A 59,830-nucleotide genomic window follows, 5' to 3' on the forward strand; every position below is an offset into this window, starting at 1 on the left:
TACAAATGGATAGAGGATTAGCTACCCCAGAGTCATTTTGAGGGCTGGAATCATAAAATGTAGCACAGCACACTGCCTGGCATAAATTGACGTTCCATAAGTAAATAGAGGTAGAAACACTGGGTTTCAGAATTGTGGATGGAGGGAGTTAATAACTCTCCCTGGAAGCCTGAGCCACACCTGTACAACAAGGTGGTCTTTAGGTGAGACTTATAGGAAGAGAAGATGCTTATCAGGCACCATCCGGCAAGAGGTCCCAGGGTAGAGAAACCAATAGAACAAAGCCACAGAGACATGCAAACACTAAGGGATTTGAGGGACAGCATAGGGTTTGGAACTGCCAGGTGTCAGTGTGCCCAGGAGAAGACATGGTGGGTGGAGCTAGAAATATGAGTTACTGTCTGGATGCACCAGGACGCCACTGGGGAATTCCAACAGGAAACTCAAAACCAGATGCAAACAGTAGACCAGGCCCCTAGAGGCCAAGTGTGGCGAAGGTGTGTACAGAGGCAGAAATTGAGTGAGGATGGGGCTGTGGTGATCCACAAGTGATGGAGTGAGGTCATGGCAGTGGAAGTGGGAAAGGAGGAATCAGCGTGGCAGATATTGGGTCTCGGAAGAGCAACAGCAGAGGATACAGAAGACAAAGACCAGGAGTCTGGCATGCATGCCTGGGAATATGGGGAAAGGAGCAGAATAGTGGGGACAAAGAGAATATTCAGTTAAGGATATGTTATGGTCAAGGGGTGCTTGAGGTGAGCCACTTGTATAGAAGAGTCAAGAAGGCAGTGGATAAACACATCTAGGGCACAGAAGCAATGCCTGGGCTGAATCAGGGATTCAATAGTTATGTGGGTTAAGTTAGCTGAAGCCAGGGAGGGATTGAGTAAGGGATGTAGGGACAGAGGACAGAGCCACAGGGCAGGTCAGCTTCCACAGGTGAGAAAGGGAAGAGGACAGAAAGCTCTCACCTAAGACCAAGAAAAATTGGTCAGGGAGTCACACAATCAGGTGAGAGGGATAGAGCTGTGAGAGCTGCTATTCCAGCTGGTGGTATGTCACTGCAGCCCAACTAGAATGGAAGCTCCACAGTGGCAGGGATTTGGCTTTCTGTTTCATTCACCACTTTGTCCCTAGCATCTAGGATCATGCCTGGCACGCCATAGGGGCCCAACATTTGCTGAATGAATGAAGCTGGAGAAGATGAAACTAGATTTCCCCCGTTGAAATTGGCAACCAGTAGGTCACTGGTGGCCTTCGCTGGATAGGGCTTGATGGGGACAGAAGGCTGGCTGCAGCAGGTGAGGAAGGAGGATAGGGCAAGAAAGAGAGGTGACTGGTAGAGCAAGCAGGGCTGAGTGAGCACACTTTTCAAGGACACAGAAGACTTAAACACATTCTTACATTGAGGAGGAGGAGCCAAAGAAGAGGGTAGGCTTGAAGATGCAGAAGGGAAGGAGAGGATAATTGATAGACCAAAGGCCCTGAATATGCAGAAAAAAACTATAAATTGCTGAGCAAATAAAATAGGTTACTGTTTCCTTCTGTTTATCCTAGGCTTGTAGAAAGAGGGGAGACCATGCAGGTAGACAGACTGGGTTTGAGGTGTGCCTCATGTACCTCACCCCGTACTGGCTGAGGTTTGATCTTTCTATGTCTCAGTTTCCTCACCTGAAGTCTAAGGAGGAGAATTCCTACCTCATATAATGCTGGGAGATTAGAAGGGAGAATTTATTTGTAAGGTGCCTGGCACATGGAGGTCTCTCAACAAATACCAGTTCCCCTTCCCTCCACCATCTGCTTAGTCAAGAAAGAAATTTAACAGTATTTCTTTGACCTTATCAGCCAACACCAGGGCATCCTTTTCTCAGTTGCTGCTATTGAATGGAATTGACAGCTCAAGCTCTCTGGTAGACTTTCCCTACAGCAGTGGGAAGAAGGATGCTAACTGCCTCCCCTTCTTAGGACTTCAAGCCAACACCTGAATGATGAGTATAAGATACCAATGCCAGCCTAATCAATTCACTATTGTGATCCTTCATTGCCCCTGATCCCACAATGCCCAAGGTCACCACTCAAGAGCCCCAGACCCTAAGAGATAATTAGAAGATTAGGCTATGGTCCAGATATCTCCAGATATCTCAGTCTTCACTTCTCAGCTCTGTCACTTAGCCAGCCATGCATTTTTGGACAAGTCCCTTTTCTTCCATGAGCCTCACAACACTCCTGCAAAGCAGATTTTATACTCCCATTTTACGCATGGAGAAATTGAGACTCAAAGAGATAAAATAGTTTACTCAGGGTCACACAGTGTATCTGTATCAGTCTGGATCCTGGTAGGAAGCTAATGGCCAACTAAAATTAAAATAACCTGAGGAAAGTGTAATAAAAGGGTTATTTGTAAAGCCTTGAACAGGGCAAAGAAAAATGGCAAGAGATATGAAAGTACCAGAGAGCAGATAACAAGACATGCTTTTACCTGAGGGAAAGATTCCCAGAAGCCAAGGATAGAAAGGACTTTGTGGAGAGAACCACGTGTCAGGACCTATGATCTTTAGTTGAGGGAGAAAGATGGAGAATTAAATCCACTAACCTTGCTCACCTCCCTCCTCATCTCCCACTGGAGCTCTCCATGGGATGAACTCACCTAGAAGCAGGGGCAAGGGAGCCTACTGATGCAGTCCACGCAGGTCAACCTCCCTGGGCACAGGCAGGAAGAGTGCATCTGGAGAACAAATGGAGGATGTCCAACACACATAGCTGGGTGGATGGATGGATGGATGGATGGATGAATGGATAGATGGGTAGGTGGATGGATGAATAAGTAGATGGGAGGATGAATGGATGTGTGGATGCATGGATGGATGGCTAAGTAGATGGATGGATGGATGGATGGATGGATGGATGGATGGATGGATGGATGGCTAAGTAGATAGGTGGATGGGGAGATGGATGAGTGGACAAGTGGGTGGGTGGGAGGATGGATGGATGGATGGATGGACAGATGATTGGATAACTCCTACAGGCTTCATTCATGTGATTTAGACTAATCTTGTCACCTGACTAGAAATATAAAGCTTGCTAGAAGGTTTATTTCTAAGCCATAAATGGGTTCTAAGAATAAAAGCCCTCTTCTTGGTTTCTAAATCCCTGTAGGAGTTGCTTGTCTCTCTCTGGCCTCTGGCTCATTTTTTCCTGCTGCTGCTGGAGCTGCTCCTCTCTCCAAGATTTGAGCCTTGAGTCAGGCTGCCTGCAGACAAAGCAAAGAGGAGGCAGAGGTCAGAAGGGGCTGCTGCCCTTGCTCCCCCTGGGCTAGAGTGCAAAGCTGAGCTAGCCATCCTCTCTGTTAGTCCACGGGAGCCACGGGGGTGGAAAGAGGAGGGAGGTAGGAAGGCAGGATGTTCACTATAATTATTTTCATTGATTTGTCTAGTCGGATCCCAAGTGCTGCGAAGCCGTTGTGACATTTAATAAAAATAATTCAAGGTAAAAATACCTCTTCCTCCCTGCTCCCTCCTTCCCCTTCACCAACACCACCTCAGCTTCCATTTCCCCTTCTGGGCATAGGCGGTCTTCTACCAGCTATTGGGTGGCCTGACCCCACTTCAAAATGAGGCAGGTAAAGACAAGAACCTACCAGCACAGAAAGAGCTGGGGACCCGGCATCCATAGCCCTGGGTTTGGGACTCACTGTTACCAGGTGTCTGTTGACTCCATGCAAGTTTCTGCCCCTTTGAGTTTTCTTGTGCCATCTGGAAGATCAGGAGAAGGTCTAAACGTGTAGGGTCCTCATTTGTAGCCAGTGGTCCAGGAGTGGACCCTTTTGGGGCAAAGGGACTTGCTTTCTATACCGTTGCCTGCAGATCTTGTTCCTATCTGCTGAGTTCATTTCTGATCTCCTGCGTTTGACCATGAAAGAACCCCTGCTCCTTCCTTCCCCCTTTCATTTCTGGATGGTTTCCATGCCATGGTAGGTTCATCCTTTACTTCTCAGTCCTCGATTCATTGCGAAACAAATAAAATTCATCCCATTTTACAGAGAGGAGAAACTGGAGTGCCACAGAGTCATTACTTTGTCTTGTCTGCCTATTATATGTCTGATCCTTTAAATATATGAACTTGTATCCTGACAACAATCTGCCCTATAGAGATTTTTTTTAAGATTTTATTTATTTATTCATGAGACTCAGAGAGAGAGGCAGAGACACAGGCAGAGAGAGAAACAGGCTCCCTGTGGGGAGCCCGATATAGGACTTGATCCCAGGACCCCGGGATCACACCCTGCACCAAAGGCAGATGGTCAACCACTGAGCCACCCAAGTGTCCCTGCCCTATAGAGATTCTTGAGGAAACTGAACCTCCAGGAGGTTAAAGCAGCTGCATAGACACACAACTGGAAATTGGCAGAGCTGGACACTGATGCCAGTGACTGTAACTCTGGAGCCCACAGCTGGTCCCACCTGGTCCGGCTGCTTCTCCACAGTGGGCCCAAGGCCTTCCAGGTAGAAGAGCTCAGAGCTACACCCTGACTCAGCAGAGTGAGAGAACAGGGAGGAACCCGGGTTTGGAAAAGCTCCTCATTCAGGAAGTCTTCTGAGTGCTGCGGAGCCATCCCGGGCTGTCAGGGGAAGATGTAATCAGGGTGACCTCATATGCTTCACGGATTCATTAAAGCCTGTGTTCTGGGGTAAATGATTGCTTTCCCCCAGTCCTGCTGAAAAGAAAATCGATAGCCTCCTTGTAGATTTAGAACGGGACAGTTGGCAATTAGAAAACACTTCCCCAGGCAGGCACTGGGGAAAGGGGTCTCATTCCACTTCCCATTCATTCTGGCCATGACACACTGGCTGTGCCTCCTGGCTGGCAGCAAGCTGGGGAAGTCCTGGGCTAGGGCTCAGGGATGCAGCTGACACCTCACTTGGGTCCGCGTGCTCTTGATCCCATGTCTGCTGCTGAGGCTTCACTGGGGCCTTCATGCTCTCTCCTGGGCCCCCTCCCCATCCCCGCCCGTCAGCTAATGGATTTTCTCCGCACAGAAAGATTTACTAAACAACTGAACTCGGATGCATTAAGTCTGCGGGTTTGGAGGTTTGTTTTAGAGCAATTCTCGCCCAGAGAACTGGCCGCTGAAATTAAGATGCATTCTTCTCAGCAAATATTGATTTCAACTAGAAGCAAATCCGAGAAGCTCACTGCTCACTGGATGGAAGTGCTGGCAGCTGCAGTTTGGGCTGCAGGAGGTCACTGAGGTGCTCCCCACCTGAGGCTGCAGACAGGAGAGCAAGGAAGAACACTCAGACATAAGCAAGAATGCAAAACATACCAAACAGAAACACACTTGGAGCCTTACAGTTGCTCGGGTACATTACCAGATGAGGAAGGGGGCTGTGGTCCCATATACTCCTGAGCGCACCCAGTGTACACGATCCCGGATCAGATGGAGCTCGCACACACAGACAGTGACAAGCGCACAGACTTTCTATTTCCCTTCCAAACTAGACCCCAGGGTTCCTTTCCTCCAGGAAGCCTCGCTCAACAAACTTCATCTTTTCTCTTTATTTCCTCCAATATTATCAGCAGCCAGAAACACCATGTCCACATGTGTCTTCCTAGCATCACCCTGCATTGTTTGCATTATTCCCAGAACCTTCTCCGGGATGGAACCCCATGTGTATCTTCAGCACCTCCCACATCACTGAAAGGTCGATGGTGCAGAGAGCTCGGCACTTCTACAAATGAAATCAGTCAATCTGATCTTGATCCTGTTCAGGAACCTTCTAGTCGTGGAATCTGGGCAAAAGCTTCTTCTCTCTAGGCCTCTGTTTTCAGTTCTAAAAAGCAGAGAAATCGGATAGTAGAATAGAGCTGCTGTGGTTCTCAGTTCTGGATAACATACCCCACCCTCCCATACCCATCTTCTCAACTTGCGATAAAGGTTCTGGGTAGAGCAACCCTTAAAAAAAAAAAAAGCCCTCCCCGCCCCCAGGCCCCTCAGGCAAGGAATCAAAGTTGTTAGGATGCATAACAATTTAACAGGGATGAAAGAGGGAGGTAACAACTTTGGTCAAGGGGAATTTGGACACCTCACTAAAGAGCTAGGGATGACAACTACGCATGTAAAGAGATGTTCCGCATCGTTGGTCATGTGCCAAAATACACCTACTGGAGTAGGGCTGGGAAAAAAATGTTTCAAACTGACAATATGAATGCTTAGAACATTCTTGCAAAATATACAGCCACTCTGGGGACATCCCAGCAGTTTCTTACCAAGTTACATATACATTATCACATAACCTAGGAATCCTACTTTTATGTATTTACCCAAGAAAAAGAAAACGCGGTTCACCCAGACACCTGCATAGGAATGTATAGAGCGGCTTTGTTAGTTAATTGCCAAAACCTGGAAACCATGTGACTGTCCTTCCTTGTGTAAATGTGTAAACAAAGTGTGGTGTATCGGGGTCAGGGAGTACTACTCCACAATAAAATACAATGAGCCTACTAATACAGGCAACAATGCCACAGATGACTCTCTGATGCATTTTGCTAAATGAGAGAAGCCTGGTCCAAAAGGCTGTGTGCTATTTGCTTCCATTTCTATGACTTTTCTGGAAAAGGAACTACGGAGATGGATAACATATCAATGATTGCCAAGCAAAGGCTCACGGGAAGAGGCTGACTACAAGAAGCCAACACGTGGGAATTTGGGGAGTGAGTGGCCTCTTCCGTGTCATGACTGCGGTGGTGAGGACAGAACACTTTGCATTTGTCAGAACCCGTAGAACCGTACGCTACAAAGAGCAAAATTTTGTGTGTAAATTTAAAAATATATTTTAGAAAATGAAAACAAAAAGCCAAAAAGAAATTGTTACCATGGCCATGTTGACATAGTTCTGTTAAAATAATGGCATCCCGTTGGTCCGGTCAAGCCATCCTGCTGCAGACACACACACACACACACACACACACACACACACCAACAATTCCCTCCATCCCTGTGCAACTCAGGTCTCTGGGATTGAGATGGGAAATTTTTCAGGATGAGCAAAGAGGTGATCAAGTCTGCCTCCTCTCCCCTTCAGCTACCTTCATCTTCCCTTGACACGGTCTGGTGATCAGGCTAAAGCAGGTAGGTCTCTGCAGGGAAGCAGAAGCCTGCTGGGACAGCCTGAGCAGGCTCAGGGCAGCCAGAGGGGCAGCATGCACAGAGCCGGCTGCTCAGGCGCCGAGGGCAAGGGCCTGGATTTCCTTCTACTTCGTTCAACCTGAAACCCAGGGCAAGAGAAGCAGACACGGGTTTAGGGCAGAAGCGCAGAGGAGTGTAGAGGAGAAAGGAATCCCGTCTAAACTCCCATGGAGGAGGAGGAGGAGAGGAAAGAGGTGAGGGAGAGTCTCAGCATTGGTGTCCATCTGCCAGCCTGACTCTCCAATTCCATCTTTCTACTTACTTGCTATGCGAATTGCCGGTTGCTGGTTTGGATAGGTTATGGCTCCAGCCTGGCTTCTTCATCTGTAAAAATGGAAAAATAATAGTACCTACCAAGCCTCAGAAAGTTATTGAGATTATTAAGTGAGTCGATATTTACTCATTCACTGAACAAATATTTTTTGCCCATCTATTATGTACCTGTCACTGACTTAGGTGCATAAAAATTCATATTTTCGTGAGGTTTGCAAGGTAGGCACAGAGACAGTAATAGAAAGTAAATACATAATCCGGTGGGTGGTGGGAATGCCATGAAGAAAAGGAACTGGAAAGGACAGCACAAAAGGAACTATGTTGGGCACCTGGGTGGCTCAGTGGTTGAGCGTCTGCCTGTGGCTCAGGGCATGATCCCAGGGTCCTGGGATCGAGTCCCACATCCTACTCCCTGCAGGGAGCCTGCTTCTCCCTCTGCCTGTGTCTCTGCCTCTCTCTCTGTGTCTCTCGTGAATAAATAAATAAAATCTTTTTAAAAAAGGATGGGGGGCTATGTTACACAAAATGACCAGGGAAGGTGGGGGGGTGGTGCTCAGGGAGGAGCTAGAGTTTGAGCGGAGACCAGGAGGAATGAGTGTGGCAGGGCGGGGACCATTGCATACAGGGGGAACAGCATGGGTGAAGACTCAGGCCTGCGTGTGCTAGCCAAAGTTGAGGACTAGTGAGGGAGCCAGTGTGTCTCCAGTGGAGGGGAAAGGGTGAAAAATGAGCTCGAGAAGTCGTGAGGGACCAGATGATGATGGGCTGGTAGCGCATCATCTGTGCTTTATCTTTAATTTAGCGTAAGACAAGAAGACATTGAAAGCCTTTGAGGAGTGACATGATCTGACTCACGTTTTCAAGGCTCCTTCCGGACAGTCTGTGAGGAAGAGATGGTAAAGCAGCAGGGTTGAAGGCAGGAAGCCCAGTTAGGAAGCCATTGCCAGAGGAGAGTTGATGGTGGCTCAAACAATAGAAACATATATATAAATACTTAGAACAGAACCTGGCACAGGCGAAGTGCTCAGTCAATGTTGTCTAAAATTACTACTGCTAGCATCATCAACTTCTTTAGAGTCATCAAGAATAGGAGGTCTGGGAGGCCCCAAAACAGCCCATGTCCCAGCAGGATCAAAAACACTAGATCCTCCTGGACCCTACATAGGGCTATACGAACTGGTCAACCCATAGCCTCTGGACAAAGAGGTCCCACTGTCCTCCGGTCTCTCTCTCAATCTGCCCCAAGAGAAGAAGCAGGGCTTTTTGACACTCGTTTAGTTTTGGGGACAGAACCCGATGGAAAAAGTCTGGGAGCATAGAGGCTTATGAGAATGGAGAAAGCAAGAGAGTTGGCAGGCTGAGCAGTCCGAGTCTCTATATGATCATCTCACTGCATCCTCAAAATGTGTTCAGGAGTAGTTCATCTCCAGTGCTCGGCTGACAAAGCAGGCCTTAGCAAAGCAAACTGCCCAGGATTTGTGAGCGTCTCCCCGGAGTACAGCTCAGCCTTCCCACATTGGTTGTGTACATTCTGTTTCAGGTCCCTAATCAGGACTCAGAACTCAAGTCATGCTTCTGAGCACTTCCCCTCCTGGAATCAACCAGCTCTGAAATCTTTTCGTTCCTTCGTTTGCAAAGGTAAGATTTCTTCTTCATTATGGAAATCAGTGGATCAGCAAAAAGTGTCATCTCTCTTGACCATTGCTTTTTGCAAACACGAGAATGATACGCTCTTACCTGGTAGAATTTTCCAGACTTCTCTCGGAAAGCCACCTACGTGTGCCAAGTAACTTGACCTCCTTGAAGCTTTCTAGTTTTTCTGTTCTAAGGTGGGGGGAGGAAGGGGAATGGGACCCCCATCAAAGCTTTTCCTACTTGTGAAATATCATGCATAACATGTCAAAAGGAAACCGAGTGTCCTTGGAGAAAAGGCATTCTAAGGCCAACAAAGGAAAAAGTACAAGATAAGCCAGGACGTCTTTACACCAGAAACAAGGAAGCTATCAAACATTATCAAAGATTACAGGATTTGTGTCAGAATGACTCAGGAACCAACTTGAATAGACTCCCCCTGGCCAAAGCTGATGCAATTTAAGCAGGAATAAGGACAATACACTGTATTAAAATACATCAAAACATTTAAATCCATAAGTTCATAATGATACTCAAAAAAATAAAGTAAATCATTGGTCACCCCCAGAGGATGTCAAGGGAACAAACTCTTTCTTCAGAAAACTGAAATAAAGGGAGAGAATCAAGCATTTACCCTGCTTTTCCTTATACAAGTGATACCACTGGTAACCGAATACTTTACGAGGAGAAATAGATCTTTATAGAAGTATTATGGCTGACAAAAGAGTGAGTGACTGCAGTAGCGTCCTAGAAAAATGAATAGGATGGTCGATCTGGGAGAGGGTCATGTGACCAAAAGACACCTGGATATTGACCCCTCCTGAGGAGGAACACGACAGACGCCAAGATAAATCAAGCCTAATCTGATCAAGCTTCCAGATCTAACTGCCAGTTTACAGGAAATTTAGGGACAGTAGAACCCATTAAATGGCACCATAGCATTCAGCAAATTCAGAGTTTGGAAATCTATGGAACAAAGGACCCAGTTTCTTTGAAAAATAAATTCTGGGACGCCTGGGTGGCTAAGTGGTTGAGGGTCTGCCTTTGGCTCAAGTCGTGATTCCAGGTCCTGGGATTGAGTTCCCCATTGGGCTCCCTATAGCAAGCCTGCTTTCCCCTTTGCATGTGTCTTTGTCTCTCTCTGTGTCTCTCATGAAGAAATAAATAAAATCTTAAAAAAAAGAAAGAAAGAAAGAAAAGAAATTCCAAGAGAAAAAAAAATATAAGGAGTGGAAATTATAGACTTTGAGACACAAGAGGACATATCAATCAAAATATATCGACCTTCTTGGGTCCTGATAAAAAATAAACGAAGGACAAACAAAAAACAAGTTTATGAGACAATCAAAGAGATTTCAACATTAATTGAGTACGTGATGAAATTAAGAAATTAATGTTCAGTGTCTTGGGTGTGCATCAATTAGCTCTCGCCACATAACAAGCCACCCCAACATTTAATGGTTTAGATCAATGACTATCTTATTTGCTAGTGATTCTGTGAGTCACTGCTTTGGGTAGATGCCAGTGGGGATGGCTGAAGTCTGTCCCATACAGTGTGGTTAGATCACTTGTGCGTGGACTTAACAAGAACAGTTGTGTCTTCTCTCACCACACAAGGTCTTTCATTCTGAAGGAGGCTTTGGGCTTTTCACATGGTGGCAGAAACATTTGCAGCAAGAGGCAAGAAAGGGAAAGCCCGATGGACAAGTGTTTTCTGAGCTTCTGTCTGGCGTGATGTTTGTCATTGTCCCATTGACCAAGAGTGTCACGCTATCAAGCCCAGAGTCAACATAGAAGGACTCTTCACAAGGGTGTAAGCATTGACAGGGATGCTTCATTGGGGGTTATGCTATAGTATAGCAACCTACCCCAGTGTGATAGTGGTATCATGGTTTTAAAAGAGTGTTCATCAGTGTGCCTGGGTGGCCTAGTTGGTTAAGAATTCAACTCTTGGTTTCAGTTCAGGTCCATGATCTCATGGGTGGTGGGGTTGAGCCCCATGTCAGGTTCCCTGCTCAGCAAGGAATCTGCTTGAAGATTCTCTCCCTCTGCCCCTCCCACTAAAATAAATAAGTCTTTTTTTTAAGATTTATTTATTTATTTATGATAGACTTAGAGAGAGAGAGGCAGAGACATGGGAGGAAGGAGAAGTAGGCTCCATGCCGGGAGCCTGACGTGGGACTTGATCCCGGGACTCCAGGATCACGCCCTGGACTAAAGGCAGGTGCTAAACCACTGAGCCACCCAGGGATCCCCAATAAATCAGTCTTTACATAAAAGAATGCTTATCATCTAGTAATGGGTATTAAAATATTGTCATAAAAATGATCTGCTTCAAAGTAATCGGGAAAGTGGGAGGAAGGGAGGAGTGGGGGTAGAAAGGAAATAAGATTTTTTAGGAGTTTACTGAGGCCGGTTGATGAGAATATGGTGGCTTGTTGTATTAGCGTCTCTACTTTTCCATGTGTTTGAGATTTTTGGTGAAATCGAGTTCTCTTTTTAATGGCTGGCCTGCTTCTAATACTAGAACCCAAGGAGGGCAAGAGGATCCTCAGCATCATTACAAGATGTCATGACCCACTTCCAAGGAAATGAGGAGTGAGGCAGCATCAGGGAAACTTTTCTAGGTGCTCTGGTCCCTGTGGCTCCCTGGACGGAGCATGAAACGGGCAGCCTGTATCAGCAACATGGCAGGTGAATACCTCCAGCAGCCCTTATGTATGAAATACCTATGACTTCATTTATTAGTATTCGCTTTTTCCCCCAGGTTATTTGGGGACCTAGGACACAGACCGGTTTTGGATGATCGATTGCAAATCATCACAATTATTAACTGAAAGAAAAACAGGAGAATGAGAACTCAGGAGCTGTCAAGGAGGTGGGGGTGAGAGGCAGGAACTCTATTAACAGACTTTCAGAGGAGGAAGAAGAGAAGAGGAGACGAATCTTATCCCCCTGGGATCAAGTAACATTCATGGCATGCATAATGTATACCAAACATTTGTCTGCATGGAAAAAGGAAAAACGGTTAAAGCAAATTAGACACGATTCGTCCCTTTAAAGTGCTTGCAGTCATTTATTTGCTCAAAATGTTTATTGAGTGCCTACTGCATGCCAAGCCCTGTGAGATGCTGGATGAGAATAAAAGGACGACTTAAGATACTTTTCCAATGTGCATGAATGACAATTATTCTAGTTGTAATAATAAATTACAATTCAAATCAGTGTAAGCAGTGAATACAACTTATTGGCACGTAGCTAGGAAGGCTACGGGTGGCTTCAGGCATATCTATATCCAGGTGCTCCAACAATGTTGCCAGAAATCCACGTCTCTCTGTCCCTTGGATCTGCTTCCCTCTCTGTGGGCATCATTCCCAGACAGACTTTCGCACCGGCAGCAACAGGTTTATGTACTACCACATTGGCAGCAAGTGTCCCAGGATTTAGTGTCGCTGGAACAGCTTGGCCCGGTGCCCAGCCCCAGTTGGGGAGAGGAAGGCTCTGCTGGACCAGGAGTGAGTTGTGGGCCTGGCTCTGTGACGGGGAGGAGGTCTGAGCTGCTGAGCCTCATGACTGAGAAAGAAGCCCGCCCCCAAAGGATCATCACAGTGCAGCCACCAGAAGAAGGGAGGATGGGCAGTGGCCCAGCGGAGCAACAGATGTCCTCTAGACACCTACGGTCCCTCACTTGCTCGGTACATTTTCCCTGAGCACATGGTATGTTCCAGACTATTCTAGGTGCTGGGGATTCAGCACTGGTCAAGACAGACAGGCCCTGGAGCTGCCACTCTAGAGGTGGAAGCAGAGAACAGACACCTGTAGAACACATTTGGGTTTAAATTACAGATCCTGATTTCCTATGAAGCCAAGAAACAAGATGCTGTAAGAGAATCAGAAAATCTTCTTGAAATGGGCGGGCAGGGAGGTCTCAGTGCAGAGGTGACATTAAAGCTTGAGCTGGGCAGGTGGAGGACTGTGGTGCGCACCCTGTGCATGCCAAGTCGGTCGCTGAATGCGGCCCGGTCCAGGACCTTGAGAAGCCCAAGGCTGGATGGGAGAGACACCCACCTGCCCTATGGGGCACCAAGTGCTCTACACAGTGGGGTCCCTCCCAGGAGGGAAGAAACTAAGTCCCCGGGGCACAGGTGGGGTGGGTGGGGAGGGCGAGCATGGGGAGGGGTTAGAAGGCTCTACAAAGACATCTGAACAGAGTCTTAATGGATGAGTAGACACAAATAACAGAAAGAGAATTACAGGCCAGGAGAATGAGCACAAGGTAAAGTTCAGGCGTGTTTGGAGAAGGTTGAAGCTCCTGCTAGCGGGCACTCGGGCTTCATCAGGCGGGGCATCTGTAAGTCCCTGGCGGCCACCGTGACACGTACCCGGACTGAGGGCCAAACCAAAGCTGAGTTCATTGTGTAGCAAAATAGAAAAGGGCATGGACCCTCCAGAGCAGTCTGGAGGGCTTCATGGAGGAGAGGACTTGGAGCTGCTCTTTGAATGAATACCTACCTCTCCCTCCTCTTTATCTCCCAACAGCCAGCAGGTCTTTAGTAAACAAGCTAGAGGGTAGAGGAGGCATGACGCAGAATGAGGCATGACCTCTGACTTCAGCTTGCTGGTTGTGGAGTGGACTCTAGGTTAGACTCGCCTCGCCTCTGCACTGGCAGGAGCCAGAATCTAGAGCACCACATAATGATCCAGTTGGCGCCCTGAGGTTCAGGAAGGGGAAGCAACTTGCACGAGGTCACGGAGAAAACCTGAGACTGGAATCGTAGCAGCTCCCCCTGTCTCTGGGCAGATGAGGGCTTCGGCCCTGGGACCTGCTACCCATCTGTGCTGGTTCTGCCCCCTGCCCGGGGCCTCCCAGAACAAGCCCAGTCTCTTTCTAATATGTGAATAAGGGGTTGAAATTCTCAATCTTTCTTTCCTAAGTCCAATTCTTTCCATTTTGCCCCCAGATGGCTCAGGATTCAGACTCTTTAGCCCCCACCCCCACCCCCACAATCTGTCAAAGTCGGCCTCAGAGCGCGGAGCATAGGGCTGGACACTGGTTTTGCACAGAGTGGATTAGCACCTTCTATCCTCCGAGCAACACGGCATCGCTGGGCTCACCAGCCTGTAGGCACCGTCTGTGGAGCACGAGTCCAACCAAGGGCTCCCCAAAGTCATTTGCATGAGCTCCACCGGCAGCCTCCAGACAGGTGCCTCCCAGTTTGAAATTAATTTAGTGGCAGCCAATGACTCCACCAGGAAGTCCTCTAGAGAGGATGTTCCTCAACTGTGTGGGGCTTGTGGCAGGCAGGGGAGAAAGGAGTGGGCAGAGGGAGGGAAGGTGCAAGGGCCAGAATGTGAGCTGGAGTCGGCCCCACGCAGGGTCCCCCTTTCTCTCTAGCTCCTGACCACTGCACCTGCTCTCACCCTTTCCCGAGGGAAATAAGGCTGCTAAGCTGCCGCTTTGTGAAATGCTGGGGTAAGAAGAGCCCTGTGAGGAGCCTGGAAGCTCTCCCAGGCCTGCTGCGCTGCCACTCTTGGGTCCGCTTCTCTAGGCCAACTTGGCATCCCTAAACCCGATGCGTACAGCTTCATACAGGTGTATTTTTCTTAGACAATGATGACAACAATCCCTGATTGCTGGGGGCTACCCTGAAGCTTCCTAAAGGCCATCAGTTATCATCTACAATCCATTGTTGGGGGACAGGGCCTTTGTTCCTAATTATCAGTGGTGAGGGCTAGGATTTAGGATCCATCATTCCCAGCCAGCGAGATGCTCAAAGGTGCTCCCAGAGGCACTAGGAAGGAACAGTCAAGACTTGGGCTGCCAGAGAAAATACAGAACCCCTATTAGTCTGAATTTCACATAAACACCGATTACAATTTTAGTGTAAGTATAACCGAAATTCTGCATGGGACATACTTACCTAAAAATTTTTTTTATTTGTCATTTATGTGAAATCCAAATTAGCTGGCCATCCGTATTTTTATTTGCTAAATCTGAGCCAGGCCCCTAAGTGAGGGGAAGCAAGACCCCAGTCCGAGCACCTAGCTGCACTCCATCTTCTCACTCGCTCACGCTCAGTCCTGCCCCTGCCTCCTGTGGCCCTCACTGCCACAGAGCTGAGAGCAGGGAAGAAGTGGGGAGTCCCCAGAGCAGTGGCTGAGGTGCTGTGAGAAAATAAGAGAGAAGGAAAAGAGAGAGAGAAAAGCTGGGTCAGAGGGAGATAGGACCCTCCTGGAGGCTCCCTGCCCTTGCACAAGTGGGGTCATGAGGGTGGAAGGAGGGGCCACAGAGCACCACGTGAGGGCAGTGGGCCCTGTGTCCCAGCCCTGAGACAGAGGCAGTGGGAGCCATAAAGCTTCTTAGAGGTAAATTATCTCCCTGTGAGGCAGCCCGGTCCCCAGCAGAGAGAGAGCAGAACAGGAGCTGATTACTGCTGACAAGCTGGGGCGTCTTTAAACCTCTGGTCCCCACTCTCTTAAAGATCCAGCCCTGCCACCACTCAGTGTGGTCTCCACAGGGGAGCTCAAGATTCTCAAACACCCGTGAGAAGTGCCCAGTTTTCATTCCATCTGAGGGTGAGTGCCTGGCTCAGAGGGTAGCAGGCTCCAGATTAAGCCTGGACAGGTGGTGCCAGGCCCCCAGACCTGCAGCTCCCATTCCCTATCTCCTTTCAGGGCCCCAGCACCCCTGCCCACCTACCCCACCCTGCCCCCCGCTGCCCCCCACCCCACATTGTCTCTGGCCTCTGAGACCAGGGCCTCTGCAACAAACAGCTGCATCAGGCCCCAGGAGAGCATCCCAATCCAGCACCACCCCAGCCCGTTATCAGAAACAAGCCCTGTCGGTTTCCCGTCGGCCTTCCCCCCTGCACAGAGCCTGAATGACTTCTATTCAGAGCTGTAAGTCCCTCACATGTCAGCCTACACCCAAGGCAGGGATCCCTGTGCCTGCCCAGCCCTCAGGGAGCTCGCTTTCTAGAAAGAGTGACAAGGACAAGGTCCTGCCCCACACCTGCAGCCTGGGCTTTGTGGAGGCTGAGGCATGAGCCAAGAGCTGGGAAACTGGGGAGCCAAGGGGTCAGGGAGTGGGAGGGCAGTGATCAGGACCGTTTCACAGCAGAGATTAGCCACTTCCTTCCCTGTTGCAATTTAAACTGCTCCTGGTTCCATCCACTCACCAGTCCAGTTTCTGCCAAATCCAAGTTCTTTCCAATCTGTGAAGACAATGCTGGAACTCCCCAGCCCTTTCTTCCTCAAGTCCAGTGCCTCTGACTCTGCCCCAGATGGTTCAGGGTTCACTCTTCACCAGCCACCTCCAGTTTGTCAAAGTCTACCTCAAAGTGTGGAGACTAGCAGGGGATACCAGGTGCTCAGAGAGACACTTTCACCTCCTTTTTGTGAACACCCTGCCTCTATTAATGCTGCTTAAGATTTTGCTAATCCCTAGCCAAAGGTTAGACTGAACCCCAGCCACTGATCCAGTCACAGTAAGAGATGGAAATGCCCCAGAAGTCAGGTATTTGAGGAGCCCTGAAGCAGGAGAGAGACTCGGAAGCTCTGAGGTTGCCTTTGGCAAATCCTTCTTTCTCTCCTATTTTTATTTCTGCTCTCAGCCACCCAGACCAGCCACACCCCGACCCCCACCAGGCTTCTTTTCTCTTTCAGCTTCTCTCTTCCACCTCTTCTCATCCTGACATCAGATAATAGCATGACCTTGGGCGAGTCACTTTGCCCCTCCAAAGCTCTCTCATTCTTGCTCTGAAAATGGCAGTAATAATCCCTGGGCTGCTTACTTCCCAGGGCCTGCGTGAAGCTCGACTGAGATAATTAATGGATGAGAAAGCACTTTGAAAACTATTCAACGCTGCACAAATAAAAGGCATTATTTATTTATTTATTTATTTATTTATCCATTTATTTATTAATCTTGCACATGACCCTCTGCGGAGATGCCACAAAGGGAGAGGAATAAGGAGACCTCGTGACTGCCCAGGGCTTGAATCTTGGAATGCCAGAGCTGGAGGGACTTTTGGGAAGCAGAGAGCATACCCCCTTTATTTTACAGATAGGGAAACTGAGGCCTGGGGAAGTTGAGTAACCTGTCCACACTTGTATTAATGCAGCCCAACGTTTTACTACGTCCTAGCCAAAGATTAGACCAAGCCCCAGCCACTGACCTAGTCACATTTAGGGAAGAAAATCCCCCAGAAGTCAAATATTTGAGGAGCCACAGAGCAGAAGGAGAAATTCCAAGGCTCTGTTTGCAAGTACTCCTTTCTCTCACTCCCCTGTTTTTTATTTCTCTGCCACCCAGACCCTCCCCCCGCGAAGGTCATGCAGCCAAGAGGAACAAAGCCAGGATTCCAAGGACAGGCTAGTTTCGGAGTGCACACCCCTCGCCACTGTGCAAGCTCACCCTGTGTGTTGGGAGCAGGGGCTGCAGGCCAGGACTCCTTCCACTCCGCACTGGTCGCTGAACCCTGACGGGGCCTGGAGAGCAGCTCAGAGTGGCCCTGTCCCTTGACACCCACTGTCACCTTGATACCTAACAATTTAAGGATTTATGGCTCTGGGTCAGAAGGAGGAGGCTTGGGGGAAAAGCAAGCCCTGAGGGAAAGGTACAAGCCCTAGCAAGAGGACAAAGGGCTTCTAGAAACAGGGAGAAGTGAGAGAGTAGAGAATGAGCTCCCCAGAAGATGAGGGCAGAGGAGTGGCGCTTTAGAGGATGGCGGCAGGTGTGTGACAAGGACAGAGCCGGAGCTGCTCTGCATGGGCGCTCGGGCATTTGTGTGATGTCTGCTCGGCGTGGCCCCTTTCTTAGGAACTGTGCTCGCTCGGCTTGAGGACAGGCTAAAAGTCCCCCTTTCCCCTGGGGACCTCCCAGGCTAGTAAGGCACAAGCAAGTCTACAGACCACTCCAGAATACCCAGGAGGTGCCAGCCCCAGGGATCCACACCAGACACACAAAGGTCCCCAGGCACATACCCTGAACCCAGCATTTCATGTTCTAGAAAGCATCCCATTCTTTTCAGACTAGAAAAAAATGCTCAGGGTTTTAAAGGAGAAGGGGGTCAAAGTGGATTCAAAATCAAGAGTCCTGCGTTTTGGTCTCAGTCGTGGGCCTTGCTCTGTGCTCTGTGATCTTGGACAAGTCACTGGGCCCTTACTGGCCACCATCTTTCTAGCTGTGAAATGGGATGATCAAACCCACCCACCTCGTCAGGCTATCCTAAAGACGGGAGCCGTTGGCTCTGAAATCACTTGGTTTAGGAGGTGCCAACAGCCGTGCAGATGCTGACTCCTGTGGCAAGGGAGTGGGGCTGGGGTGACTAGGAAAGTGGGGGGAGGGGTGCAGTGCCCCTGTGTCTGAGCTGACCCTGGGGACAGGCACCTGAGGCTCCTGCTTTGGGGCCCTGATGCTTCTACTGTGTTGATGCCAGTACCCTCTCCACGAGCTCACTGCTGAACATGCTATAACGGGGTTTCATTACCCAGACCCAGGGAATGGGCCATTGCAAGCCCCGAACTTTGGACAGAGCAGCAGCACATGGGAGCACAGGGGTGGCTCAATGCAGCCCAGGAACAGAATCCTAGGCTCAAATTAAGGAAGAGCAGATCTTTTTCTCTTTCTTTTAAGATTTTATATATCTATTTGAGATAGAGAGAAAGTGAGACAGAGCAGGAGCAGAGGGGGAGGGGCAGAGGGAGAGGGAGAAGCAGACTCCCTGCTGAGCAGGGAGCCTGACACAGGGCTGGATCCCAGGACCCCAAGATCATGACCGGAGCTGAAGGCAAATGCTTCACCGACTGAGCCACCCAGGTGCCCCAAGAGCAGGTGTTTCTGTTGGAGAAGAGATGACTCAGGGCACAGGAGTCCACGTCCCCATCCGGAGCTCTGTCCACTGTCCCCCCTGACTCCTTGCAGTTCCAGCCCCCAGGAACCTGCCCACACCTACCCTTCAGCTCCACACCAGGCTGGATAATTCAGACTGGCAGCTGGGTATGAGGCCAGAGGCAGAGCTGTAGCCAGGACCCTCAAGGAAAGGTCACAGACATGTCTCCGCCCTGTGGCCCACAAATGCCTTTAGCCTATCCTGGGGGCTTCTGCATGGGAAGGCCTATGGGGGGGATGAGCACCCCCCTCCCGTGGATAGAATTGGTGACCACTGTCTGCTCCCAGATCTTCAATAGTTCCCCACCGCCTCTTTCCAAGTAACTCCAACCTGCTTCCTGAGCTCCGTCTTGCAATCTTCCACTCTCCACCCTCAAGCCATCCCTCGTCCTTAGATGTCCTTCCTTCCCATCCCATCCTGTTGAAAATACCCATCCTCCAACGTCCTCTGGAGGTAGAGAAATCCGAGTCTGAATTCCAGCCCAGTAACTGAACAGCAGCATTGCAGGACCGGCCTCTTATGCTTCCTGCTTCAGTGTCTGCATCCGTGAAGTGGGGCTGGTGCAGATTACAAGCATGGCTCCAAATAGCCCTTCTCCAACTCTGGCGTGCGTGTGATCACCTGGAGATCTTGTTATCCAGCAGACTCTGATTCAGCAAATCTGGGGTGGGGCCCGAGTGTCTGCATTGCTAACAAGCTCCCTGGGGCTGCTGCTGGCGCCGCTAACACACTTGGAGTTACAGGGCTTAAACGCCTCACCTAATGCCCAGCAAACAGCATTAGCTCCCTGCCATGGGGGATGGAGGGGTGCAGCTAGAGGGTATGGGGTCCCCCAATATCCCTGGGGGCTTTGAGCCTCCACCTCCTTTCCACCTACCTTAGCAGATTTTTAAATGTACTAATAGTCTATGAGGGGTTATAACCCTACAACCCTTGAACCTCAAAGATGGCCTCTTAAGAGACCTCCTTCCCAACAAATAGTAGCTTTGAGAATAAAAGAGACGAGATGGATCCCAAAAGGGCACCCCACTCTGCCTCGTCGGCATTAGGGAAGGGCAGCTGGGGGTGGGTCTGAAGCCTGGCCCTCAGGCATCTGCTTGTTCCCAGAAGGGTGCTCTCCAAGCTGGGCTGAGCCATCGCCCACCTGCACATCCTGCAGGAAGCAGACCTGGGGTGTGGAATCTGCCCCCTGCAGCTGGGGGTGGGGGTCCATCCACCAACCTCATATGACATGGGCCTAGACACCTCCCTTCTGGGGGCCCCAGTTGGCTCACAGCAGCACTCAAGGGACATGCAGGGGCTTCCACCTCTTCTGTGAGAACAAAGGCAGGTAGGAGGTGAGGGCATGAAGGGCTAAGGCCTGAGGGGTGTGGGGGCGGGGGTGGAAAGGAGAACCAAAACACCCAAAGGAAAAAACTTCCACTTGTAAACTAAATAGAGTTACTTTGTCAGGAAACAGCACATGGCACCATAAAAATTAAAGTAATTTACTATGGAATGCCATCCAGGTTTGTGTTAGTCCCCCGTTGGAAGCACAGAGCTAGCCTGAGTCAAGATCATCAGAAGTGTGGGCAGGAGCAGGGGGAGGGCCACAGCAACCCCACCTGGCTCCAGGCAAACGAGGCAGGATAGGTGGGCCCTATGGCAGCCAGAGAGCCACGCCACCGCTCCCCTTGTTGGGTGAAGCAGGATGAGGCGGAGCCCAGGAGAAAGCCGGAGGGGCAGGAGGCCCATCCAGGCCAGGTGCTGCTGTGAGCCAACTGGGGCCCCCAGAGGGGAGGTGCCTAGGCCCATCCAGGGCAGGGTGGGCTCAGCCTCCTAGAAGGTTCTAAATGTGGTCAGGCTGCCCATCCCAGGCGCTGCCAACACTGCACCCCTACAAAGTGAGACTGGCCTCAGATGCCTCCAGCAAAATGGCAAGAGACCAGGGTTCGAATCCTGTCCTAACTCTCACTGACTGAGTAGCAGGGCAAGATGCGAAAACTTCCGGAAGCTTAGTTTTCTCATTTCATCTGCAAGATGGGGATAATTCCCCTCAGCTCATTGGGTTGTAGGGAGGATTAAATGAGAGTATCTGATTCCCCCTAGGAGCTCAGCACTGCCAAGAAGTCCCTCAATCAGGGCCCGCCGCTCTGGGAGAAAGCTGTGCCAGCCACACTGCGCCTCCACGCACTACCCTCTGCTCGCCGTGCACCTCCTCCCCTGTCTGCTCAGCTTGAGTGTGAAGCCCCCCACTGGCAGCAACAACATAGTAACAGCTGTCGCCATCCACCTGTATCCTGTGAGGGAACAGAGGCGTTGAGACACTTGCCCCCGGTCACACAGCAGCAAGCCTGGCGTTGGGCCCTGCCCAGCTCCAAGGCGTTGGTTCTTAACTACTTCCCTAAACTTCCTCTGCTGCCATGGGAAGAATAGTGCCCGGAGCTCCAGATCCTCAGCTCTGCCACAGGTAAACTGTGCCCTGGGCACATTACTCTCTCCCGAGCCTCAGTTGGCCCACCTGCAACAAGGGGGTGATCGCTAAGGATCTGCTGGCTCTGATGTGCTCCAATTGTAATGAGCTGCCCTAAAGGGTTTGGTGCTCCACCCAAAAAGTGATGACTTTGCCAGAGGGATGACAGCCAGGACATAGGAGACCGGCCCAGTGGCCCACTTACCTCTCCTAATGACAGGCTCACGCCTTGCCACTCCTGCTTCATCTGCCGGGTCCCTGCTGCCCGACAGGGACAAGCTCCCGCGTCACCACAGCAGAACGGGAATCTCTGATCTGACTTTGGATGTAAATCTCTCATACACACGCTCTCTCTCTTTCCCACTCCCAGCGGCTCCCCAGAGCTTCTGTGATCAAAGAGCCTTTACTGTAAGTCTCCCAGGGCTGGCTCTGCTGGGAGGAGGGGAGGAGCCAGCCCGCCAGGCTCCAGGGGAGGAACCCCAGGGAGGCCTCCTGCCAGCTCTGCTCTGGCCAGGGCTGCCGCACAGGTGCAGCACAGGTGGGGCTGGGGCCCTAATCTTTAAAGTGAAGACTATATGGCTCCACCCCCCACTGACTGATCTCTTGTATGGAGCCAGAAACTCATCCCCATGTGGTCCCGAAGAAGCATCTCTGCCTGGCCGGGAGACCAAGAGAGACTGGCTCCGTCCGGTCCCTGTTGTGACCAGATCTCCCTGACCCTGGTTGTCAGTAATCCCATTGGGACAGTAGGGCCTGCCTACCTCCTGGACTTGAAGCCATGCTGGTGAGGCCCAGAACTTAACCATGAGTCTGCACCCAGGAGGACGCAAGCAGTGGCCAGCCTGGCCTTCCCTCTCCCTGCTGCCCCTTTGGTGAGGCTCAGGGTCCTAATCTCTAAAATGCAGCCCAGCATCCGCCCCTTAGGGTGAATATAAAAAGTAAATAGCCAGTGTGATGCACATGGTGCTCATAAGGAGGGGCCACATGCTCCCCTCCAAATCCCAGCTCCTGCATCTCTGAGAGCCGGCTCCTGGGGCTCCCTTCTCCTGGCTGCCGATGTGGCACTCAGAAGAGACCCCCCCCAACACACAAGTCCCCCTGCCCGCCCCTCCCCTGAGGCCCAGAGCTCTATATTTGGTGCATCACAGGATTTATTGTCGGGAGTGTCTAGCCACGCAGGGCCACCACGGACAGTAGGGCGCCAGCTGTCCTCCCAGAAGCTCAGTGGGAGAGAACTGGGTAGCGCCATCCTTCTTAGCCACCAACCGTTATTATTGCCCAGAGACCAAGCAGGTCGGGGCCTTTCTGTCCTGGCTAAGTGGTTGTCGGCCCGTGGGCAGGAGAGTAGAGGGATTCGGGCCAGGAGAGAGGGCTGTAGATCTCCAGCTGTCTCCCACCCAGTGGCTGCAACAGTCGCTGCTCAGATTCATCGGGAGGACCCACTCCCGGCAGATAAGCAGGCCGATATATCTCCCGTCAGAGACTCCCGCTCAAGGGCAGCACCATAAATCCCGGGGTGGGAGCGAGCAAGCGAGCAAGCCAACCACTCCTTGGCGAGCATCTTTCCTCCCGGGGCCCAGCCGCTCTGCACTTGGCTGGCACGGGAGCCTGCACGGAGCATAATCTGCAGTTCTGCATCTGATCCATCAATAACCCCGGGAGAGGAGCCCCCCTCCCGCTCCACGCTGGCTGAGACAACCGCCTGTTTTTCACCTCTCCCTGAAGCTGGGAGTTTAATTCTCCCCCTGGACCGGGATCTCTCTCACTTCTTGGAACGGTTCTGTGGCTGCCTGCCTGTGTTCTCCCGCTCCTCAAACCTTCCCAACCCAGGCTGCTGAGGAGAGGCAGGAGTGCTCCTGGCATTGCCAGGAAGGAAGGGTGGGTGGGAAGGCAAGGGTGGGGGGCTCCAGCAGGGAGAGGTGAGCTTGGTTGGAAGCCCAGAGCCACAGACTCTTCAGCCAGCAGGCTACTTTTGCCTAGAGGTTCCCAACTGTACAATAGGTCTGCATTTATTTTTTCCAACAATTATTAACAAGCCCATCCTCTTCTGAATGCTACATGGAGCCATCAATAAGATAAGACCTCCCCCCCTCCCTCCGAGCAAGCTGGCACTCCAGTGAAGGAGACCAGCAATGTTGAGGTAAACCCGCGGAGAACTGAGATTCTTTCAGATAATCATGACTACGAAGAAAATAGAAAGGGTGCCAGAAGAGAGAGTGACCGGGGTGAGGCCATCACGTAAGCTATGCGTTTCAAGGAGGTCTGGGGAAATGGCATTTGAGCTGAGGACTCAGTGATAAGGAGAAACAGCCAGGGAAGGACATGACGGAACGGTATTTGAGGCAGAGGGAACAGCAAATGCAAGGTCCTGGGAAGGAGTTTAGCATGTTCACATAGAAAGGAAACGTCTCCAGAATACAGGGGTGTGGCTGGGGCCTGGGGGTCAGGCAGGGAATGCCGTTAGAGCAGGAACCAAAGGACAGACCTCACAGGGCCCCGTGGACTGGGGCTCTGGTCACAGGTGTGCACTTGACTCACAGTGGGAGCCACTCAAAGGCCTTGAGCTGGGGCAGGCCGTCATCTGACTTAAATCTGATACAGTCGCTCCAGTTGCTTTGCAGAGAATAAGTCGGAGGGGACAGGAATGGGAGCACGTGGGAAGGAGCCACCAGAATAGGTATGAATGTTTGATCCGAGTGAGTTTAGAAAGAAGGCCACAGAATGTAGCTTTAAAAGACAGACTCAGCAAAGATAAGCCGAAGAGCCAATGCCAGGAAGGGCTAGACCAACCTCCTCGTGTTTCATTTACAATTCAGCAAATGTTTATCAAGCACCTCGTGTATACCAGACAGCGGTATACAGTGGGAACCAGACAGCAGTAAGATAGAATCCTTGAGGTGGTCCCAGGCCAGCAGGGGAGACGGGGAGACAAACGACTTCGGGTGCAGACAGCCAGTGGACAGCCCGACGCAGGGTGGTCGGGGAGGGCTTCCCAGGGGAAGTGGCTATCAGCCAGCATCTACAGGGGGAGGGAGGGAGGACAGGCAACAACAGTGGGGAACTCCAGGCGCAGACCCAAGGCCACGCAGTAGGACCAAGGATCGAGTCCATCCTGCCAGGCACTTTCAGCCAGCAGCCCGGGTGGAGAGGTCCCACACGGAGAGAAACGGAGGCCCCCGGGCGACTGCCAGCCTTAAGCACCAGACAGATTCCAGCCCTGGCCTTTGAATTCCACAGAAGCCGTGACATAATAAATAGTCGTTTTACACGACCACACTTTGGTGTCATTTGTTACACAGGCGGGGTAACTAGAGCGGCTCCCCACTGTCTGCTCTCACCATGACGGCCACTTTCTTTACGATGACTTGCGAGGCCTCCGTCCCAGACTGGCCCTCTTCTCCTCTCACGGCCTTGCTTCTGCCTCCTGGAAATACCTTGACTCCTGGAACATGACTTGCTCGCACACTGCACACGTGCTCTCCCTGGTGGCTTGCACATTCGTTCCTCCTAATGTCCCCGGCCACCTAGACCCCCTGTCCCTTGGATGGTCTTCCTGGACCCCTACAATGTGCTCTCAGGAGCCCTCAGGGGCCCCGTAGCCTCTCGCCCTGGACACAGCAGTGATCACTCACTCCGTGGCTGGGGGCCTATCCTCCCGCCTGTTCCCCTCCCTTGACTGGGAGCTTGTGAGGGCATCAGCTCCTCCTCTCTTACTGTTTTGTCTCCAGCACAATGCCTGATACACACCCATTGAAGAAAGACACAGCTGCGTGTAAGAATGAGTCCTTCTGGCCCAGAGTGACCGGGCACATGCCAGGCATTGGCTGAGTCCCTCCTTTGCGCCAAGCACTGCTGGGTGCAGAAAACACCCATCTGCCTCTAACACACAGAAGTCTGGGAAGAAGCCAGTACTGAGGCAATCAGAAGGACAGCTCCCAGCCAGGGAGACTTCCTGGAGGAAGTGGCACTGGGGCTCGGCCCTGAAGAATGGACAGGATTCCAGCAGATTAACATGAAGGGGACCGAGGCAATTGGGGAGATGAAGGGTACCATTTAGATAAGGGTCCCCAGACGCCACAGGGTCCCCAGAGCAGACAGGGCTCCCCTTGCCTGCACTGGCATCCAAGTCACTAGCTCTTTGGTGGCCTGGGGCATCCTCTGTCACTCCCCAGCTGGTGCCAGGCTCCTGATTTTGTTGCAGTTACAGAAACCCCCCGCCCCCGCCCCGAGATTCTGAGAGCTACAGACATTCCCTTTGAAGTGTTCCCAGGTGCACTTATGCTGACACATTGACCTGTAATTCCAGAAGTTCCCAGGATCGCATCTCCAGTTAAGTACAAAAGTACGAAGCAACCCCTTGGACGATGGTGGGCTCTCCCCAATTCCAGGGCCACTAGAATCAGGTTGAGGGGCTGATGGTGGGACTCCAAAACAATGATTTATAGGCACACGGGGACTGCGCCAACAGGGGAAGGGGAATGTTCCCAAAGTCGGCTTGAAGGCAGGGTAGAAGCCAGTGGAAGGAAGTGAGGGTCTCTGGGTTGGAGGGTGAAGCGTAGGGAGGGGAAGAGAGGCTAGTGAGGCTGAGGCAGGGCCAGTGAGGGTAGCGGGCATGTGGGTCCCTCCTGGGATGAGCTCTGGGTGCCTGGAAGAGGAGGAAAGCCTGAGTGAGTGAGTCTTGCCTCAGTTTCCCCATTTGTGAAATGGGACGATGCTCCTCCTGCCCTTGCTTCCTCCCCTCCGCCTCCCAGAGAGGGAGGAGGGCTGAGATAAAGCCCACCAAGCGCCCTGGGCCCCTCAGAGAGGCGCACAGGATTAACGTGAGGATTATGCTCCTATAAGGAGCCGCAGCCCTGCCAGGGAAGCGAGGCTCTGGGAAGCATCAGCCTTCCAGGGAGAGAGATAAGAGCGAGAGCGATAATGCCAGCAAAGGAGGAGAGAGAGCATCTGGAGGGTTTTTACTGAGCCAGGAGGGGAGAAAGCTGCTGGCTAATACGGAGGGGCGGGAAGCGGCTGCTCCTGATGCCTGGATAGGGCCTCGGAGCAGGAAAGCAGGCCCTCCCTGGGAGAGGCCCGGAGCAGGTGTGGAAAGCAGAGGGGAAGCCGAGACCAGCAGGGCGTCTCTAACTGGTTCCTGCCCCTCTGAGGACTTCGGGAGTGGGGCTGAGGGACAAGAGAGCACAGTTGGACCCCAGACAAACCCACCAGGGGCCAGCCCAGCCCATCAGAGAAAGGAGGGTCCTCGGTGGGTGTTCGTGTCCTGCTCGGACCCACCTGTTCTCTGGGCCCACACAGCTCTCTCCCTCCTCCTGCAGGCTGAGAGTACAGATCCCGGGCCAGCGGGCAATTCCACCAGGGTATCCACGAGGAGACTGAGGTACACTCGCAGCCATTAGTTACTCTGGGATCCAGAGTAAATCAGCCAAAAGAGAGAGACTGGAGCATTCAGATCTCGGGAGGGGGTCCTCAGAGGAAGGGGCATTGCCTAGCAGCCCTCTGCCTAGGCCTGGAAGGATGAGGAGGCTGGGGGTGCAGACCAGCCACTGAGGGGTGCAGAGGGCATCTCGAGCAGCAGACAGCAGAGCTAGGTCCAGAGAAGATGGGAGGCTATAACCATTTATAACAGCTATAATTTCTTGGGAACTCACCACATGCCAGGCATTCGGCTGATGGACGGTATCTCACTGGATCTGCACCACTCTATGGGAAAGATTCATTATCCCTTTGTGACAAGCTCTCAGAGAGGCTAAGTGACTTGCATCTGGTCACACAGCCAGGAATTGGCAAGCCAAGATTGGAACAAGACGTATCTACTTCCCAATGCCTGCTTTTCCCACTGTCTATGCTGCCTCTCAAAGTACCTGCTTAAGATTCTGCTGAGGGATGGGTAAATGGGATTTAGGTACAGGGCAGGTGGAAGCCATGCGAGGAATATCATCCTGAGGGTTTGATTTCCCACAGTGGGAAGAGGAGAACAGGCCTCGAGAAACAAACCCATCCTGAAGCTCAGGAAAGTCTCTCCAAGCGAGACTGGAGAGCAGAGACTGCCTTTGGCCTGGAGGACTGCCTGCTTTGTCTGCCAGTCAATCATCAAACAACACTGGGTCTCTGGCCTCTCTATCCCCGGCAATGCCCAGCAGCATTGGCTTTGCTTCACATATTAATTTTTCAATCTGATAAAAGCTGTTTGTCTCACAGCCACTTCTCTGCCCTGTTGGAGAGAGACACATCCTGAATCCTGACGCTCAGGGAAAGAAATGCCGTTAAAAAATCATCAGCCTTCACATGAGGCTCAGGGCACAGGGCAGGAGCCTGTCACCTGGCTCTGAGCCCCAGGCTGCAAGTGAGGTTCATGAGCAGAGGCCCCAGGTCCACGCTGGGTGGCTACATCACTCGGTCTCCTCTTGACTCTCGCACTGCCTCATGGCTGAGTGACTCCCCAAGGTCTGCCCTTTCTCACCCGGGTCCACAGCCCCTTCTGAGGACATTGCCATCTCTTAGCTGCAAACCTCCCACCCTGTCTCTGTCGTCATCCCTTCTGCACCGGCTTCGCTCATTCAAAACTGTGTTTCTTGATTCACTCAACACCTACTACATGCCAGGACCTCTTATACACCCGAACACTCATGCTAGGGCTCGCACACCACAGTGAAAGGTGTAGTTCATGCTTGAGGAGCTCACAGCGTGGTGGGGGGAGTGAGGGAGACTTGTGAATGAACCGATTCAGAACAGTGTGGTAAAGGTAAGCATCCAGCAAGCCCAGCGCTGTAGGAGAAAAAGGGAGGTGTCAGAAGTCATCCCAGAGCAGAGAGGTATGGGATCAGTCTTAAGGGATGAATAAGAGAGAGCCACCTAGACTTCCTCCCTCCCTGTGTTCCGCTTGTTGAGATTCTGCTTAACCAACAGGCACAGCTTTAAAATCCCTCCTTGATCCCCTTAACCCAAACCAATCCCTGTGTTTTCTCCACTTCCCCATATCACATGGTTTTATTCTTATTAGAGCTCAGTAAATGGTCCTTGCAAGGCCTATAGCCATCCTGACTGTGCACTGCTCTGGGCTGCTGCTCCCCAGCTGGTGGGTGAGAATAGCACCCCTGGAGTTCTGCAGTGTGAAACCTACACAACAGTACGTGGTCGGTGGTCGCCCTGGGGCCATGAGGGATTTTTCTTCTTGGTGCCAGTCTGGCCAGCATTCCCTCAGCAAAATGTCAGACTGGTCCTCACTTTTACCACTTGGCTGCCCACCCATGTTTGTTGCACACCACCTAATAGGCCCCTCCACTTCCTTTAGACCCTACCTGCCTCAGCTTTTTTTTTTTAATCTTATTTATTTATTCATGAGAGACACACAGAGAGAGAGAGAGAGAGAGAGAGAGAGAGGCAGAGACAAAGGCAGAGGGAGAAGCAGGCTCCATGCAGGGACCCTGATGTGGGACTCGATCCCGGGACTCCAGGATCATGCCCTGGGCTGAAGGCAGGCACTAAGCCGCTGAGCCACCCAGGGATTCCCCTCCACCTCGGCTTTTTATGGTCTCTGCTGATACGGCTAGCCATGTTTAAACCGATGACTGCAATGGTCCTGCCCAATCCATGTTTTCAGGATTCTTCTTCCAGCATGATTTCAAGAAATGTATTGATTCATGAAATCAGAGAGTGTCGGCATGTGTGTGTGGACTATAGATAGAAAAGAGAAGGAACACCATTGAGCATCCACTGTATTCTGGCCACCATGCTAGCTGCTTCACATAACCAGGTACAGATTATTTTAAGGGGGATAAAAAGGGCATTATTTCTGCTTCAGTACTGAATCACAGGTAGTGAGACGGAGGCATTTACTGAATGCACACGTTGAATATGCACACAAATCTACCCGTATAAAACACCATGCTCTGTCTCCTCCCTCTATCAACGCTCCCTTTATGTATGGTGTCCTTTGGTCTATCATAATGATGGATCCATGTATGGACTGAGGTAGACAAAGGTGAGTTTAAGCCTGGCATTTAACCCCTTGAGCCCCCAACGTTCTTGTCAGTGCTATAGTGGTACCACTAGAAGGCTTGCAAGACTGCTGGGCAACCCCATGCCACGTGTTCACATGGTGCCTGTTGCACATTTAAGCAAGATACATTAGCAACTGGCATGATTTCCATCATTATTTAGATGCTAGCTTGTTGGAGTTTGCACGTCAGCGCATCAGTTCAATGGACACTGGAACGGTTAGTGCGGGTGATGGCAGGAGCCACAGCAGCCTCGTTTCTGCACTGGTCCCCTGGATCTCAGCAGGCTGGCCAGCAGGAGTCAGAGCGGCCCTGGGCCAGCAATCCTGGAAGGCACAAGCTGGGAAACTGGCTCTGCCAAGTCCACTTCCAATGGAGCCACTGTCACAGCATTCAGGGAGGAGAAATCAGCCAGGAGTGTTCATAGAGCTCTCACAAGGGTGCCGAGAGGCTCAACAGACTCACTTTTTCCAAGCGGTTCCAGATGATCAAGTGCAATTCCCTATGTATATATGATTCCCTCCTGGATTCAGGGCAGGAAGGGGGATGTCATTCAACTGACTATTTAACAAAGCTGTTTAAAGAGGGAGACTGTGGGGGATCATGTTTTATGTATTAGCTGTGAAAAATTCTCTTTAAAATTTGTCTCAGTCACCAGAACGCAGGAGTTCTGATAAAGTGCTGAGTTTTATGATGTATGTTTTACAAGCACACGCACACTCACACACACTCACAGGCTTCTCGGGGGTTTACCTCACCCTCCAACCAGACACCCCGCCCTCAAATCCTCAAGAGATGCGTTTCATCCTCCCCCATCCCCAAAATGTTCTAAAGCAAATATGCAACACCATTTTTCATGGGTGTGTTAATAATTCAAGCTTCACACCAAGTTTTCAAACTGGATTGGCTTCCTAGGCCGATGTGGAAATGTCTGGGTCAAATATACTTTAAAGAAAAATTCTTTTAATTAGTTTCTTTTGAACACCACACAAAGGCTTAGCTGGATAGCGAGGCAATTTATTGCCATCTTGACATTGCTTCCGTGTTTATCAGTTAAATGATTCTATTGCATTGGAAGTAGGGCATCACAGCTCCAAAGGACCTTGCAGGCTGGTGTATTTGCTATTCCTCCCCTTGGCTGCTTCCTAGGAGGCTCTGGGCATTGTTCTCTCCAGTCTGAAAGCAGGGAGCAGCCCGGTCTCGAGATCAAAGTCATTTGGCCAAGGTCACAGAACAAAGGGAAGCCAGAGTCACAGTGGGAACCCGAATCTCCCTGTGTGATCTTGACAGGCTGCTCACCACCTCCGCCCGTCCTCATCTCTGAAATGGGAATAAGGATGGTGGATCCTTGATAGGGTTGATGTGGGGAAAAAATGAGCTCACGAATGTCAAGTGTCTGGTGCAGCTCGTGCAGCTCGTAGTAAATGCTCAATCAACTTTAGCTTAGATGCTCATAATCACTATCGTTTTTCTACCAAGCTGTTTTCTCTCTCTGTTCCTAAAGTCCTTGCATTAAAAACCCTCCCCAGTGCCTTTCCCATAATGTAGAAGAAACCCACCTCCCCTCGTCAAGGAGTAGACAAGGTTCCAGCAGCCCAGAGCTTCTCAGCAGTTATCCTCTACGCGGATCTCTGAAAGACCTTGCTACATGCATGCTCTTGCTTTTCAGTGGGCGTGGGGTGGAGCCTGGGATTCTGCATGTCTCACACGCTCCTGGGTGATGCTATGCTGCTGGACCATGGACCACACTTTGAGTAGCAAAGGGGCGTCCACAGGACAATAGTTTATTTCTAGAAAATGTATGTGGAAGGGAGGACAGGGGAAAGAGGAGTATTGGTCTCTTTTCTTTCCTTCTTCCCTCTCCCGCCTTTCCTTCCATCATTCTTCCTTTCTTATTTTCTTTCTTTCTCTTTCTTTTTTAAAAAATTTTTTAAAAGCTTTTATTTATTTATTCATGAAAGACACAGAGAGGGAGGCAGAGACATAGGCAGAGGGGGAAGCAGGCTCCCTGTGGGGAGCCCAATGCAGGACTCAATCCCAGGACCCCAGGATCACTCCCTGAGCCATAAGTGATAGGTGTCACCCAGGTGTCCCTCTTTCTCTCTTTCTTTTGACCTTCAGGGTTGGTTTGAGATCAGGCATTCACAGAGAAGAGCTGAGAAAGGCCTCATCCAAGCCTCCTTCCTTCCTCAACCAATAAGACAGGAATGGAGGACACACTATGTGCCAGACGCTAAATCCCCGCTGTAGACAAAAGCATTTTTCCAGGGAAGGAGGTCTCCATGGCTGAAAGGCTTTCCCGTCAAATCTTTACACTGCCATCTTTCAGAACCTTGGGACCGATAAGGAAATAAATGCCACTACAGAGGTCACAGTAGCTGCGGTTTCCATAGCCACTGTTTTTACCTGATCAAAAGGTCAGGGGGTTGCAGACTCTTTCCGGGAACTGTGAGTGGCTTGGGGACAGGAGGAGTCACAGCAACATTGACCTGGACAGACAGGGCGCCCTGCATATGCTGGGGACAGGCAGGCCACGGCCCCCTGTCCCAACTCTTCACTTCCTTGCTGGGGAGCCTGGACCTCACTGAGCCCGGTTCCTCATCTGTGACAAGATAGTGAGAGCACTTCCTGCCCAGGGATGAGGGGAGTGGGGGGTGAGTGAGATTACACATGCCCAGCGGGGTGCTTGGCACATCCTTCTCCCCCACTCCAAAGGCACTGTGTTCCCTCTCATCCATCCATCGCAGGGAGCTGGGGCTTTTGCCTCCGAGTGACAAGTTGAGCAGTACCGAATCACAGGGGGTTGGTTCTTTTGTTTGTTTATTTCCCATTGCAAGCCTGTCTACTCAATAATTCAATTCAACAAGCCCTGGTTAAGCCCTATCTTTATTCTAAGGGCTGTACTGGGCACTTGAAGGGACAGAAGAATAAAGATAAATAAGACTCCGCTCCTGCTCTCAGGGAACTTCCTGTCTCCGCAATGAGGGAGCTAGACACCCATACAGCACCCTATTCCCCAGGGGGGATAACCGTCTCCAGCCGTCAGAAACACAAACACAACTGTCATGAGTATGTGACATTAGCCGTGGGTACTGTAAAGACTAAAATTCAATTCTATTTGTTTCAGAGAAGGGTGACATTTTCTCAAATTTTTATTAGGGAAGAAAACAAAAAACAGAGACTCTTAGCAGTGTCTGATCAAAAGGCCAAGGCATCAGACATAGCTGAGCATGCCCCTGGAAATAAACTCACCACACATGTAACTCTGATGTCAAGGAAATTGAGACCGATGCTATAATTAAGGCACCCAAATAGCACAGGGTTCTGGTGACCGTCACAATTTCATAAATTCTATATCTTGTTGTCTCCTTAGGTATATGAGCTCTTGCCAGACCAGGTATCCCGCTTGGGGGCTGGGAAGATGTAGTCACCATAGAGATTATGGACAGTCCGGCATTCCTGCTGCCTTGGTTTGGAGCATGTAGCACAGTACAGCATAACCAACTGCTTACCTGTCTCTCCGTGGGTCTGGGTTGGCTGCTCCTGGAAGGCTGGGCCTGAGTCTTTTGTCACAGGCAACTCCGTACCCAGGGGCCACGACACAGCGGCTACTTTCAAAAGATACCCATTTGGATCCTTTTTACAGCCCCTTCCTCTATATAAAATTACTTTCTGTAATAATCACTATTTTCTGGTTCAGTTGTTTAAATTTTAAAAATACATTCTCATTTTAAAGATATTATTCAAATTTCATTCAATATCTCATGTATAAAATAAAATTTGCATTTACCAAAAAAAAAAAAAAAAAAAGAAGAAGAAGAAGAAGAAACAACCAAATAACCAAAAGCTCCTTGTATGGTACGTGCACGTGCGTTGGTGAATGGCTGAGTAAGGGGAAAGGGAAGGAGGCAGGCAGGAAGGAGGAAGGGATTAAAGACAATGGGAGAGGAATGATCCCTTCCACCTGGGAGAAATTGCTCCTTTGAGGAGGTGGGAGTTGTGTCAGTTTATTATGATGATAATAAAGCCTGACTTATTCTGGCAGGTTCCCAAACCTCTGCCTTTCTCCTCCGCCCCAATGCCTCCCCCAGTTAATGATTAACATGATCATGATAGCAATGCTGTTCTGTGTGAATCCTGGGCAGTCAGCACCGCTGGAGAGAAAAAGGCATTTAGAGACACCTGCAGTTCTCCAACCACACTCAAAGCCCAGAGTTCTGGGTGATTTGCACACAACGGGGACGGGGTTGAGATCTAGAATCCTAGTCGCAAAGCTGCACCGTGTGATCCATGACACCATGCAAGTCTCCTTCCTGAGCCTTAGGTTCCCCATCTGGTAAATGGACAGTTTCCGGCTACTCAGTGGGCATCAAACTCTGCTCCCTGCGGTGGTGAGGGTTCCAGAGAGACGGCTGGAAAGAGAGACAGAGGCAAGGAGAGAACAGGCCCACGCCACCGTGGTCAGAACAGCACAGCTTTTATCTATATATAGACCAGGACTCTGCATAAACTTTCCCTTTGAAGAAAGGGTTCTGAGGTTAAAAATAAACTGAGAATTACTGGATTGGGCGTCCTCTGAGATTTCTTTCAGCTTTGACATTCTACTTCCCATCCTTGAATCTATTTCTTGAGTGCCTCCTGCAAGGTAGGGGCCGTGCTGGCCAGTAGGGATGGACTGGCGAGCAAGACCATGCCCTGCACCTCAGGACCTCTGCCTTGGGGTGGGGAAGATGCAGCCAGGCACGGTGTCCCTGCTAAATATGAGTACTTGGCAGCAGGAGCCAGCAGCTCCCAAGGGCCCTCACTAGACCCTGGGCAAGATGGAATCCAAACTATTTCTGGGAAATAATACACAAGAGCTACTCCTCCATGAGTGGTGTCAGACACGTGAAGGGGACAAACTTAGGGACCCAGATGTGGAAGTGTCCTGACCCCCACCTCTAACACCCAGGATCCAGTTCCACAGGTACAAGGACATAAGGAAATCAGATGCCCACAACTGCACAGGTGCCTTTCCAGAGCTATTTTTAAGTCTTCCTGATCCTAAACCCTGAGCATTTTTTAAAATTTTATTTATTGGGATCCCTGGGTGGCGCAGTGGTTTAGCACCTGCCTTTGGCCCAGCGCGATCCTGGAGACCCGGGATCGAATCCCACGTCGGGCTCCCGGTGCGTGGAGCCTGCTTCTCCCTCTGCCTCTCTCTCTCACTGTGTGCCTATCATAAATAAATAAAAATAAAAAAAATAAATTTGTTTAAAAATAAAATAAAATTTTATTTATTTATACGTGAAAAGCCACAGAGAGAAGCAGAGACATAGGTAGAAGGAGAAGCAGGCTCCCTACAGGGAACCTGATGTGGGACTTGAACCCAGTACCCCAGGATCACGACCTGAGCCAAAGGCAGATGCTCAACCACTGAGCCACCCAGGTGCCCAACTCTGAGTATTCTTATCCCCCTTGTACAGATGAGAAAACTGAGACCCAGAACAGTGAAGTGAGTCGCTCAAGTTCCAGCAGCTCAGTCTGCCTCCTGTCCCTGTTTCCTCCCTCTCATGTCATGACCCCCTACGGCCTTTATTAAAGGTCATCTCCTTTCTCTCCTTGGCTCTGCTGTGGAGTGGAAAGAGAAGGGCCATTGGTCCAGGGCAGGGTCAGAGTGTCCCTGAGGGCTCTGCATCCCCTGAGGCCAGCAAGGTGGCCGCAGCAGAAATCAGAAAGGGGACCTTTGAAATGAGATGAACTGGAATCCCGGTCAGCCTTGTTCCCCAGCTGCCGCCTCTTTCTGACACCCACCTTGGAGCTCTGGAGCCTTCCATCCAGGCAAGGGGCGTGCATTCAGCCTCAGGCATCTACAGCCACGCACCCCAACAGGACCATTTTCCAGAGCATGCCACCTGCTGTTCCTCTGCCAGCCCTCTGTTCAGCCACAGAACCCAAACCGACATGAGTTCTCACTCGGGCTCCTCCACCCACCGGCAGGTGACCAGGAGTCAGTGATTTATCCCTCGCTGAATCTCGGCTTCTTCCTCCGGAAGATCGTAGCAGTGATATAGCAGGGTCATCCCTTTTTCCTTAGGATTAGTGTGTGATTTTTAATTTAATATGTATTTGATTCTAAGTTGCGTGTGCTCATCGTTTAAGCCTCAAATGGTTATACAAGACTTTTCTGAAAAACAGCAGCTCCCTGCTCCATTTCTACCTCCATTTCCCATGTCCCAGAGGAAAACACTTTCAACCTTTGGAATCATCTTTATCGAGGTATCATCCGCGTGCCACACAATTCACCCTTTTAAAGTGTGATACGATTCAATGGCTTTTAGCGTATTTGCAGAAGGTGCATCCATCACCACCACTCATTTTAGAACATTTTCATTACCTCCACTCCCAAAACCCCCCACCAGCTCTTAGTCAACAACTCTGTGTCCCCAGCCCCAGTCTTAGGCAGCCACTAATCTACTTTTCAGTGCCCCTGGATTTGCCTCCTCTAGACATCTCATGTGATGGAGTCATGCAAGAAGTGGTCCTTTGTGACCAGCATCCTTGCTTTAGCATCCTGTTGTCAAGGATCACCCATGATGGAACCGGTGTCAGTACTCTGCACCCTCTTTTGCCTAATAATATCCCATCGTCTGGCTCTTCTATGGTCCATTTATGCCTTTATCAGGTGATGAACATTTGAGTTGTTTCCACTTTTCAGCTGCCGTGAACAAGGCAGGATGAACACGTGTAGACACGTCTGCACTTGGATGTGTTTTCATTTCTCTTGGGTGCACACCTCGGAGTGGAAGTGCTGGGTCATATGATTACTCTCTGTGTAACCATTTGAGGACCTGCCAGATTGTTTTCTAAAGTAGCTGCACCATAGGGGCATCTGGTGGGTGGCTCAGTCTGACTCTTGATCTTAGACCAGATCTTGAACTCAAGGTCATGAGTTCAAACCCCATGTTGGGTTCCACACTGGGTGTGGAGCCTACTTAAATAAATATATAAGTAATAAAGTACCTGCCCCACTTTACAGCCCTGCTGGCAGTGTCTGAGGCCCGGGGTTGTTCTCACAAAGGGGACCTGAGATGATGTTTATAAAGTGTCCTTGTATGATGCCTAGGAAGTAGTGGAGAAAAAAGAATAGCTTCCTTTTTCCCTTTATTAATATATCAGTGTTCCTTGGGGCACCTGAGTGCTCAATTGATTGAGATCTGCCTTCAGCCGGGTCATGATCCCAGGGTCCTGGGATTGAGTTCCACATCTGGCTCTCTGCTCAGTGGGGGAGTCTGCTTCTCCCTCTCCTCCCCACTTGTGTTTTCTGTCACTATCTCTGTCTCTCCCTCTCAAATAAATGGGTGAAATTTTTAAATATATATATATATTTATTTATTTATTTATTTATTTATTTATTTATTTATTTATATCAGTGTCCCAATGCCTCCAAATTTTCCAAAAGCCACCCCACTGACCTTGTTCTGAATCTAAGGCAGAGTTTCTCCCTCCAATTTATACCACATTTGTGTGGTGATGGGTTCCTCTAATAGAACTTGTCCCATGCAGCCAGGAGCCATTCTGGGAGCCCCACACAGCACCACACTTGCTTGTCCTCCTGATGTGATTGGAGGGGCCAGCTCTTGGGTTAGTTACCCTTTGAGACCGTTGTTCCTACTCCTGGGATCTTGTACAGTTGCACTGCTCACATGCTCTTAGAAGCCCACATCCAAGTCAGGAATCTGCTGGTGCTTGGCACTGGGTAACAACTCAGACCATCTGTATCCTGCCCAACACCCAATATCTGCAGATAAGGTAAGGCACAATAAACAGGGCCTGTCTAGGCACGGAATCCCAGCCTTGACTGCCTACGGCTCCTTCCAAGGAGGCAGTAAAACTGTCCAAGATAACAGGACATGCAAGGTACAAAAGAACACTAGAATGGGAAATTCATTCCAAGACAGCTTTTCCTGACTCTGGACCTCCACACCTTTAGCCAGATGCCCCCCACAGCTCACCCCAAGTCTCTCAGAATACTTCATTTGTAGTAGCCAGGCTTTTTAGTGGTTGAAAGTTATGAAGACCCAACCCAAGATAGCTGGAGCTACGAGGGCATTCTATTTTGTGGAGAAGCCTGGATGGCGTTGGGAGTATTTTAAATGAAATCGCCAGGTCACCATTCTCTCTCTTATGTGTGCCTCTGTCTGCAGCCTTCTTCTACACACCGGCTTCTCTGTGGAGATAGGGTAGGTGGGACAGAGAAGTAGGGGTAGGAGCCATGTCTCAGATATTTCTACACTTAAATAAATCCAGTTTAGTAATCTCAGAGGACAGGGAAAGAACTCTGTCCTCTACTGTCTGTATATAAAATCCCAGAGGTGGACTCTGATAGATCTGGCTTGGGCCATATACCCACCTCTCAGCCATTCTCTGGCATGTACTCACCCTGAGGCTTAAATGGAGTCACAATTATGGGATTGGCAGTCCTACCAACACTATATGGAATGGAAGAAGGGAAATTCTCCAAAGGAAAGAGTCCCCAAGAAGGGGAGCTTGAAAAGACAAACATAGCAGGTCTCTATTACATGACTTTTTTTGAAAGGGAGGGGGAGGGCCAGAGGGAGAGAGAATCCTAAGCAGTTTCCACGCAAAGCAAAGAGCCCGACCCAGGGCTCCATCTCACAACCCTGAGGTCATGACCTGAGCTGAAATCAAGAGTTAACCAACTGAACCATCCAGGTGCCCCTCCACTAACATGATTTTTCAACCTTCTCAGTGAGCATCACAGACCTCCCAGGGCTCAGCTCGTGTGATATTAAGTCTCAGTCTCCTTATGATAATCCTTTCCTCTTATGAACGCCCAGGGCCTGCCAAGCACCTCCCATGGACCTCCTCTGGTCTTCACAACTGGGTATGAGCACCTCCATTTTACAGACAAAGAACCTGAGGCTCAGAGAGGTCAAATCAGTTGCCCGAAGTCACATAGCTAGAAAGTGGCTGAGCTGGGCTTTAAGCTCTAAATCAAAATCGGATACTCTTTTGCTTTGTTCCCTCTTGTTGGTGGAATCCCTGCAGCCAGCTGGTGTTTGTGCTCTATCGGCCCGCACAGGTGTGTTCTCTGCATCTCCTGACAATGACTGAAGGCTTTTGAAGGAGGCTCCTCTGCTTCTCTCCATTCCCCATCATCCTTGGGCAGGCTGACTCCCACTAGAGGAAGCTGGGACATTCATTACAAGGCTAACCAGCCCGTGCGTCTGTCACTCAGTCACAGCACCTGAGTAAGCTTTGAAGCCTGGTAAGGAGGGGCTTTCTCCTGCCAAGCAGGAGGGGTGGGAAGGCTCCAGTGCTGTTAGGCGCTGTCTGGGTGCAGTGGCAGCCACACTCAGGTGGAGAGGTCTCACCTGGGCGATTCTGGTAACTGGTGACCATCACCTCAGACTCCATGCTGACAATATGACAACCTCAGAGGCAGGGGCTTCAGATTCCATTTCCAAGTCTCAACAAGCAATAGAGCATGTGGGCTCTGGAGCCACACTGCCTGGGTTTGAGTCCCTTCTCTTCCCACTTCGCAGCTCTATGACCTTGGGGAAGTGATTTAACTCTCTCTGTGCCTCAGTCCTCATCCATATGACCACTGAGATCTTGCCATGAAGGAATAGCAGAGTAATTACTTGTAAAATGCCTTAAATGATGTTCCGTGATTGCCAGGCATTACTATTCCAGTGACCCTTTCTTTGTTGGGGGAGGGGGGGTTGGGGGGAACACATGAGGAAGAAGAGGGAGGGATGGCAACCTTTCCTCCCTCTTTCGGGGGGGAAAATGGTTAAACCTGCCTCCTCTGGGGACAGCTGTGACATCTTAGCTAGCACCCCAGCCCTGGTTACAAATTGTCCTGTGACCCTGGACAGTTCACGCTGGTGAATTCTCTTACCTAAAAAAGCAAAGGGAGTAACACCTGCCCTTCTGCGTGGGTTATGGCAGCCACAGCCTCCTGTATAGCTAGCATCAGAGACATGCTGGCAGGCACACTGGGAGCAAAGCAGCATCAAGAAAGTTGGCAAGAGGGACACGTGGGTGGCTCAGCAGTTTAGCGCTTGCCTTCAGCCTAGGGTGTGATCCTGGAGTCCCAGAATCGAGTCCCACATCAGGCTTCCTGCATGGAGCCTGCTTCTCCCTCTGCCTATGTCTCTGCCTCTCTCTCTGTGTGTCTTTCATGAATAAATAAATAAATAAAATCTTTAAAATAAAAAAAAAAAAGAAGGTTGGCAAGACCATTGGGGCCTTACGGAGGTAGGAGAGCTAAGACCAGGTTCTGGGCGTGGGGCTCTGTGGGAGCCACCGTCATTGTCATCATCGTCACCATCATCATCTCTGTCGTTGGAACTCTGGCACTCAATGTCTGATTGCATGCCATAATTGGTGGGGCTGTTTGTAGAGAGTGGTGGGAGCTCTGCTGTTGCCTGGGGATATGTTATTCTCTGCACCAATGGTTCTCATCTTGAGGAAGGAGGGTGATCTTGTCCCACCAAGGAACATTTGGCAATGTCTAGAGACACTTTAGTTGTCACAACCTGGGGAGATGTCACTTCACTGGTGAGCAGAGGCCAGGGATGCTATTAAACATCCTACAAAGCACAGGACAGGCCCATAACAAGGACTTATCCAGCTCAAAAAGTCAATAGTGTCAAGATGGAAACCATGCTCAACACCTACACTCTTGATATTGAATGTGCGGCCAAGACAGGGCATCACCTTTTCTTGGGGCTACCGAATAAGAATCTGTGATTATAGTAACATTTGGAAAGCACAGTCTGAAAAATGCATGAACACAAGATACATTGCCAGCAAACCAAACTATTCATCATATAGGCCAAATGCGGATGTTTGGGTTTGGGGTGAAGAAAAGACAGTTGAATGGTGGATGACGGAAGGATGGATAGACTGGTGGAGTTAAAATCGAGTGACAACTGGGTGCCATGCTGGATACTTTACACTAGATACTTTGTCTTCTATCTCCAAATGACCCTCGGTGTACACTAGATGCCCATATGGGCAATGTCTGGAGAGACCGGACAAAAACCATGACCTCCCTATCATATATCTTGAAGCTTTCCAGAATCTTCCTACTACTATCTGAATTTGATTGCATAAAGAACTTAGTTTCATACATACACTCGCATGCGAAACCTTATTTATAGTTGACACCTGATGTTAACTTCAAGTTTCTCATTCACATAGAGGCACGGCATTTTTATATGTGCAAGGCATACAATTTTTTGTATGCCTTTGTTTTCTCTTAAAAGATCAATAAACATCTTGTTTTGCCTTCAACAAAAGTGTGCAAATTCTCTGTAATCCCCATTTATTTCCTTTTATTAGCAGATATATCTCAAGTTAATAATAAAATTTAGCAACATTGAGTCTTTATGGTCCAAAAGCTCAGTGATTACAGTACAGGGATATAATAGGAAAATATCTACCATTTACTAAACACCTACTGTTTGCAATATGCAAATATCAGTACCTCTAATCTGCCACACAAGCTTATACCTTATTTCAATTTTCCAGAAGAAGAAACTAAGGCATAGACATGGCCATGGCACTAAGTGACAGGGTCAGGATTGGACATGAAACCTACCTGGCTCCAAAGACCAAGTTCCCTGCCTGTCTCACACTGCCTTATAGTTATAGTGGCCCTTGGTTCACACTGGAATATCAGCTGGCTCTGGTGCAGGTGCTCAAAGCTCCCTTTGTGCCCCACTAACCTCATTCCATCCCCAAGACCAATTTCCCTGGGTCTCCTTCGCCCTTCCACCAGCAGGGTCCAATTCCCCTCCAGCCCCACATTAGCCCTGAGCTTGGAAGATGAGGCACAAGAGCCTGCTAAGGATGAATGGCTGTTGACCTGCATTGGGGGTCTTCAGGGCCACCCCCCCTTCTATAAAGCATGAGATGGTCAGTAGTATGTCAGGGTCTCCAAAGTACAGGGCCTTCCAGCTCATTTACTCCACTCAGCTGTCCCGGCACCAAAGCAGTCAGAGACAGTATAAAAACAGACATGACTGTGTTCCAATAAAGCTTTATTGACATCCACCCCCCAAAATGGGCAGCAAGCCAGAGTTGGCTGTCAAGCTATAGTTTGCCAACTTCTGACCAGTGTGATCTCTGGTTTTTTTTTTGGTTTTTTTTTTTTGGTTTTTTTTTTTCACATCCTGGTGTTCTGTGCCTTTTTGTTTTGTTTTGTTTTTGTTTTTGTTTTTGTTTTTGTTTTTTTGTGTGTTGTTTTTTTTTTTGTTCTGTGCCTTATATGTGAAAGTCCCAGACTAGACGTTGGAAAATGGTGGTCTAAGCCCATCCATTCCACCAACAAACAAACAGTGTTTGTTTTGAAGGACATTTTAAACACTTGCCAAAGCAGAGACTAGAACAATGAACTCACATGAACTCATCACCCAACTTCTGCAACTATCACCACTTTGCCAATCCCATGTCATCTATCCCCCCACACACATTGTATTTTCTGAAGTATTTTAAGGCAAATTCAGACATCACATTATTTCACCCATAAATACTTCAGCACATCTCTCTAGCAGATAAGGACTTTTTAAAAACAGAGCCACGCAAGCATTATCACCCTCACAAAATGAAGAATAATTCCTTATTAGCAGCTAGTACCTCATTTGTATTTAAATTTCCCTAATTGTCTCAAAAATGTCTTTTTACAGGTGGTTTGTTTGAATCAGGATACAAATAAGGTCTACACGTTGTATTCACACAGAGCTTTTAAATTTTTGAATTGGTTGTCAAATGTGAAAATCTGGGTTTCACATAAACATCAGATTTTCAGCTTCTCTTGGAAAAAAAAGAACCTGACTGATTTGCAACTTGGCAGTAGCACCAAGCAACCAGCACACTCTCAGGAGGAGGACCTGTGCTCCCCTGCCCCACTATCTCACCTCACCCTTGCAACAGGATCCCTGGAGCCACTAGGGCTTGCCAGGTCTGCTCTAGACATTTCAAGTCTCTCTCTCCCACCTCACACAGGAAATCACTTGGGCCAACTTTCCCCTCCATCCACCGCCCACACTGCACCTTTGTCATTCTTTTTCTTCCTTCAAAACAAATCTCCAGAATCTACACAGTTCCAGGAAGAATCACATACTGGGGGCGAGGCAGAGAAGACAGTTCACCCAGAATGTTCTGCCAGCCTTCAAGCCCCTTGGGTGGCCGCCTCCTGGGCACTAGGAAAGCTCCCCTGATCCCTGAACTACTCTCCACCAGCTCAGCGCGTGCCTGATGCTCAGGAGCACAGAGCTCACTCCCCAGGTTTGTCTACCTTGTATTCACTGTGTGACCTTGAGGAAACCATTCTCTCTGTCTGGGCCTCTCAGTTGCTCTTTCTACACAATGACAGGGGGTTAGTGGGAGGGGGAAGTTGAGTAAGAGATTGGTCCAAATTGAGTCACTTCATGAGATGTGAATAATCTTGAGCCTACAACCTTGGGATCCTGTGATTGCATTGGTCATGATGACCTCTCCATCCCATCACCTGGATGGCCCAGGGGGAGGGAGAGAAGGAGGAGAGAGGTGGCACTCAGGGGCTGAGTGGGAGGAGGAAACAGTCCACACCCTTACTTTCCCTCTGCATTTTCTCAGGCACTCGTTCTTGATTCTCTGTCTCTAATATTGACCAGCTCTGTCTGCCCATGCCTCAAAGCGGCACATACAGAACAGCCATCAGGACAGGAGAGATGCTGAGCAATGCTAAGCCTGCCTCTGAGCTCACGTGCCTGCATGCATGGGGGTGGGAGTCTGTGTAGGGTAGGCGTAGGACAGCAGTGGTAGACTCAGGGTCTGAAAAATGTGCTTCAGGCAACAGCCCATCCTGATGTACTCGGTCACACAGAGGAGTCCAGCTACAGGGAAGCCAGGTGGCAGTCGCAGCCCAGCGGGGGAATCAAACACGTAAACAAGCAATTATAATAAAACATGATAAATGCTAGACTAGAAGCCTGCATCAGACACTTGGGGAACATAGAGAAAACCGTGTGTTTATCCAGCTATATGTCCACCCTGTCCAAAAGTGATTAGAGGCCAACAAAGCTCAACACAAAAAAAACTAAGTGAGGGGTGCCTGGGTGGCTCAGTCAGTTAAGCATCTGCCTTTGCCTCAGGTCATGATCTTGGGGCCCTGAGATCAAGCCCCACGTCAGGCTCCCTGCTCAGTGAGGAGCCTGCTTCTCCGTCTCCCTCTGCTATTCCCCCTGCTTGTGCTCTCCCCCACCCCCACCCCTGCCATTGTCGAATGAATAAATAACATCTTTAAAAGAAAGAAGAAGAAAGAAAGAAGAAAGAAAGAAAGAAAGAAAGAAAGAAAGAAAGAAAGAAAGAAAGAAAGAAAGAAAGAAAGAAAAAGAGAAACTAAGTGAAAAGTTAATGGGGAAAGAAAAATGATATAGGAAGAAGGGGGTCAAAGCAAGGGCAATCAATGCTAATACCCAAGACATCCGCCAGGAGTTCCACACTCTTGCTGGAATGGAGCTGCATGTTGGCCTCTGAGCTTCCTAGCAGCCAGTGCAAAAGGTGAAAGCCTCAACGTTGTGCAATACACAGTGTTCCTTAAAGTAAAGCAAGAGGCATAAGCAATTCCAGTGCTGGGACCTGTGAGTTTTTCCTCTCCAGGTCCTTAAGAAGAGCCCCAAAAACCAGCTGAGGAGTGTATGGGAACAGTCTGTACTATATTTGCAACTCTCTGATAAATCTAAACGTATTCCAAAATTAAAGATTTATTAAAAAAAAAAAAAAAAAAGGTCCACAGTTAGGACCTAAGTCTTCCCTCCACACAGGTTATGCTATTCCTATTTGACACTCCAGGGGGTGCCACTCACATCGTCTCAGTTGCTGACACACAGTAGATTCTCTAACCATGTCCCCTGAAATAATCCTTGAGCGGTCAAAATGGACATTGGGAGGGCATTTAGAAGTGATTGTCTGTCACTTACAAAGGATATGGATCCTGAAATCAGGGAGTACCTAACAGGTAATCCAGATGTTCTGGGGCATTTTAAGCCACATCCATAGTGGTCAATAATTTGACATTTTCATCTATGCTTACTGGTTTCTATACCAATAGATGTCATGTTCCACCCATGTCCCTGGGCAGCGACAAAGTCACAGAATAGAGTCCAGAGTGGGAATTGCAGAGCATGGCAAGATTTGGGAGAACCGCCATTTTGAATAAGTGGACTTTGTACTTCTTTTTTTTTTCTTTTTCAAAATTGTTGACTTTAAAGTGACACAGTAATCTCCCCCCCCCCCCCCACACACACACAGTAAGAATATAGCTTCTCGCAGCCAGGATAAGATCCAGGACATCTAACCTGAAAGCTATAGGGAAAACAAAACAATGGGAAGGAAGTGGGGGAAGGCACGGGAAGATTGTCTGCTGAATTCGGAATTGTGTAACATTCTGACTCCCTTATTTTAGTCTCTCAAAAACGTATTACATTCAAAATCTCTAGCTGATCTCCAGACCAATTCAACAAACCGAGGCCTAAATCCAGGACCGTGCCTCACAATAACTGACAGGATTCTTAATCAGAATGTGATTCTTAGAAGGCAAATGTGATCATTTTATAAAAATGCCACAGTGTGCTGTTTAGCTCTGTCTTTATAATATGAATAAACCCCGAGCCTTCCGGCCTTCTCCCTCCACCTCATAAAGACCCTGGGTGACAGGATGAATGAGCAGAGGTCTCAATCACAACCGTGCAGTTGACACAGTGCTGTAACAGCCAGCTTCCTGGGGCAGGAGGGGAAGCTCTGCCGCAGAGATCAGGAATGCCTTCCCAGGAGAGGTGACTTTGGGCTGAATCCTGAAGGATCAGTATGAGGTTGCCAGTCCCACAAGGGAGAGTGAGTGGAAGGACTTCCAGGCAAATGGAAAGGCAGAAGCCAGTGCTCCAGATGCCTTCCATTTGCCCCATAAATGCTCTCTCTGTCCACCCTGACTTGGGACCCTGTCTATCCTGGTTGGCTGAGGGGATGCTAAAGATGCCAGTGCATTCCCTGTCTCAGCCAAGACTGACTTCTTGCCTGAACTTCCTCTGCTCCTCACACATCCAGAAAGAGAGTCAGATCACCCCTCTAGGGGCTCTAATCCCTGATAAGGGCTCCACCCCATGATCTGATTACCTCTCAAGAACCCCACCTCCTCATGCCCCCACTCTGGGGTGTAGAGTTTTGACCCATGAGTTTTGGAGTAGGGGGTGGGACACACAGACACTCAGTCCATATGAGCGAGGAATAAACAAAGAGCCCCATCCAGCCTGTTCACCGAAGCTCTTAATTATGCCAGCCTCCAGCCAAAAAGCCCATCCTGACCCGCCAGGCGGGCAGAGGTGAGAGGGACACAGCTGTCTGCCTGAGTTCCAACTGCAGGTCTGAATAGGTCATTTCTTGTGTCAGGCATTTCCCCAGAAAGGGTTGGAATGCTTGTCCAACACAGGAAAGTCAGAATGGGGTCGGTCACGAAGCCAGAGCCTGTGGTCTCAGAGAAACCGCTCAGAGGCACCTGTGCATCACTCCCCTGCCCTCACACCCTCCTGACCTTGGTCTTGTGGCATCTTTCCAGATACTGTCAGTGAAAATTTCAAAGATGGGATACTAGCGCTCAGACTTTGGTGCACATCAGAACTGGGAGTTTGCTGACACTAGAGACACTGAGATGGCTAACAAGCTCCCCTGGTGGTTCTGAGACACTCTGAGAGTCTGAGCCCACCAGGCCAGGGAAATCCTGAAAGGGGATAAAAGCAAGGATTTCCCTCTCTGGTGGGTATTTATTATTGTCATTACTATTAGTAAATTATTGAAGAATTGAGTTTTACAGCAAGCACTTAGAATAGTCCAGTAAGTAAATAATAAGTCCCAAGTACCAACAGTGATAACGCCGTGAGAGTTGTACCCACCATGTACCGGCTTCATTACATGCGTTCAAATCCATCCTTACCTAAACAAATGTGGTGTAGCCATGCAAGGGAATAGTGTTCTGCCTTAATTGTATTCAGCACATTGACCTGTGCGATGCCATCAAGGAACCTTGAGGACATTATGCCCGGTGAAGTAACCCAGTCGCAAAACGTAAATTCTGGATGATTCCACTGGATGTGAAGTTCTTAGAGGGGTCAAATTCACAGAGGCACAAAGCTGAGAGGTGGATGCCAGCGGCTGGAGGGAAGGGGGAACAGAGAGTTAGTGTTTCAGGATATGGAGTTTCGGTTTGGGAAGTCGTAAAGGTTCTGGAGCTGGACAGTGGTACATCAATGCACAACAGTGTGGATGTACTTAACACCCCTGAACTGTACACCTAAAATAGCTAACATGGTAAATGTTGTGTTGTGTGCATTTTAGCACACACGTCTGCAGAGAACATGTGCTTACTAGGCTAGGAGGTGAACCATGAACTTCAGAGCACCCTAGGTCTAGGGTGAATCAGTGCACCAGATGCCTTCCATTTGCCCCATAAATGCTTTCTCTGTCCACCCTGACGTAGGACCCAGCTGTCTCTGGGAAACCCAACTTGACCTCTCTGAGCTTCAGCTTTCTTTTCCGTGATATGGGAATGAGGGCAAGACCTAACATCTCAGGGAGTTTACGAAGGCAATCATTTTACAGACATCATCTTTGTGACTATCCCACAGCCCAGTGCGATGGGTGGGTAATATGAGCCTCATGTTGTTGAAGAGGAAGTTGAGACTCAGAGAGGTTGTGTGATGTGACCCAGGTCCTCTCCTGGGAGTGGAACTGACAGGGTTCCAAACATAAATACAACTGTGAGTCTAACACTGGGCTCTGTGCTCCGTGCACTGAGACCCCTCCCCACCCCTCCCTTGAATCACATGCAGAATCTCACCTTGGATCTGTAGACTTGGTGGGTGCAAACCCAGGGGCCCGATTTAGGGCTGCTGTTCAGGTTCTGATATAAAATGTATTGTTTTGAGGCCATTACCTAGCATCTCTCAGTTTATGGGCCTCTTTTATATTTACAAGTCCTACGAATGTGCAATTGAAATAGACCAAAAAATGTGTTTCTAGAATCTTACGTGCTTGGAAATCAAAGCAGAACCGGTTGGTGAAGGGAGAAGTTGTTTCAAAAGCTGAAGTCTAAATTACGGGAATCAAGTCAAAATCTCAGTTCTGGGAGTTAGGTTCAAAATACGGAGAACCAGACAAGATAACAGGTATCAGTGCCAAGAGAAAGGAATGGAACTTCAGCAGGAAAAAAACAAACTCAGTAGAGTTCCCCGGCCTGAGAAGTGAAGGATGAGATTTTTCACTCCTGCTTCCCGCCAAGGACGATGGCACATAGAGCCACAAAAAAATCACGCACAACTCCAGGAGGCACCATTTGCATGTTCAATATTATGAATGGTGCCTTGGCCCTTGAGTTGTGTGGTGTGGCTACTCTCTCTGCCACCAGGTTAGGAGGCTTTCTAAGGACATCACACATTGTAGGGATACAGCGAAGATTGTGAACAAAGTCATGGGAAACAACCTGACCTTCTTAGGGCTTGGAGACCAGATCCTGGAAGGCGACAGGAATACCATCAGGCTCGGTTTCACCCATTTCGTCTCATGTAATCCTCAGCATCTCCCATTTTAATGACAAGGAAAGAAGCTCAGAGAGATTCTGTAACCTGCTAACAGGTTACAGTCCACAGTCACACAGCTAGTAAGAGGTAGAGTCAGGACCGGAACCTGGAACAGTGACTTCACATCAGTCCCTCCACATCCAGCTGCCGGCTGGGAAGACTGCACCCGCCTGGACATGGATTCACCTAGGCCAAGCTGGGCTGAAGGAGCCACTGGGAGCAGAGGCACAGAGGAAATTAAACCACAGAAAGTCAACCTGAAGGGACTGGGGATAAACAGAGGGGGGAAGAGACCCAGTCCCGCTAAGCCTTGAGGACTGGGGTGGGGGTCAGGACAAGAGTTGGGGGTAATTGTTAATCAGCATCAGTGAAAACCAGCAGCAAGGTGGGGAGCCGCCTCATTCTGTTTCTATTTCCCTGAGTCTCTGCCAGTCCAGCCCTCACTGAGGGATAGCCAAGCTGTCCCCTGGGTCCTGCGCATCTTGGACATGGCTCTGCTGGGTCAGGGAGGAACTGAAATGCAAAGCTTTGAATGTGGATCAGGAGCTTGGGTCCAGAGGTAGCCTGAGTGGAGCCCAGCACCGGGAGGCAGGGTCTGAGTCCCAGCCCTGCCATGGCCATCTGGGGCCAGATTTGGGGCAGGGACCTCCTCCCCTCTCTGAGACTTAGTTTCCTTACCTCCATCCAGTGCAGGAAGATTGACTTGGTAGTATAGATAGATAGGCGTTGTCTATCTCTAATATCCATGAGTTCTAGAATTTGCCTCTGCTTCAATCAGAAGTGCTAGCGGGAAGCCTTCTCTAAGGAGGCGGCCTTGTTTTGCAGACATTGTTGGTCTGGGTGGCTCAGCTGTGCCCTGCACTTCTCCCCTGGCCCTGCACTCCCAGGCTTGGGCCTCGTTAGCTGACCAATGTGGGGAGAAAGATGGGAGGGGGGCAGAAGCTTCTCGCCTCTCTCGGTCCCAACACCTCCCTACCTTTCTGAATTTTTTAAAGTGCCTTTACTCAGACTTCATCAAAGATTCATCAGGCTTGGGATTGGCCCAAGCATTTGCCTGAGGAGCCAAATAGAGGTGGAATGGGGGAGGAAGGCAGGAGGCCGGCAGGCTGTGCAGGCATGGGGGCATCCAGAGCGACACAGGCGCTCTGCCCGCCTCTGCCCTGTGTGCTCGGTGGAGGGGCTGGAGACAGAGGAGTCAGGAGGTTTGAGCCCAGCTCTGGGAGACCCCCCACCCCGCTTCAGCAGTCTGGGCCTCACCTTCCCCCAAGTGGGAATATAGCCGATCTGCCCTCCTCATTTAACAGGAGCTGGCGAGGATCAAGGAGGCAGGCTGGAAAGCAGATTGAGCAGCATCCCAACTGACTTGAAAGTAAGGCATTCAGAGCTGATGGGATGGACCAGTGTTCCAGACTGGGCAGATGCAAGGGGCAAGGGAGAGATCAGAGGGCCAGGCTCTGGGCTCCGGGCTTCCAAGCAGCTCCATCCCACCTCTGCCTTGTATCTTTGGCTTCTACTGGAGATTCTGTTTGGAGAAAGAAAAAAAAAAAAAAAACCACCATTAATTTCTTAAACTTTGCAAACCACTGACAGTCTACTCCTTCATTTTAGGAAACTTCCTTCATTCAGGAAACAAACAGCCTAAGTGGACTGTGATTTGCCCGAGGCCATTTGGTGGGTGGGTGGTAGAGCTGGGACTAGAACCCAGGGTCATGGCTCCTGAGCCAGGAACCTTCTCTCTTCTCCACTGGCCTCACCTCTCCAAAGCTGCTGTCTGGGTGTATCCGTTGGTTGCCCAAACCAGAGGTGAACTTGCCCAGAGCAGCCAGCTTGCCTGACCTCAGGAGGATGTTTTCCCAGAGTCCTCATAACTAGGTCGGGTGGATCCCATCCGACACCCACGATGAAATGTTCTGAATGCCTTTGAAGTGTCCCTGGCTTGAGGCTTCCTGTGGAACACAGTGACGTCCCTCCAGCCCCGGTGGACACTTGGACTTCAGCTTTAAGGGCACTGGGTCATTTGGCCCAGCTTGCCAGTTCACAGAAGAAGAAACTGAAGCCCAGAGAAGTCGTGGGTCGAACTGGCACTAGGCCTCCCAGGTGCCTGGTTAGTGCTCTTTCTGCCAAATCACTGCACCTCCCCAAGGCCTCCATCCTCCTTCAGAAGGGTCCCTTGGCCCCCACTGCCACCTCCTCCGCTATGAGGTGTGACAAGACCAGGAACAAGGGTAGATCCTCTCTGGGGGTCTTCACCCCTCAGTATCAGGGAGGCCTGACTGGCTCTCAGCACAAGAACACCCACTGAGGACCTAGCAAGACAATAAACCGTGATAATCATGTTTTTAATAATCGCCTGGAGTTTGTTTAACATACAATCACGGCTGGCAATAAATCCAAATTAAAAGCCCAACCGGGAGGCCTAAGTTAAGCCGCCTGGTTGGAAACAGAACAGCTGAGGGAGAGGAGGGGGAGGAAGAGGAAGGCTGGGGCCAGAAGGGTAGCAATCTTCCTTCAAGGCTAGGATATCTTCAGGTGGCGCAGAGAGGAAGCTGGTGGGGTCAAGCCTGGCCGCGGCCTCAGCCCAGCCCAGGCACATGTCTTGCTTTCTTCATTCGAAATGCTTTCTTCGGTGGTCCCTGTAGAAAAAACCTCTAGGTTCCCAAGCCTCAGAGGTGTAAGAGAGACAACATTCATTCCCCTGCCTGCAGGCACACAAGCTCCAAAAGGCAGGGCCTGTGCTTGTCATACCCAGTGTTACATCCCAACCCCGCATCTAATAGATAATCAGCAAATATTTGTTGAATAAACAAATTGAATGAATGAGCACAAATATAAAAGGACCCTTCCACACCCATTTATTCATTCGGGGTTTCTCCCCACTTCAAATGTCTATCGAGCATCTGCAAGATCTGGGGATTCAGAACTGTCCGAGATTCCCACCTACGAGCTCACTGCCCAGAGGACAGCCGCGGACAGTCTGCGTGATGTGTGTACCCAAAGGGGATTGACCAGGCGGGGAGGCGAAGGGAGGGCGGGATTGACAAGGGCTTCCAGGAGGAGGTTTCTTGAAGGGGGCAATTAAATGTGGAAGGCGGGAGTGGGGGAGGGGTTACGGTTGGGGTGATGTTGACCTGAGAAGAGTGTTTCAGCAGAAGGAACAGTGTGTGCGAAGGCGGGGAGGCAAGAGGGGATGTGGCTCAGATAAGTAAGGAAAGCTCGGGGAGAGCAGAATTAGGGCTGGAAGATGAGGGGGGAGGGAGAGAGAGATCGTGGGGGGTGGATGCTGGCAGTGGCCAGATCACTAAGCGCTCTGTGAGCATGCTAAAGAGTTTGGACTTTGTCCTGAGGGCAAAGGGAAGTTATTGAAGGGTTTTAAGCCTGGGGATGACATGACTAGAATTGCAGTTTGGAAAGATGGCTCTGGCTGCGGTGTGGAGAATGGATTAGAGGGGATGGGGCCTGGGGCCAGGTGGAGCGGGGAGGAGGCTGCTGCTAGTTCTGGCCAGGGGAAGCGGGGCCTGGCCCAGGCAGGAGCAGGAAGATGGAGGGGCCGGCACCCCTGGGAAGGGTCAGGGAGGGCGGGCAAAGGGCCAGGGCCATGGAATGTGAGAGTGAGGCAGAGGGCGCAACTCCGGGCATCTAGGCTGGGTGGGCAGATGGCAGGACCTCCGAGGACAAGCGGCAGCACGCCTGCCTGGCAGAGACACTGGGTCTGGGGCTAAAGCCTCTCACGAAGGAAGAGGCCACTGGTCCCAGTGCCAGCAGCCCCAGGAGGAGGTTGTACTTCCACACGTCTGCCTGAAGTCCGCCTACTGTGGCGACCTGCCCTTGTGCCTCCCCCTGGAAGGCACAGCTCTGAATGTCCAAGCTAGAGTGGGCCTTGGAGAAACATCTAGATCAACCCTTTCATTTGATGGTCTTGGAAACTGAGGCCCGGGGAGGGTGGTGCCTTGCCCAAGGTCACCCAGTGAGAAGGTGGCAGAGCTGGGAACAGAGTCCAGGTGTCCCGACTCAAGAGCAGAGATGTTGTGCAGTGGTTGTTCGTGTTGCTGTGCAACTTCTTGACCCTCTCTGAGCCTCAGTTTCCCCAACTGTAAAAAGAGAACCAGATGGGCTGGAAGTGTGGATTGAATAGGAACACACACGTGAAAGGCTTTTGGGACTGGAAAGCGCCTCAGATAGGTAACAGCTTCATATTTTTTATCCTACCTCCTTTAACAGCTATTCCATTCTGAATAAGCCTCTACCCACCATGGGGCATGCAGACATGACTACCAGGGGCGCTGCAGTGGGAACTCGCCCCTGGCCCCAGGCTCTGGGCACTGGCGGCTGGTGCATTTCGGCAGGTGAGTCCTTCCTGCCAGGGCCTCCCTTGCTGCCTCAGGCCTTATTCACACTCCCTCCAGGATCCTGAGATCTCACCCAGTCTATCATCCCGGGGAGGGACTGCTGGCAGGCCACCCGATATTCATTTGGCAATCCTTTACTGTATGCCATGCACTGTGCTAAGAGCTGGGCTCTCTGCGCTCAGAGAAATTGCAGCCTGATAGGCCTGAGGTGCATGGGGGTCCCGCCTGCAAAGAGATTATGTTTCTCAACACACTTAGGATAAAAAGCCCAGACTTTCCCTTGCCACACTGACCTCATGTGCCACCACCACCCCTCACTCCTGCCACTCCAGCCACACACAGCCCCACTTCTTCTTCAAATAGGCTGGGAAGGTCCCAGCACCAGGTCTCTGCCCTTCCTTACCGGCTGCCTGAATGCTCCTCCCCAGATACCCACATGGATCTCTCCCTCCCTTCTTGCAACTCTCTGCACAAATGTCTCCACCTCAGAGAGGTCTTCCCTGATCACCCTCGTTAAAAGAACAATCCCTGAGGTGCTTGGGTGGCTCAGTCAGTTGAGCATCTGCCGTGGGCACAGGTCCTGATCCTGGGGGCCTGGGATCCAGCCCTGCTTCTCCCTTTCCCTCTGTCCCTCCCCCCAGCTTGTTTTTTCTCTTTCTCTCATAAATAAATAAAATCTCTTAAAAAAAGAACAATCCCTGATCACTCCCTATTCTCCGACCCTGCCTTATGTTTCTCAAAGCTCTTGCCATGGCCTTCTTTTAAATTATTTATGTTAGACTTTTATTTATTTGTTTACTACTTGTTTCTCCCAATGGAACATAAGCTACATGAGGTTAGAGACTTGGTTTTGTTCATTGCTCCATCTCAGTGCCTAGAACCAAGGTCCATAAATATTGATTGATTGAATGAATGAATGAATGAATGAATGAATGAATGAAATCAGTCCTTGTGGCTCTTGCTCCACAAGAGAAGCATCTACGGCATTTCCTTGTTTCCAAAAGGCACTTCTCAAAAATATTTGCACATTACTGAAATGCAGATATGTACATTTAAAGCAGAGTTTCTTTTCTCCCTAAAGCTATTATTAAATCGATGGTGCATCTCACAATTGATGGCATCTTACAATTGAGGAAATGCACAGGAACCCAGAGAAGCAGGGATTCATCCTCCCCAAGGAGACTTGGTAGAAATATCCCCAAGCAGAGCATATTTAGCAGGGCTTTGAGGAATGAGTGAGCATTTTTCATAATGAGATTGTAGAAAGGGCATTCCAGGCAGGGGAAACAGCACATGCAAAGGCCCGGAGCCGAAATAGTATCTGTGCATTGCTAGAAGAGCTCCAAAGTTTGGTGAATCAGGGGTGGAAGATCATCCCGGGGAGGGATGCTGGGGGCAGTGACTGGGGGCAGTGACTAAAAATGAGGCTGGGAGGCCATTTAGAAAGGGCCTCAAATGCTCCTCCTAGGGATGTGGACTCTGTTCTGGAGGCAGATGAGAGCCACCAACAAGTCTGAACTCTTCTAACGCACATTGGCGCTGTACCAAATAACATGGAAAAGCATCTTTGTGGATTTAGCAGGACAGGATGAGTCCAAAACCCAAACATCACCAAAATGGATATTCCCCCCCTTCTTTCTCAAAATGATCCAGGTTACTTGCTACTAGGCCTTGCTTCTACTTGACCTGCAAAGGCTAAGCCCTTGGGACATGGTACTCCCTCTGGGATCTAGGGAGCCTAGGGGAAGGCAGCAAGAGCAGCCAGTCCTCTGCCCACCCAGGATGGCCTTCTGGCCTCACTCAGACAGACTGATTTCCCTCCTGCTCTGGAAAGGAAGAGCTAGCCTTCCCCAGGTGGGAGAAGGTAAAGTCCAGGCTGGCTCCTAACAGCACCATATGCCAGGCACATCACATCCATGATCCTTTCTCCTTGTGAGGCAAGCAACATTGTTATTCTCATTTCACAGATGAGGAAGCAGAGGCTTCCATTCCAGCCCCTGCTAATGCCTGGCCCATAGTAGACATTATAAACATTTCATTTTCCTGTAAACATTAATTGAGTACCAACTGTAGGCAGGGCCTCCCACCAGGTCCTGCTCCTAAATCAGCTGTACACATGTCAGGCTTTCAGGCTCATGCTACTCTCTTGACATAGAGTCCCTCACCCCCCTGAAAAACTCCATAGATGCTTCAAGATGCTACTCAGATGTCACTTCAGTGACATCCCTAAGCAGGACCTATTACTCCTTCCTCTGCTTCTCTCCCCCTGTGCAGGACCCTCTTCACAGCAGGACGGGTTCACCTCCCAGTGTTCCCTTCTTCCAGGGCAGACCCTGGGCCCAGCACACCATCTGGCACATAGTAGGTCTTCAAAACACATTGGCTAAATGTGTGAATGGAGGAACAACCAAGTGTTTTTTTTTTGTTTTGTTTTGTTTTTTAAAGAAAGGTACTGCCCTGATGGAGAGCAGAATCAAAGGTGGGAAACATGCAGAGCTGAACTGTAAGTCAGGGAAGGTCAGCTTCCACCTCATTCAGCCAAGCCCCGGGGTGCTCAGAGCAAGGACGGAGGTGTCCCCCTCTGACCAGAGCAGAAGGACAAGGAAGTCCTCACTGAGGAGGTAGCTGTGCAGGGCTTTGAACTGGGGCAAGAAGCACTTTCACAAGAAAAGAAAGGGTTAGGGATAGGGACAGCTTGGCAGGCTTGTCCAGACAGCAGCCACCCTTGGGGAAGCAAGGGGTTGGGGTGCTCATTTAACAAATGGAGTTGGCATTCCATAGCCCTTCACCAGCAGAACAGAAGTAATCTTTGGGTTTGCAGTTAATTTGTTCTTTTAATGGACCCATCTTGTTATCAGCTATTAAAATGGGCTTTCCCCATTAGCTGCTGGAGTCCAGGCAGTCAGCTAGCTTCCACGTCCCTCTGCCTTGACAGGGACCAAATACACCAGCACATATGTGTTCAGGCACTGGTGGGGGCAGGGGGCTGTCAAATTGCCAATACACACTAATTCGGGGGCATCTGAACCCTGGGCACACACACAGTGCAACTTACACAGGATATGTCGGACACAGAATATCATAAATCTCACCAATGTCCACACATACGGAAGGAAAAGACTCGGTGATTCCTATAGGCATTAAAAGGCAAAGTTGAAAAGGGCCTTAGGCATTATTGAGCTTAGAGCCCTTCTTTTGATAAGTAAAGGGGAAAGTCCAGAGAAGGAAACCATCTTTCCTGAGGCTGCACAGCACCTTGATGCCAGAGCCAGGCCTGGAACCCAGGTCTCCAGGTGCCCAGTTTCAGTAGTCTCCTAAAATATGGGCTGCAAAGCCTAGTCCAGGTCCCTCAGAGCTGGGGTTCCCTACAATCCCCTAGGACTCCCCTTGTTCATTTTCCACTCTGCCAACCTGTTGCCTAAACATAAACCTAATTACAGCATCACCACTCAGCTCACAATAGTTATAATAGTTATATTCCCTGGCATGGGTGTAGCACTTTACAGTTTACAAACTACATACCTCATTAACTCTCCATCTCAAAGGTAGGCAAAGCTGGTCTTATTTTAATCCCCATTTTCCAGATAAGGAAGCCAAGGCTCAGAGACAGTAAGGGATTTGTCCAAGCTTGCAGCTTGGAAAGATAAGGCCAGGACTCAAAGCCAGGCCTTCCAAATCCAAATCCTAGTTCCCCCCCACCCCACCTCAGGGCTGCTGTGATTGCTGTATACAGAAAACAAGGTTCCTTTCTCCTAAAGCTGCACTCAGAAACCATGCGGGAACACACATGGGACCATCATCCCAACACATGTACCCAAACAAATGAGCAAGGCTGGTATGTGTTTACAGACAGACGGCCTCCCCCCTGCTCACATAGTCCTCCCCACAGCCAAGGCTGGCCCAAATCTGCCGGCACTCCCGGGCACTTAATAAGCAAAAACATCAAGTCACTCAATCAATAAGCTCAGCTGTTGACAACAAGCGAGAGCTGAGCGCTCCTAAGAGCTAATAATGCTTTGAGCTATAAACATGGCCATTAGCTGGGCTTCCGCCCTGCCATGCAGGCTCTGCTGCTGTGTGCAGGGGCACCCTCGCCTACAGCCAGAGGCCATGGCATTTTGAGGTTGACCGAATGCACTCAGCCTGAGCCTGCCCAGACGGGCTGCTGCAGCCATCTCCTTTCCCTGGCTCTCAGGTACTCCTGAGAGGCCCCAGCTAGGTCCCACCAGAACACCTAGAAACCCAGGTCCCCTCCAGGACTCCTAACTTCGAAACCCATGCTGTCTCACAACCACACAGTGTCACCCTTGGAGAGCCGCCAACAGAAGATGTTACACACCCAACCTTCAAGGAAACCCTATTCAAAGAGGATGTGAGACTCCGAGCTTAACTACTTACTAGCTGTGGGACCTCAGGCAAGTCACTGAACCTCTCTGTGTCTCAGCTGCCTCATCTGTAAACTGGGAATAACCACCACCTCCCAATGTAATTGTGAGGCTTAAATGTGTTCACTGGGGCTAGTAGAGTGCCCAGCACATGAAGGATGCCTAAAAATCGAGGAAGGAGGGAAGTGACCCATGGGAGCCACCTACAAGGGTGGGAGAAGCCAACTTGATGAGAAGGGGAGGATGGGAGCCAGGCGACATGCCTTGATGTCAAACATGGTCAGGCAGCAAGCAGAGAGTCTGTCTGTTCTGAGCTATTTCCTCCAGATGATGTCTGACCTTAAAAATCCTAATCTACCAGGGTAGGTGAGGGGGGGGTGAGGGATTAGCACATCTGGGTGGCATGGGAAGACAGTGCCTGGCCGGGATGCCAGCCCAGGATTAAGGAGGGCATTGCAGCCCTATCACAGATCCTAAATCTGAGTACAAGATTACACCAGCCTGTCCTTTTAAATGAAACTCAGCCCTGGCAGGGAGTTGCAACATCTGAGGGTTGCCCTTAATTAGTTGTTGTTCCAGCAGATAGAATCAGGGGGCATGTATTCCCCCAACTTCCCAGAGGAAAATAATAGTACTCCTTAGTAAGTAGGATGGTTTGAAAGCGGTGTCAAAACAAAAGCCACTTTTTTTCCTCTCTGGAAATCTCTTGGCATTTCTGACTTTGCACTGGTGTCTGCCTCTGTGTGTGTGTGTGTTCCTCTGTCTTTGTGTCCGTTTCTGTCTCTCTCCCTCTTTGCCTCCCTTTATCTCTTGGTCTCCCCTTTATCTCTGTTTTTGTGTACATGTGTGTACATATGCAATCTTTTTTTCCTCCTATTACTGATTCTTTCAGAATCCCTGAAAACTTTTAGATAAGAGTTCCCACTGAAGTCCCAAGATTGAGGGGTAAAGTGCCTTGGAGGTATGATGGTTCAGAACCATGGACAGAGTTTTGCCTCGGCCATGCTGGGATCTCCTGGTCCTGAGGAAGCGCGTGCTGCCCACAGGCTCCCCATCCCGGAGTGGGGTGGGGGAGGCTGAGCAGTATAGGAAGAAGCTTCTAGAACTGGAGAGGGAAGAAGAGTAGGAGTCTGAATCTATGGGCATGGGCAGGGCTGAGGGCAGAGTGAGGGTGAAGGGCAGGCATATGAAAGGAGGTGGGAGTGAATGTCAAGCAAGGCTAAGGTTATGAGTTCAGCTGCACCTGAGCATGAGAGTGAGGTCAACAGAAATGGCACATCCATGAGTGTGTAAGAGTGTGTCTGTTCACTAGAGTGGATTGGAGGCAGGTATGAGAGATGTGCAATGAGAGCAACCCCGGACTACAGCTGGGCTGCTCTCAGGCTTCCAGTTCCCCTTATCTTGCTCCTGAGAGGCAGCAGGAGCCACTGGGCTAAGCCCCCGGGGAGGCAGAGGGTAGAGTGGCAGGAGAGTTGAGCTCACGCATATAGAGGGAAGGCAGAGAAGGGAAGCAGGCCATTCCACCAGGCTGGCGGGTAAATATTTAGAGGGCTGTTTCCACATGTATAAAAACTCAGCCCGTCTGCTAGGCAGTGTTTGCAGAGGCTGGGAGGGGAGCGCTGGACCTAGGCCAGCCAGGAAGCCTGTTCAAACCCCTCTAGCTCACAGCTTCTCCAGCCCACATAGCATCGGCCTTCTGGCTCTCAGAGACACACACAGGGCACTCAGCCCACTGGCACACATGCTAGTACACCCCAGCACCCTGCATATAGGGACATAATTAGCCACACACACACACACACACACACACACACACACACAGCCTGTTGGTTCTCACACAGATGCACATGTGAATACACACTCATGGCACCCAGATACATACTCACATCCAGAGTGTGTGCTGGCTTGCTCTCTCTCTCTCTCTTTCTCTTTCTCTCTCTCTCACACACACAGTGCTCTGTCACATACACAATCAGACCACATAACTCACATATCATTATAAATACATCCACAATCGCCCATACAGCCCACACAATAGCACCTGCACACACTCACAAGGCATCACACCCACAAATGTACATGTGACTTAAACACACAAAGACCAATAATTGTAGATTAAGCAGTATCACAGGTAGACCAACACATACACAGAACATACACATGATCCATCCCAGAGACAAAATCATATACTAATAGCATGTTACACACACACATACACACACAGGTACATGTGTGCACACAGGCATTTAACACTCACAGACTCAGCATAGCTTGCACTTCATTACAAATACAGTTTACCTATCAGAGCCTCTCCACGCACCCAGCGATGTCACACACTGTCTTGCACAAACAACCAACCACCACCTGGGGGCTTTATACAGTAGGTGTAAAGCTTGTAGGTTAGTGGTTAACAGACTCCCTTGGAGTCAGGCTGTCTGGGTTAGAACCCAGTTCTATTTACTAGCTGATGTTGGAGGGGGCGAGTGAAAATTAATTGAGGTCGTGAACTTAGAAACAGTACCAAGCACATGGGGAACATGCAATACACTCCGTTATTATCACAGGGCTTATGTATACTTCCTGCCCCCATTTCATAAGTAAGGAAGCTGAGGCCCAGAGGGCAGAAATGACTTACCCAAGGTCATAAGAATAATGGTGGTTGGGGTTGGTGGGAGGGACAACAGTGATGATAACACAAGAGCAGATGCTTATGTTGTCCTTATGAGAGCCAGGTTCTGTTGTGTTTTCCTTATGTATCATATATTATCTCATGTAATCCTCATAATGACAATGGGAGAGGGGCCTCTGTCATTATCTCTAATTTATGGTTGAGGAAAACGAGGCACAAAAGAGTTATCGAGTTCAGGCAAAGCAGGAGGCAGCTCCACAGTCACTGCAGAGTCTTGCAAGCCCTGCCCAGCCAGCCTGTGTACTCCCGAGCCACCCTGATCATGAACCCCAGGACCTTTGAGTGATACCGGCTTTTCCCCTGGGATTCCTACTGTTCCCATCTACAGGAGCTTTCCTCACTGACTATGAA

General features: G+C 50.0%; 1 long non-coding RNA gene across 1 annotated transcript; it reads right to left on the reverse strand.

Annotated features, from left to right (window-relative positions):
• Window positions 1-5,627: 5,627 nt before the first annotated feature.
• Window positions 5,628-21,821, reverse strand: LOC140607460 (uncharacterized). The gene is made up of 3 exons (XR_012009467.1): window positions 21,642-21,821; window positions 7,449-7,510; window positions 5,628-5,831 (listed from the first exon to the last, which is right to left on the reverse strand). It is a non-coding gene; the product is annotated as an uncharacterized lncRNA (long non-coding RNA).
• Between the last annotated feature and the right edge of the window lie 38,009 nt (window positions 21,822-59,830).

Source organism: Canis lupus, chromosome 16 (assembly GCF_048164855.1).
Source record: "Canis lupus baileyi chromosome 16, mCanLup2.hap1, whole genome shotgun sequence".
Lineage (NCBI taxonomy): Eukaryota > Metazoa > Chordata > Mammalia > Carnivora > Canidae > Canis > Canis lupus.